At 41.2% G+C, this 72,089-nt stretch overlaps 1 long non-coding RNA gene across 1 annotated transcript; it reads right to left on the bottom strand.

Annotated features, from left to right (window-relative positions):
• Positions 1-16,009: 16,009 nt before the first annotated feature.
• Positions 16,010-24,412, bottom strand: LOC139363563 (uncharacterized). The gene is made up of 3 exons (XR_011624207.1): positions 24,237-24,412; positions 20,411-20,499; positions 16,010-16,914 (listed from the first exon to the last, which is right to left on the bottom strand). It is a non-coding gene; the product is annotated as an uncharacterized lncRNA (long non-coding RNA).
• Between the last annotated feature and the right edge of the window lie 47,677 nt (positions 24,413-72,089).

Genomic DNA, 72,089 nt, shown 5'->3' on the forward strand with positions numbered 1-72,089 from the left:
TCTACACAAGTCATACTATTCTGATTGCCTCTTTGCCTCTGTTTTCCATTACAGTAGCTATACCCACCTTGCCTTTGACAGTTGACTGCTGCCACTTGGCCCCTACCACCTCAGAATCCAATTATTCCCATTGTATTTAGATTTTGTAGTTGAGTGACTGTGGTTCCCACTATTAGCTCTGACATAGAGAGAAGAGGAATTGCAGGGTTTACGAAGATTCAGGTGCTGCCCTCACAAATCTATTTCTCAAGGCTTTGGTCAAGGGTGTATCTTCTAGACTCCCCTAGATTTGATCAATAGGTCTAAAGTGACTAATCCACTCCACCATCCCAATCTCCTTCACATTAAACCAAGGGAGATCAGGCATTTTCAACTTACTCATGGGAGGCCATCTTTTAATCCATATTTCAGCTAACCAAGCAAATAAACTCTCAGAACCTTTTTTAACTCCCCGAGCTGCAACATTAAATGCAGAGTCCCTACTTAGTGGACCCAAATCAGCAAATTCAGCCTGATCCAAATCTATGTTCTTTCAACCATTATCCCACATCCCTAATATTCATTTCCATGCCTGTTCTCCAGATTTCTGTTTTTATAAATTAGAAAAGTCAAGCAGTTCTTTTCAAGTGTAGCACACCTCCTTATGGATCACACTCTCAACCTCACCTTTAGGTGCCCTCCAGGACTTTAGTTATAGGTCTAGAAGCAAACAGGGGTGTTGGTGGTTGTTCCTGAGGAGAATAAACATTATCTTGCCTGGCAAATGCCTCAGGGAAGGCCATCGCTGTTACTTCAGGCAGCTCAGGGTTTATATCCTCAGACAAAAGTGGAAAGGCTGATTGCAGCATGGGTCAGGGAGAGGATGTTGCTACTACTGAGGGTGGGGAAGCTGTTTATTCTGGCAAAAAATAAAAAATAATAAGATTCATCAGAGTTTACAAACTCAGTGTTTCCAGCTTCATCAGGGTCCATCCTTATGCCCCCATTCCAAGTTTCAGGGTCCCATTCTTTTCCAATCGATGCCCTCACTTTAACAGTAGACACCTGGCAAAGCTGTGCATGCACCTTTCATTGCAGGTCAGCCACTCCCATAAGAGCTTGTGATATTTTTCCACAATTTCAGCTCTTTCTCTACAGAAGACTCGCACTCAGGGCAATCTTACCAGATTTGAGGCTCAGTATCTGCTTCTGAAGCCAGAAGACAGAATTTCCGAATTCATCATTTTCTTTCATCACTTTGTCTACTGAGCTTAGGAGCAACCAATCAACATCATTGTGTTCCTTGGTTCTCCACATATGGTCAAAAATGTTATGTATAGAGTTGCTAAACTCCTTGCCTCTCATGAGCAGTGAATCAGGAGTGTCAAATGCATTTATTTTGCATAACTCACTAAAAGTTCATGCCAAGGACTATTAATGTTCTCCATACTATTGGAAATAGAGTCCTTAGCATTTTGGGGTCTAATTATATTAAGCACCCAACTCCAGAAACCCCCAAACCAACAAAAGATCTCCATCTTTAATATTCTGCTCCTCTAGAACCACTTCTGATTCCAAAATCTGTATTAATCAGGGTTCTCTACAGGGATAGAACTAATGGAATAGATATATACATATATAAAGGGGAGTTTATTAAGTATTAACTCACACAATCACAAGGTCCCACAATAGGCCATCTGCAGGCTGAAGAGCAAGGACAGTCAGTCCAAGTTCCAAAACTGAAGAACTTAGAGTCCAATGTTTGAGGGCAGGAAGTATCCAGCACAGGAGAAAGTATAAGCTGGGAGGCTCGGCCCGTCTCTCGTTTCACATTTTGCTTCCTACTTATATTCTAGCCATGCTGGCAGCTGATTAGATTATGCCCACCCAGAATAAGAGTGGGTCTTCCTTTCCCAGCCCACTGACTCAAATGTTAATCTCCTTTGGCAACACCTTCACAGACACACCCAGAATCAATATTTTGTATCCTTCAATCCAATCAAGCTGACACTCAATATTAACCATCACAATCACTAATCAACAAAGAAATGAAAATCAAAACCACAATGAGGTATCATCTCACACCAGTTAGAATAGGTATTATCAAAAAGACCAAAATAATAATAATAAATGCTGGCAAGGATGTGGAAAAAAGGAAACTCTTATACACTGTTGGTGAAAATGTAAATTAGTATAGCTATTATGGAAAACAGTGTGGAGGAGTCTCAAAAAACTAAAAATAGAATTTTCACATGATTCAGCAATCCCACTATTGGGTATTTATCTAAAGGAAAGGAAATTAGTATATCAAACAAATATCTGCACTCTTATGTTTATCACAGCAGTATTCACAAAAGTCAAAATATAGAATCAAGCTAAGTGTCTATCAACAAATGAATGGACAAACAAATGTGTGTATATATATATATGTAGCTATACACATACATGTATGTATCTATACACACCAACATACACACATGCACAATGGAATGCTATTCTGCCATTAAAAAAAAATAAAATCCTCTGATTTATAGCAATGTGGATGAGCCTGGAGGATATTATATTAAGGGACCTAAGTCAGGCACAGAGAGATAAGTAGTACCTGTCCTCATTCATATATGGGAGCTAAAATAGTTGAGCTTATGGATATAGAGAATGGAATTGTTTTTACTAAAGCCTGGGAAGAGTAGCCGGAGGAGGACACTAGGGAGAGGTTGGTTACTGGGTACAAAATTACAGGCAGATGGAAGGAATCAGCTCTAGTGCTCTATGGCACTGTGGAGTGACAACAGTTAGCAATAATTTATTGTATATTTTCGAGTAGCTGTAAGAGAAGATTTTTAATTTTCCCAGAACAAAGAAATGATAAAGATTTGAGGTGATATATATGCTAATTACTCTAATTTGATCATTACACATTTTATACATTTATTAAAACATAATTCTGTACCTTATAAATATGTATAATTAGTACATGTCAATTAAAATAAACAACCAATAGCTCAGAAAAACCACAAAGAAAATTAGCAAATATTTTGAAGTGAATGGAAGTAAAAACATATCAAAATTTATAATGTATCAATAAAACGGCACTTAGAGGGAAAATTTATAGCTTTAAGTGCCTATATTGGAAAAGAATAAATATCATAAGTTAATAATCTAAGCTTCAAATTTAAGAAATGAGAAAAGAAAAACCTAAACTCTAAAGCCATAGCAAAATATGGAAGGTAGTAATAAATATTAGAGAAAAAATCAATAAAATAAAAATTTTTAAAAATAAAATCAATTTAACAAAATATTGGCTTGTTGAAGATATCAACAAAATTAACCAAATATTTGCTAATTTTCTTTTATTACTTAGACTGACATAGTAAATAAGGTAAAAGAGATTTCTAAAATTAAAAATGAGAGTGGGCATTATCACCAAATTGATTAAAATAATTTTCAGAAATACTATAAATAACTTCCTATCAGTAAATTATACAACTTTTATGAAAAAGAAAAATTTCGTAGTATGAGTGGGAAAAAAATGGTTTTTCCTGTTTTCACACCTCAACAATCAACTTAGAGGAATTTTGTGACCAAATTTGTAGGGATTTCTCCCCATTAACAAGCAAGCAATCAGTTCTGCAGTGGACACCAGTTGGGTGTCCTCCAACTAAATTTTGACACTATCCACCTGGAGACAGCTAAAGATCACACAGGCTAAGTAAGGGCTCAGTCCCACAGGACAGTCCCCACTTGAGACACCAGTCACAAGTCCAGGGCTGCAGAACTTCTAACTAGCTGGCTTCAATTTGGGAATCCTAGGACCCTCTCTTTGGATTCAATTAATTTACTAGAATCACTCACAGAACTCAGGGAAGCACTTAGTTATGTTTGTCAGTTGATTATAAAGGGTATTACAAAGGATACAGATGAAGCAATGCATAGGGTGAGCTATGGGGAAAAGGGCACTAAGCTTCCACGCCCTCCCCAGGGACGACAAGCTCCAGGAATCCCACATGTTCAACTACCTCAGAAGCACTTCTAACCTTGTCCTTTTGGGTATTATGGAAGTTTCATTATGCAGGTATGATTGATTAAACCATTGGTCATGGGTGATCAGCCTAACCCTTCAGCTCCTCTTCCCTCCCTAAATGTCGGGGCAAGCCTAAAAATGTGAACCATCTAATCACGTCTTTTCTTGTTACCAGCACCATCCTGAAGTTACCTAGGGGCTGCCATCCAGCAGTCAACTCATTAGCATACAAAAAGACAGCAGTTTAAAGAGTCTAAGAATTGTAGAGGTTTATGATGTCAGGAAACAGCATTGAAGACCAAACATGTATTTCACAATATCACACATAAAAACACACAAATTACCAAAATTGATTCAATAATGAATTAAAAGTCTCATTTATCCCATATGAGTATGGGTTGAAATATTGGAACCTCAGTTGTGATACAGAATTTTGGCTGGGACAGCACCTAACAGGGTTTTCAGTTGATTTACTACATTTCTGGAAGCCTTGTATGATGGACGTAGTGAAGTCGGAGACTCTCAAAGTGGTGGTAAAATTTAGGAGACAAAGTCATGAATCATTTTACAAAACTTTTTATTTTAAAATAATTTCAGGATAGGTACAGTGGCTCACACCTATAATTCCAGCACTTTGGGAGGCCGATCACCTGAGGTCAGGAGCTCAAGACCAGCCTGGCCAACATGGTGAAACTCTGTCTCTACTAAAAATACAAAAATTAGCCAGGCGTGGTGGCAAGTGCCTGTAATCCCAGCTACTCAGGAGGCTGAGACAGGAGAATCACTTGAACCTGGGAGGCAGACATTGCAGTAAGCCAAGATCATACCACTGCACTCCGGTCTGGGCAGCAAAGTGGAACTCCATCTCAAAAAAAAAAAAAAAAGAAAAAGAAAAGAACAGAAAAGAATTTCACACTTACAGAGAAATTGGATGAATAGCAAAGAGCACTGTTTACCCAGATTCCCTTATCATGAACGTTTCATTCCATTTGCTTTCTCTGTATATATATTAATACATGACTACTCATTTTTTCTGAACATTGAAAAGTAAGTTGCATATGTTACCACTTTTTACCCCTTCAGTGAGTATTTCCTTAGGAGAAGGATGTTGTCTTCAATCCCCACAGTGCAGGTATCAGCTTCAGTAAATTGAAGATTTGTATAGAACTTGTATTTAAGCTGTCAGCTGCATTTCTTGTCTATTTACACAATAATGTCTTTTATTGCATTGTTTTTCCTCCAGTACAAGATCCCATTTGGTATTTAGCTATCCTATATGGACTAACCTTTAATTTTTTCTACTTTTATGGCATGATTATTTTCAATAATAAAGTATTTAGGCTATTTTCTATACCATCTTGTATTCCCTGGAAATTCTCTTTCTGCAGTTTATCTCTCTTTACATTTGGAAGAGTGTTTTTAACATTGAGAGTTCTGGAGTTTTTAGGGCCAGTAGGAACCACAACTAGGCCATAAATGACAATTTACGGAGATGCCAGGGTGTGCAGAGGAAAGTTTCTGAACAGAAAGCCTACTTGCAGAGAAGAAAGAGTAGACCATGGGGAGAGGATATGAAGAATAAGTCCTTTGAGGAGAGGGGACTATGGAGATTCAGCTGATGCAAAGAAAGGAATCTGTCAACTCTGCTAAAGACTCATTGCCTGCATGGGAACGGTTTGGTGTCCTGGATTGAGGATGATTACTTAGAATTACAGCGGAATTGAGGAATTTAAAGCAAGAACTTGATACAGTGCTTGATTTCAGCGGTTTATCATGTTGATAATGAAGCTGTCAATGTAGCAACTGTTATATGTCTGACAAATAGAGGAAGATAAATCTGATAGCCAGCTAGATAGATAGATGCTCATTAATTAATTTTAAGAATTATTTGAAGTTTAGTAGAAATTTTGATGAAAACTTACAAAGTAAAAGACAAATAAAAAGGAATGAGATCATGTCCTTTGCAGGGACATGGATGAAGCTGAAAGCCATAATCCTCAGGAAAATAACACATGAATAGAAAACCAAATACCGCATGTTATCACTCATAAGTGGGAGTAGAACAATGAGAACACATGGACAGGGAGGGGAACATCACACACAAGACCCTTTTCGGGGGTGGTAGGGTAAGGGGAGGGAACTTAGAGGGTAGGTAAATAGGTGCAGTAAACCACCATGGCACATGTATACCTATGTAACAATTCATGTACTGCCCATGTATCCTGGTACTTAGAGCAAAATTTAAAAAGAAAGTAAAAGTCAAAATTAAGGAAACTGTCACAGAGAAAAGAACTACAGGTGTAAAAGAGAGAGAAAGAAGAAAAGTAAGCATATCATTTCATAAAAGAGCCAAGAACTCATAAAAGCTTTGAGTATACTAAAGAAAATGCTTCACCCACTCTCCAAATTGAAATGAGGTTGGGTTAGCAACTTGGGAGATTTGAACTACTCTATAATTATGGGTGAAATTATGATGAGGATGCTAAGGAAAAGGGAACCTTGAAGATAGAGACCAGCAAAATGGGACACTTGCATGGACTGAGACGGCAGACTTGAGAAGCTTCAGGGCACTAAGTAGCTCAACAGAGACTTGATAAACAAACAATTCCTGCATTCTTGGGTGGGAGTGGGTATGTATGTTAAAAGACATGCTATGGGCCCTGATAGCACCTCTCTCCCTCTTTGTCACTCTTTGTGCCTTTAATAGAGGCTACACTACTCAGTCATGTTTTTCTGTAGCAGTAAGTTATTTTGGGTAAACTTGAAGGGAGGCTGGATTTATGTGTGGTTGATGCGAGGCAAGGCCAGATTATGTAGGATGGCTGGTATTAAAAACAAAAGTGATTTTGAGAGTCTGAAGATTGTGCGTGCGCACATGAAATCAAAACATGAAATCCACAGGCTTGGAGATGACATCTCTTCTCAATTTCATGTAGCACTCAGGTCTGTCTCTGGCCATGGGCTAGAAAGTGGACTCAATGGTTGAAATATGAAAATCGATCTCAGGCTTAGGTTAGGTTTCTTCTCTTACTCCACTTGACAAAATAGCCAAACTGAGAAGGAGTTCAGTGGTAGACACATATTATTAAAACAGTGGCATTCTGAAATTTAGAAAATTAGAAAATAACAGGCACAAAGTCATGTAGGCTTTATGCATGGGAATGAGGGACTATATATTGCAGGGTGTTTTGTGTGGTGGGCCCTGAGATGATTGGGATAAAGCTGAAACTAAAAATGATTGATTAGGCATCTTAATACTTGGGGTGTTAATCTGCCTAGGAATAAACTTTGAGCTTGACAATGATATCACCCTTCTGGACAGGCTCCTTGAGGAAGGAAGGCACTCCCAGGGAGACTCTGCCCAGTGCATGTCTTGTTGACTTCATTACAGGCAGAGATAATTTAGGTGTCAACAATGGCATGTTTACAGTGCAACTACACAGTGCCAAAAGAAAACATGAGACAAGGTAAGAAAAATGTGGGTTAAGTGAGCAGGAAACAAAAAAGAATAAAGAGTATAAAGAATGGTTGATGGGAAGGAATTGGATGATCCTCATATTCCCTAATTGAGTCTCCCACCTTCTGATCTTCATGACTTTGGTAGAGCCATGACAGGTTTCCTCCAAGGATGCCCTTAGCTCATGCACCAAGGTAGGTCCCACATTTTTTTCCTGAAGTTACAGTGTTTCTAGGGTCACCTTGGACTCCTTATTAGCCCACTGAAGCCAACATGGCAAAAGACACCAAATGTTTTCTCATTGCCATCCATATCAGCTGAGATAAAAATATTGAATGACCACATGTAGGATTTACTGATGAAGAGTTTTCAAAGAGGTAGAAGTCACCAAAGAAAGGAACAAGGTTTTGTGGGAGGTCCTCAAGAGTAGTATGATGACAGAAGTCCCTCAGCCACCTGATATACCACTGCTGGTCTTCATGCCTAGAGGAGGAACCAGGCAGAGGCAACATGGCCCATCCTGGCCCTGTCCTACTGTTATGGGAAAGGGGTCCTGATCCAGACTCCAAGAGATAGTTCTTGGATCTCATGCAAGAAAGCATTCATGACAACTCCGTAAAGTGAAGGCAAGTTTATTAGGAAAGTAGAAGAATAAATGAATTGCTACTCCATAGACAGAGCAGCCCCAAGGGCTGCTGGTTGCCCATTTTTATGGTTATTTCTTAATGATATGCTACATAAGGGGTGGATTATTCGTGCCTCCCCCTTTTAGACCATCTAAGGTAACTTCCTGACTTGCCATGGCATTTGTAAACTGTCATGTTGCTGGTGGGAGTGTAGTAGTGAGGATGACCAGAGGTCACTCTTGTGGTCAGCTTGGTTTTGGTGGGTTTTAGCCAGCTTCTTTATTGCAACCTGTTTTATCAGCAAGGTTTTTATGACTTGTATCTTGTGCTGACCTCCTATCTCATTCTGTAACTTAGAATGCCTTAACTGTCTCGTAATGCAGCCTAGTAGATCTCAACCTCATTTTACCCAGCTCCTATTTAAGATAAAGTTGCTCTGATTCACACACCTCTGACATTTCCCCCTCCCTTTTAAAAGAGAACCCTTAATCCTAAGGGTTGCAAAGGGAGGAAGATCCATTTTCTGTAACTTCTTCAGGCTGAATAGGGGCGATAATATTCCTGCCTAGCTATTAGGGTCTCTTGTGTTCAGAGTAGAGAGGAGCTCAGTCAGAAAGCATCAGTATGCCAGGGGTCATTCATGACTCTTGAGTCCTGAAAAGAGATGATAGCTGAAAGGTTAATAAGAGTTCAATTTAAGAAAACATTGAGTAAGCTTATTCTGCATTCCTATAAAATGAGTACAGCAACAATATATTCCACAAGAGTAAAGCAAAATAAGTAAAATTATCCCAAGTAAACTAAATAAGAAGGCTTTCCATGAACTGGGCAACTGCTGGAACCAAGCTGATGTGGGATTGCTAGCTGATGGCAATGTGCCCAGAATTAGAATATTTATCCAGATTTTTACATGACCTATCCCTCTTGTTTCTTCTGAGCAGCAGTCAGATATCACTGGTTGGTTCACAGGAATAAGCAGGGTTAGCTTAAATTGCAGAAACAAAGTTAATCAATGAGACTAGAATCTAATAACAAGTGTACCATAGTTCTGAAACATAACATTTCTCTCTCCAGTTTCCCATTTTTACCAAAGATAAATAATGGTAAGACTGATTTGTTTTATTATACTTGGCCTGATTATGTGTATAAAGTGCAGCAAGAATAATTATTTTTCAAACAAGTTCTTTGTAAATTGGCTTTGATGAAACTCCGTTCCATAGAAGGAATCTCAGATAAGACTTTTTTAAAGCCAAGAAGTGCCATGGGTTTGTACCTTCAAATACCTATAAGTTGAGTAAATTTCTATTTTCTTGAGGTCCCAAAATAACTTGGGGCTCCTGGACCACAGGTCAGAAATGTTGTACAGGGACTGTGTAGGCAAGGTCTGAGGCCAGTTCCCCAAAGGGCTTTTATTGGCTTTACAAAGCAAGTCTGATTCCTTAAGGAAAGCATCCCATTCTCTTTACAACTTTTGTTAAAGAGCAGATCAGTGCTCTAAGAAAAACCTGTTGTGCTTGTATTTCAATGTTTAATTTATGGAAAAAACTGAATAATATCCCTTTTACTTTAGCCAATATATTCACACACAGAATCTCTTTTACAATTAATTTTTTACAAACCTTCCATAACTTATTCAAATCTTTAGCTTTATTCTATCTAATTTAAAACAATGCTTTAACCTTTTAATCTAAGCAAAAACAAACAAACAAAAAACACATTACCATACCTTCTTATAATCTTTTACCAAAAATATATTATACTTTCCTTAGACACCTTGCATGTAAAACTTCTGTAGTCTCAATCATATGTTATACTGTTAACTCTTAGCAACTTCCACTTTTGGTGAAAACCTTGGTAAGTTTGGGTTTTTAATTGTGTACTAGGTGTGGAGCCAAGCCTAGGACACACCAGGCAGAAGTGCAGATAAGAGCTGACTCTCCAGCATAGCTACAGGATGTAGCTAACTCCACATGTCCCCAGGCCTTATCTAGAATCTAATGCTTCAAAATGGGTAAATTGGGCCGGGTATGGTGGCACATGCCTGTAATACCAGAACTTTGGGAGGCTGAGGCAGGTGGATCACCTGAGGTCAACAGTTCAAGACTAGCCTGGCTAACAAGGCGAAAGCCCATCTCTACTAAAAATACAAAAAAATTAGCCAGGTGTGGTGGCATGTGCCTGTAGTCCCAGCTACCCAGGAGACTGAGGCAGGAGAATCGCTTGAACCTGGGAGGCAGAGGTGGCAATGAGCCGAGATCACGCCTCTGCACTGCAGCCTGGGCAACAGAGTGAGACTCTGTCTCAACAAACAAACAAACAAACAAACAAACAAACAAAGTAGGTAAATTGAACAATTTCCAAAAGTCAAAGAAGCAGTTTATGACCTTAAATCATTTAGTGCACTTAATACCTGACCTGTATAATTTAGACCAAATGTCCTTATTTTACCAATAATCTTTAAAACTGTTTTTATTTCCCAAAGATTACTTAGATCTCATGAACTATAAGGCGTTACACTTTTTACTTTTCTGACAAAATATTTGATTTAAGCTTTTATTATTATTAAACTGATTAAAGCTTTTTCATATGTAAACATAACACACTTAATATACATAAACACACAGACAGACAGAAGATAAAGGATTATCCCCTAAGCTGGAACTGAACCCTGAACCTGGGCCTCCATTGTGAACAGAGAGAGCACAGCCATATGGTTACAAGTAAATCTCCCAAGGACATGACTGACCAGTTTGCTGGTTTGTCTTAACAGGGGGCGTTTAAGTGTCCTAAGCCCTGTTGTATCCTAAAGTACCCCTCATTATGACAGAACAATACAGAAAGGCAAATTCATAGCACAGAGGACAACAGATTCGCTATAGCTTAAGAATAGCCTCACAAATTATTTTTCCCATTAATTAAAACTTTACAGGAGATAAACAGTGATCTTGTCCATTCAACCAGTTTGCACACAGAGAGAAAGGAAAGCATTGCCTGAGGCAGGGTGGGGAAAGTGAGGTGCTCAGGGATGCCAGAGAAAGACCCACCCATTGCATCTACAGTGAAAAGTTCAGAGGCTGCCTGTCTGTCATGAAGGAATCTTTTCCAGCAGTCCCATCATCTCTCAAGTTTCTCCTTTTAGGGAGGAGAAAGATCCCCATGTCCCACAATCCTGTACATGCGGAACCCTGTCCATCCACAGCCATCAGCAAAGGCGATTAATCCAAAAAGAATGGCAGTTAACATCCCATAGTGCCACATCCGTTCTTAACCGAAAGGGACTTTACTGAGAGGGGCCTCCAACATTCTAAATCTTAGAAGGGACTCTAACCCAATCCCATCCTTTACCGGGGTACCCTACCACTTACCCAAAGTCATCCAATCAGTGCTGTAGTCTATTTCCTTTGGGTCGGGGGGTCTCCTCAGTATCATCCCTTTAGGGTTCACCAGAAATATATCAACGGACCTCAACACTTACCCAAAGTTAGCTTTCAGGTCAGGGGTTTTCTCACTATAGTTGCTTCCATGGTCACCGGAAAGATTTTACAGCATCCCAACACTTACCCAAAGTTAGCCTTTAGGTTGGGGTTTCTGCACAATTGTCCCTTTGCGGTCACCAGAAAGATATTACAGGAAAGGGGTCCTGATCCAGACCCCAAGACAGGGTTCTTGGATCTCGCACAAGAAAGAATTCAGGGTGAGTCCATAGGGTAAAGTGAAAGCAAGTTTATTGGGAAAGTAGAGATATAAATGAATGGTTACCCCATAGACAGAGCAGCCCCAAGGGCTGCTGGTTGCCAAATTTATGGTTATTTCTTGATGATATGCTAAACAAGGAGTGGATTATTCATGCCTTCCCTTTTCAGACCATATAAGGTCACTTCCTGACGTTGCCAGGGTATTTGTAAACTGTCTGGCACTGGTGGGAATGTAGCAGTAAGGACGACCAGAGGTCACTCTTTTGGTCATCTTGGTTTTGATGGGTTTTAGCCGACTTGTTTACTGCAACCTATTTTATCAGCAACGTCTTTACGACCTGTATCTTGTGCTGACCTTCTATCTCATTCTGTGACTTAGAACGCCTTAACTATCTGGGAATGCAGCCCAGTAGGCCTCAGCCTCATTTTACCCAGCTCGTATTTAAGATGGAACTGCTCTGGTTCACATGCCTCTGACACTAATACCTTTACCCTGCCCTATGTGCTGAATCAATGGCTTAGAAAGAAACGTTCTAATATTTGAATTTTTACTTACTTTTTATCCCCAAATCCCCTTTCTAACTCAGTTTAAGTAATTGAGAAGCTTATCTCCTGAGTTTAAGAACTTCTTTTGGTTCTCTGTCTTGTTTTCCAGATCTTCCTATTCATTTTGCCCATGAAACTGTGAGCTCTATGAGGGCAAGGATCACATCTCTTTTCTTCTCTGTTGTGTCACCATCACTGGAAACAGAGAAAGCCTGGCACAAAGTAAGTGTTCGAAGCTCAGAACCTTTGCCTGAGTTGGTCTGCTTCTTCCACCCTCTCATCTGTGGGTCCAATGAGGACATCTGGGACCACAAAGGCTACTGGCAGGCATGCCTGTTTCAGTGAAAATGAAACGACTAGAGGAGAATGCTCTGGCTAGGTTGTGGATGTGAAATTGATAGGAAGCTTTCATGTTTCAGGTTGTTTTTTTGTTTGTTTGTTTGTTTTTCTATATATAAACACTGCTGCTCTTTGGAGGGTTAGGTGCTTGCCTCCTGAAACAGCACCTTAATCTCCCTGGAATTAAATTTCATGACTGCCTTGCAGAAACTGTCATGGGTAGGAATAGGATCCTCCATTTGGAGGGGTTATGGTGTGTAGCTTCTTCAGGTCTCTGAGGCTGAAAATCCCCTGGTTCCTTGTATCACCTCCAAGAGCTGTAACTTCATTATGCAGTGATTACTGTCATTTATGGGGAAGGACTGAGTATTTGCAATGGATAGGATCAGAGTTCCCTCCCATTATACACACAGTCACTCAGAAGGATTCTTATTTGTGGCTTTCACTTTTCATTTGGCTTCTTCTGCTCAGGTCAAAGAGATTAAACTTAAGAAACTAGTGGAAGAAAAAAAATATTAGTACTTTTTGGTTTGTTTGTTTCAGTATTTCTTCTAATCTTTTCTGAGGACAGCTTAGGGTTATAAAGAAAAGTTTAGACTATAGGCCTGTTTTGTTATTATTCTCTATATGACATTCAGCAAACTGATGACTCACAGTCCCTATTTCTTCAGCTATGAAATAGAAATATCAACTAATCAGATGGGTAGTTGTAAATGAAAGGGAAACCCAGTTATTAGTTGTTTTATTATCCTGGGGATCCTTTGTCTCACTAGGCCATCTCCCTGGTCTCCAGAACCCATGGATGAGAATCTCAACACCTCCTTAAGTTGCTTTAAAAAATCTACTCCTGCCGGGCACATTGACTTACACCTATCATCTTAGCACTCTGGGAGGCTGAGGCAGGAGGATTGCTTGAGCACATGTTTGAGATTAGCATGGGCAGCATAGTGAGATCCTGCCTTCACAAAAATAAAAACAATTAGCCGGGCATGATGGCTCTTGCCTGGAGTCCCAGCTACCCAGGAAGCTGAGACAGAAGGATTACTTCAGCCCAGGAGATCAAGGCTGCAGTGAGCCATGATTGCTCCACTGCCCTCCTGCCTAGGTGAGAGCGTGAGACCCTATCTCAAAAAAAAAAAAAAAAAAAAAAAAACTACTCCTACAAGTGTCTTCATAAGCAATGTCAATTTTACTGAAGCTTTTATAAGATTAAAGAGGAAATTTATGTTATATACATGATTCTTTTTTTAACTTTCATTACTCATTGTTGCTCTCCCAAAGACCTTCAGCTGAGCAGCCCTGGGTATGATGGAGCCAGGAGTGCTTTCTAACTCTTCCTCAGCAGAGGGACTGGTCTACCTGGACTTTCTCATTCCCTTCCTAGGAAACTTGAATTCCTTACTCTACTGTTACTATGCAGAATAGCTTTCTACTCTTTGAAGCCTTGGGGTGCTGAAACCCTAAGGGGACTTCTAAAAACAAATCAGACAGTTCTCTTTAATGAAGAAGTTGTCTTTGTTATAAAGAAAATTTTAAAATTTCTATAGCATCAGATGTCCTGGATTAAAATTCTGATTCTACAATTCACTAGTTTATGACCTTAGGCAAATTACTTCCCCTTGTAGAATTTTAGTTTCCCTATCTGTAAAACAAGAACAAAAGAATTTATGTTACATTGCATGTGTTTGATAGGGAGCAATATTGCTATTTCGCATGTTTTTACATGAGTCAGATGATATCATATATGTCGAAATGGTAAAGATTTCAGGTATTGTTAGGAAAATATTTTTATTTGGGTACACAATAAGGTAGGGAGAATTTCTAGAGTCAACAAAGCAGAGTTATCTGTGACAAGAAACAGTTCTGGCTGGATTTTGGAAGTGTGAGAATTTTTTTATGTGTCCAGCACCCTTCTAAATTTCAGAGAATGTATTATCTCCCCCATACTACTCTCAGGCCAAGGTAGCATCACTATTTTTTCTTACTAGGATGAGTCCATACTAGTTCATGGGGTGGTCTTTCAGCTTAACCAGAGGTCTAGTCAATGGGATTCAATCCCACAAACATTTACCGAACTTCAATCTGATAGGTTTTGATTGATGGTGTCATCTGCTGTATGGTGGACAAGGAGATGTGCCACCCAGATTTCTCTTCAGGAAAGGGCTTTTTACCCCGGTTGTCAGCGGGCAGCTTCTGCTGACAGTCTCTCCAGGCTTTGCCTCAGCAGCAGAAAGACACCCAAGGGCATGCCCTTCTTAGGGACCCTCATATACCATGACTGATAAAGGTAGGGGCCCGAAGATCCAAAGACCAGGTTATTTTGGCCCATCAAAGAACAACTCTGTGGGGTTGGCTGAGGCTTTGTCAGGCTGCATCCCAGTTCAAATCTGCATCTGCCCAGCTTTTCCTTCTTCAACTTTCCCTCCGTGTTTGTTGATCTCTAACAAAATCCTACAAGCCAAACTTTGTCGCAATGTCTACTTCCAGAGAAGCCAACATATATTATTTAGGGCCTACATCCTTGACCTTTTAATGAATTCCTAGGTCCCTGCTAAACATTGTGGGGTTTATAAAGGAGGTGTACCTATTCTTGTCCCCTAGAAACTCCCTAGGAACACAGAATACACACACACACACACATGCTCACATACGTACACATAAATACATGTGTAATAAAATAACTAAATAATAATGTGATCTTATTTAGGTGATAATATGCAAATATAAGCGATTGTGTGAGAAAATGACACGCAGAGAGATATACAGAAAATCTAAAAGGCCAGGCTGGTTCAGGGAAAGGAGATGGGCTTGAGTGGACTCTGAGGGTTGGGAAGAATTGGGAAAAGCTCTCTAACATGTAATTTAAAATGTTTTCCCTTTTAAGAGAAAATGTGCAGACTGGCCTTCTCAATTCATGATAAATAAACAGATTAAATGCAGGTACTAATCCCACGAGATCTTGCAGTTCATCCGGAAATTGCAAAATGGGAGCCTAGAAATCTGGAAGACTGCAGCAGGACCAAGAAGCCACGTTCATTTAATACAGATGAACTGGCAGCTTAAAGGTCATCGTGATGTATTGGATATGGAATGTGTTGGGCAGCCTTAAGGAGATTCTGGAAGGTTGCAAATAGGAAGGTTTGGCAAACACCATGTCTGTGCTCACTCACCGGGCTCCAAAACTGACTTCCCACTTGGTTACAAATGTTGAATGACAGGACTCCTGTCAGATAAAATCCTGGATCCCCTCAATACACACAGAAGAAGGTGAGGTCTAATCAGCATTTGTCGAATGGGCGAATCAATGGACAGGCAGAAGAAAACACTCTTCCAAGCTGCCTTCCTCTTTTATTCATTCAAACATTCATTCCACATTATTTATTGAAAGCATACTATGTGTCAAGGACTGTCTAAACACTGCACTCAAAGGTCATTAAGGTCTAGCAGGAGTGAGAGATCATAAAATATAAAAAATCAGAAAGACAAATGATTACTCTTTGTGATAAGTGCTATAGCATCAATAAATAGGGCAAAAATGAGGACAAGCTCCTCAACACAGGCCGGTGGGGAAGGGCTTTCCAAAGAAGGAGACAAGTAGGTAGAAACCATAGAACCAGTTGGGAAGGTAGCAGGTGAGGTGAGGGAATTACATTTTAGGCAGGAAGAAGAGCTTGTGGGAGGAGTCTGAGAGAGAAGATAGTGTAGAACATTTGAAAAATTATGAAAAAGCCAGGTGGCTAGAAAAGAGCGAGGAAGGGGCAGGTAGCTCAAGTGAGGATGGAAAAGAAGCAGGATAGATCATTCAGGGCTGTGTCAGGAGTTTGGATGCAACCCATGGGCAAAGGGAAGCTCATTAAATGTGAACAATGATCCAATTAAATGTAAAAGCACATTCTTTCTGCAGGGTGAAGGAGAGCTGATCCCAGATGGCTTGACCAAAGTCTTTGGAAGGCCCCATGTGATAGCATGTTCTTGGTCTCTGCCTCTTCCACTCTTCTCTTGCTTTGTAGTGGTTTCCAGCTCCAGAATTGAACTGCAGAACTCGCCAATGTGCATGCAGGCTGGTGAAACTGGTGGTCTTCTAAATTGAGTTTGGGGAGATTCATATGAGAAAGGCAGTGGAGCACATCTGGAAATAACTTAGGTGTTGGTGCCAGTTATGTGGCATGTTGAGCTTTGATCATTTCACCTCCCTGGGCCTTGATTTTGTTCATCTTTAAAGAAAATTAAGCAGCATTCTCTCTACTTTCCCTGCACAGGAGGGGTGAGGAGTCATAAGATCAAAGATGACTTAGAGGCATAGTACTTTTATAATCTATAATTAGATAGCAGGAAAAAGACCAAAAAAAATGGCATGGTAGTGTTTAAAAAATAGAGCTATTTTCTTTATAAAGTATTGGCATTAAATTACCAGTAAGACAGATAGACTACATTGGTGAGAAGTCAGAAGTATAGAATTTGAAAGAAGAGACATGATTTTGCTATTTTAAAGTATATACATTTATAACAAGTAGAGAAAAATTTATTCGTGGTGATAATGCTACAGAATTCCTCTTAAGATGCAAACCATATTTCTTGAAGAATGCCCTGAGAGACTCTCTTGGAGTCACTGAGCTGCAGTGGGGAATGCATGTCAGCTTACACGCAGCCCTCAGAGAGGGGCGGAACTATCTATCACCTACTAGCAGGGAAGAAAACTTGTTCCTAAAAGGGAGGGGAAAAAAGAAAATGGCAAGGAATGAATAGGAGAGGAGGACAAAGAGACAAGAGTGGCAGAAAACATTGTAGGATACCATGTTTTATCTCCCCTTGACCTCTGAAATCTTCATTAAGGTGATCTAGCTCACAAAATGGGAATAGCTTTACTTCCCTGAAAACCGGAGAATGAGCCAATGGCACAACTGAGTGCAGGAGCTAAGGACAGAAGTCATCAGGAGAAAGCAAAGTTCTGGGAACGCCTAAAACTCTTGGAGCTTTGGATACAGTCATTCAAACCAACATTGCTTTGTTTGCCAAAAGGCAAGAATGCCCCTGCTATAATCTGAGTTATAAGGGAAAGCAAACAAAGATTATTACAGAGTACACTTAGATATGCAGGTATCTTGCAAATGAGCACATTCATGAAAGCTGCCCACTTACTTGAGACTGGTTTTTGTTTTATTTTTTAATGCAGACTAAACCTAAGGGTCACCTTTCTCATATCATTGTTTGCTTTGCCAAACTCTTTCTTCCCAAAACATGGAAGCTTAACCAATTCCTTCTCCAAATCGTATAATTCCAGTTCACTTGAACTAGATGCATTTCTGTGCATTTCTTTAAAGGCTGTCAGAACACAAGGTAGCATGAGCTTATTTGAGAGGAAAGCAGCAAAGAACTCACTGACTTAGATGGGTGGAGAATAAAGACTTCATGCTTCGAAATAGCATTCAAGAGAGAAAGACATTTCTTTTTTTTTTTTTTTTCTTTTTTATTAACTGTTCTTTTTAAGTTCAGGGATATACATGCAGGTTTGTTACATATGTAAACTTGTGTCATGGGGGTTTCTGGTCCAGATTATTTCATCACCCAAGTATTAAGCCTAGTACCCATTAGATATTTTTCCTGATTTTCTTCCTCCTCCCACCCTCCACTCTCAAGAAGGACCCTGTGTATATTGGTCCCCTCTATATGTCCAGGTGTTCTCATCATTTATCTCTAACTTATAAGAACACGTGGTATTTGGTTTTCTGTTCCTGCATTAGTTTGCTGAGATAATGGCCTCCAGCTCCATCCATGTCCCTGCAAAGGACACGATCTCATTCTTTTTTATGACTGCATAGTATTACATGGTGTATATGTACCGCATTTTCTTTATCCAGTCTATCATTGAGGGACATTTAGGTTGATTGCATGTCTTTGTTAGTGTGAATAGTGCTGCAGTGAACAGACGTGTGCATGTGTCTTTATAATAGAACAATTTACATTTCTTTGAGTATATACTCAGTAATGGAATTGTTGAATGAAATGGCATTTCTGTCGTTAGGTCTTTGAAAAATCGCCAGATTGTGGAGGAAGACATTTCTAATATAGCATTTTCAGATTTGATTTTCATTATGACATTTCTCTAATATTGTAAAATGCCTAAGAATATTGGCTCTAGAAACTAATTCCTAAGTTCAAATTCTTATTCTATAGCTTGCTATTGTGTGACCTTTTGCAAGTCTCTTAACCTCTCTGAGCTTCAGCTCAATCTTCCATAAAAAGGTCATATCTCACAGAATTATGGTAAATATTAAGAGTAGGTGAGTCCTAACTGTAGTGCCTGATACTGCATAAACACTTAGCAAATACTATCTTTATTTCTATAATTATCACTATATTTAATATGTGGGCTCTTTGTCACTGCTACCTAGAGCTAAAATTGCAAACAAAAATCTATTAATAATACAATTTCTCATTTAACTAATCTAAGCTAACCTTGAAAGGAGGTGAGTTTGTGCTCAAAGTTATATATTTGACATTTCTAATCTAATGCTTATCGTTATTGGCTCTTCCTTGTTGCAATAGTATCATCAAAACTTACCTGTTCTATTGTCACAATCTTCTGGTAAGGCAAAAGGAAGAATCTTATTCAACTGAACTCATTAATGGCTGATAAGGACATAAGGTGTAAAATAACTTTGATGTAATTTTCTTCATTCTTAATTCAAAGGCATGGTTTTTCATGGATGGATGGCATGTTTATGGATACCATTCATGGACAGACACTCAAAAAAATTTACCTCTTATCTTGAGTTCTGCTCTGATTTAGTCACATCACCATGAAACAGTCATTTAGCCTTTCTAGGTCTACTTTGCTAATTAGCAACATAACATCAAGCAACATGTCTAGGTCCATTTTTATTTTAAGGTGTATGAAATTCATATTACATTTTGAAAAATTATAGAGAATGTTCTAGATCTGAATCTGCAATTAGAATGTATAGAAAAAAAGAGTAGGATCAAAACCAAGAGATTCAGGTTCTGAATCCAATTCTCCATGTTTTTATTATGACTAAATTCTTGAGTTTATTCTTGAATAAACTTTGCTTCTTCATTATCTTTAAAATAAAATTATTACATTGAAGCTATACCCCGCAAAGCAATCCATGGATTTGCAGAACAATGTTATGTGTATAGATTTCCTTGCTATAGGAATTCCCAGTGAGTTAAAAATGCCAATGTGCACTGTGGCTATTACAGCAGAGATTACTTTACAGCCTGTCTAAAATTTCTTTTATGAAAGAGCCATTCCTTTTTTCCCACTGTGGCGCTTACTTCATGAAACATCCTTAAAAAAAAAAGGAGCCAGGCAACCAGCAAAGTCCTTTGTGATTTTGGCAGTTCTAGCCGTAGTCTTTTGTGAATTTGGGGTGAGTATGGCAGAGGGATGAAAGAGAAGCAGATTTCAAACCACAGATTCAGTGCAGCCTCATTCAACATCCACAGCAGAGAAGCAATGCTCTCAAAGAGTTAAACTGCCCTCCCTTAAGCCCAAATTCACAGGCCCAGAGGAGCGTGGGGTCTGAAGGAATTATCCTTTGTTTTTACTAAGTCTATTTATCTATCTCTAATAGAAAAATAGGAAAAAATTCTATAACATTATAAAATATTATAAGCCTCTGTTCAGTGGGATTTTTATAATTCAAGCAAAAGCAATCTGGAAAATGAAAACTTTAAAGAGGATTTTTTTTTTGCAGAATGGGACAAAGGAGTTGGGCCTCTTCACCTGGCTAATGCTGATAATTATCCGTGAAGACCTCTCTTGCTCTCTCAGATAAGTTTCTCTAGGCTTCAAAAGAACTCATTCCCCAACAGCTTGAAAAGATAGAAAAGAGGTTGTCAGATGATAAAGTTGTTTGGCTTGACATAAAAGATTCTGAAACTCAATATGAAAAGAAATGCTTCTAACAGGACCTCCTTAATGACAAAAATTGGCATGTTTTAAAATTACAACAACGTTTTATACAAAGTTTTTTATAAACAAACTAATTGTCTAATGTTGTCTTTATTATAAATTTGGTGATGATCGTATTAGAAAACTTGTAATCTAAACACAGTAAGGAATGAAATAGAATTACTAAGTTATTAAGTATTCGAAGTAAAGGCCTTAGAGACTAACTCGTTTGTTCTCTCTCATTCAAAGAAGAAGAAATCAGTCCAGAAAGAGAAAGTGACTTACACCAGACCACATAGTAGATTAGTGTCAGAGCCCAAGTTAGAAATCTTGTCTCAAATATTCTTTTTAAAATAAGCTGGATTTGACAGATATGGATCTGGATATTTTATTTTTTTACTATGCAAGCTTTTGTTTTTAAATCTTCACTATAATTATCCATGAAAATATAGACATTTAGAATTTTGAGGAGTTTAATACTATCCCTTTAAGAATAATAATGTGAGCACTTACTCCTAATAACCACAATAGCAATAATGCTTTAATAAAATGCCACCTAGTGGAGCTTTGGAAGCAAAACACACTTCCTCTATATATCCTTCTCAAAAAGAAATACCTTCCTTACACTCACACTTTAATCAATATCATTATCTCCCTGAGTGCTACATGATTTAAAATAACACTGAAAATTGTCCTACTTCCAGAACACAGCAGGCAAGATGACACTGCACAAAAATAAGTTGGATCACAAGAAAGAAGGCATATGGGGTCAAATTGAAACACATGGGGCTAAGGGGCCTTAAATCTTTACCCCCATTTTACTGTAATAGAAAAAAGAATTAGAAGCAAGTTCGCTGTGCTACCATCTTTCCGTGGTTTGGGGGATCCAAATTGGCCTGGAAGGTGGTACATGGAAAGGGTGAACATTATGAACAACTTACCAGAAAAAAACTCTCTGGAATCAGAAAACCGCAGGACTAGGAAGTACCTAAAATGGTTTCTGGTTCAGCTCTCAGACTGTGGTGAGGTCCTCACTGATTCAATTTAAAGACCCCACCCAGATAGTAACGTAGATAGTATCATGGAAGAATGAATGGGCCAATCTGTAAAGTTACACATGGAAAACTAAAAACAATGCATGCATACTGGATAGACTTTTTCAACTCAGTAAAAAAACAAAAGAACCCTCAAAATCAAAAGTGTCCAACATGGAATGAAAAGGCTGTCCTTGGAAGGCTGGAGAAGTATTAGTCAAAACTATTACACTGTTGAATTTAAAGAGGCTTAATATTAACCCCATAGAGACCTAATATCTAAAAGGAATTGAAGGGAACTGTGCTTAAGGGGAGGAGATTTAGGAATTTGTCTTTGTCTTAGGTTGGCTCCTCTAGGAGACAGACTCTGAGAGGGAGATTTGAGTTCAGGATGTTGATTGAGAAGTACTCTTGGGATCAGTACCTGTGGAGGAGTGAGGGAAACAGGTCTGGGCAGAGGGAGACATTGAGCAGTTATGCACAATCAAGAAAGGCTTCAGCAGATTCCATGAGGAGTTCTAGAGCTGGAATGGCCTTTACAATTGCCCTGTAAAGAGGCAAGGGAGCTAGGCTGTTATATGCCTGCTAACCAGTCATGGCTTTGGGGCTGCCCCAGGGGCAAGGGCATGATCTTGTATTAACAGCTTTCTTTGAGAATAATTCTCAGAGAGAAATTCAACTGAAAGCAGTCGGCTGTCAATACATGAGTGCCTCAGCTTTAAAGGGGCATGTGGACAGCTCCTGACAGCATCCACTAAAGCATCTCTCCCTATCTCTCTAGAATGTAACCAGGAAGCTACTCTTGTCATACTCCAAAGCTAAATAACCTTTAGCCTGCAGTTGTTCACAAAAGAGTGTTCCTCAAGCCTTTTTGTTTCTATCTGCATGCTTCAGAATACCTCCCCCACCGCCCCACATACAAGCGTTTGCATTGGTCCTTTTCTATAATATCTCAGGATACAATAGCCTACGTTATGATAAGATAGAAGTCTAACTTGTCCTTTTCTAACATTTGTCATATAAATTGTGTCCCACTTTGACTCTTAACTTCTCTGCACCTTATTTTTTAATCTACCAAATGGGTATAATCATATCCCCTCTAATGAGTTATGGAGACTAGATAAAATAATGGCTACAAACTTGCATAATATTTAATCCACAATAAATATTTAATTTGCTATTAATTATTATAGAAAGAGAGATATTTGGGTATATTACGTACTTACACACACAAACACTTTCAGCCCCTAATCTCCAATATCTTTGCCTAGACTAATGGTTCTCAGAAGTCCCTAAGACCCTTTTCATTGGCTTATGAGGTAAAATTATTTTTGTAGTAATACTATAGTTTGAATTGCCTTTTTCACTTTCCTTTTTTTTCTTGAGGGTAAAATGAAGTGTTTCAGAGGCTGACATGTATTGATGTAATTTCTTTGATGTCAATATGTAATGAGTTTATTATTGCTATTTTGAAATAAATTTACACAACTTTAACTTGTTTTTCTAATTTCCCATGTGTTAAATATGGAGAGATGTAATCTATGTAAAGAAAACCTTTCGGGAAGTCCTCAGTAATTGTTGTAAGTGCAAAGGTGTCCTGAGCCTAAAATGTTTGAGAACCACTGACCTGGACTTACTGTTGCCTCCTTCCAAACTTCTCCCCACACCACCACCCACTTTTACCACCAAACCTGCCTGACGGCCTTCCCTGACTTCTATTTCAAGGCTGCTTTCTCTGCTTTTAATAACTCAGGATACGTTCTTGGAGATAGAGACACGGGATGAGGTCAGAGAGTACACAATATGCTTTGCCCCAAGGGACAGTCACATGGAAGTTTCTCGAATATCAAATGAGATACCAGTGAATCAAACATTGCAGTTAGAACTTGCACAGAAGATGCTGAGTGGCATCAAATGGATCACAGTGACTGACGCCCTGCTGCACAGTTGCTGACTATATTTTAGAACAAGAATGTGCAGAACAACATGGATCCCATCGTTAAATAAATTATCATGTGAGACTTTCTCTAGTAATTGCCATAGAGATGACTCACTCAAGTCAATTTGACAGTGGAACAGAAAGTTGCAACAATGCAGTTTTAAACTGTCAGAATTTAGAAAAGGAGTAACTTTCATGATATTTGCACAGACCTTAGTTTCTTATCTTCTCTCTAGCCCTTGAGGATTGTAAGCTTTCAATGGAGAAAGGGGTAGGAATAGCAACAGGAACACGGTGTATCCCCCCAAAAAAGAATTGTGTGCGAAAGGGAGAACAAAAAATGTTAAGAAAGGTACTTGTAATGCTATAGAACTCTGTGTCCTGCTGCAGTTCAGATGCTGCTCTCATTTTTTCCTCCCAAAAGCACTGTAAAGTAGAAATGGCCACCCACATTTGACAGATAAGAAACTTGAGCGTAGGAGATGTATAAATGACTTGCCTGAGGCCACTCTTCAATTCGGTGATAGAACTGGGTTACTCACCGTGTCTTCCCCCACAAAAAATAATACTTTGCCTTTTGTGAGCCAGATTGGTCCAATTTTGAATTTAATTTAGTGTTTATTAATCACCTAAATAGGCACTGAGCTAGAATCGATAGGGTCTTCAAAGACAAAGCTGTACATACCCACATGGCCCCTGCCCTCAAGGGAGCCATTGCAATAATGAAGTAGACAGAGTCCTGCAGATGCCCAGAAGGGGGTGAAAGGGAAGAACATTTTTGCAGCACTACTGTGTGCTGTTCACAGGCCATTTTATAGGCAACTTCTCATTTCATCCAGAAACTCCCTGAAAAAGGTATAATTCTTGTCCTACTCTACAGATAAGAAAACAAGAGTCTCCAAAGTGATGAAACAGCATGTTTAATGTACACCAGTAGGAAGATCTAGAGTGTGGATTCACATGGCAACCTGTGTGATTCATAAAGCCCAGGACTGTGCTGGGGGGCACACTCCTTAGCATAAGGACCTGGGGAAGACCTTGCATGATGAGTGTGTACAGCGGACTAGGATGTCTTTGTCCACTCCTCAGTTAGAATCACACCCTCCCTCTAGCCAGTGTGGCCTAATGGCCAGGAAGTCAGGGTTATGAGTAACAGAAGAGACTTCAAAAACTAGTAATAAACATCTGCTTGCAGAAGGGCACTCTGGATGGGGAGCTGGGGATATGAAAAAGCTTTATGATTTACCTGACAGCTCTTTTGTGCTTTTATCATATCATCATATACAAGTATTACTTTTTTAATTAAAAGAAAGGCTACTTACAGAGAAAGGGGGGTATAGAGGGAGAGAGGAAGGAAAGAAGGAAAGAAGGGGCCTTTGAGATGGGATTAAAGGGTGTATAGGATTTTGAAAGACAGAAAAAGGGAGAAGACACTTCAGGAGATAAAAATTTGAGCAGAGGCTGCAAGATAGCAAAGTACAAAGCTTTTGTGAGGAAGAGTCTGAGGAGACAGAATGATGAAAGACCAGGAAGGATTATAGGGAGATAAAGTAGAAAAAGACAGATTGGGGCAGATCCTGGAAAGCCGTGCCTGTCATTAAAGATCAAATTTCCAGACCAGCTATGAAGAGTAAGGAAGAAGGAAAATAATTTCTTTTCCATAGTTCTTCACATTTCAGAAATACTATCACCAGAAAGAATTTCTAACAACACTTTCTTCCCCCTGACCAATTGTAAAATTACGTTATCTAACCAAATTTATAACCTTCCACGCTAGAATGGATGCCTTTCTTGTCTAATTCTTTTTATTCCTTTCTTGATACCATCCTCTGCCTTATTTTTGTATCCTAATTTGATTCTAAACCTCAACTTTCTAAGGATTATGCAACAGCAAAACCATACTGACCTGCAGCTCTGCTGAGCAAAATATCAGAGGGAAGAGTGCTTTCAGTGTCTCAACCAGTCCCCTTAGTTCACAGTCAACAGAGTGAGGCCCACAGAGGGAAGGGGCTCTTCCAAGATCACACAGACAAACTCACAGTCCAGTGCTCTCATCAGTTTGCTGTGTCTGACCCATCACCTGTTTGCCTGCTGAACTCATTCCAGGGGCTCAGTTTTTGCTTAGGTAAGAACAGATTCCAAACCAGATCATCATTTTTCAACATAAAGAGAATATCATTCCCCTGCTTTCAGGAGGCAGGAGGGAAAGCATAGAGAGATCAGGGGCTGGCCCACATCACACACCCAACTTGGCCAGAACTGATGCCATTCTCATCTCTCCACAGTCCCATGATATCTCCATTTTCTTCACCCTGTAAGTGATTTTGGCATAAAGTTCTAGACAGGAAAATAGATGCAATCAGCATCCCATTACTGTACCCATTTCCAAACTCAAAAGGACCAGCTTTCATCCAAGAGGTCATGTGTCATAAAATATAAAGGCTTCTGCCACTCTACCACCAGAAGCACTTCCTATTTGACCATAGAGTAGACACAGTCAGGGGAGAATTGGAGCTGAGTTTGGAAGTTAATCTGTACTTTAGTCCCCAGCAAATTGCCTTTGAGTTTCTGTTTCAATTTAGAATAACATGCTGCTACTATATATCAAGCGTTTTCCCTATTTCCAGTCAATTGTTTTAAAGTTGTATTGTTATTAAAATTTCCTTTTTTTATTATTATACTTTAAGTTCTAGGGTACATGTGAACAATGTTCAGGTTTGTTACATATGTATACATGTGCCATGTTGGTGTGCCGCACCCATTAACTCGTCATTTACATTAGGTATATCTCCTAATGCTATTGCTCCCCGCTACCCCTCCCCACAATAGGATCCGGTGTGTAATGTTCCACTTCCTGTGTCCAAGTGATCTCATTGTTCAATTCCCACTTATGAGTGAGAACATGCAGTATTTGGTTTTCTGTTCTTGCAATTGTTTGCTGAGAATGATGATTTCCAGCTGCATCCATGTCCCTACAAAGGACACAAACTCATCCTTTTTTTAGCTGCATAGTATTCCACGGTGTACATGTGCCACATTTTCTTAATCCAGTCTGTCACTGATGGACATTTCAGTTGATTCCAAGTCTTTGCTATTGTGAATAGTGCCACAATAAACATACGTGTGCATATGTCTTTATACCAGCATGACTTATAATCCTTTGGGTATATACCCAGTAATGGGATGGCTGGGTCAAATGGCATTTCTAGTTCTAGATCCTTGAGGAATCACCACACTGTTTTCCACAATGGTTGAACTAGTTTACAGTCCCATCAACAGTATAAAATTGTTCCTATTCCTCCACATCCTCTCCAGCACCTGTTGTTCCCTGATGTTTTAATGACTGCCATTCTAACTGGTGTGAGATGGTATCTCATTATGGTTTTGATTTGATTTGATTTGCATGATGGCCAGCGATGATGAGCATTTTTTCATGTCTGTTGGCTGTATGAATGTATTCTTTTGAGAAGTGTCTGTTCATATACTTTGCCCACTTTTTGATGGGGTTGTTTGCCTTTTTCTTGCAAATTTGATTGAGTTCTTTATAGGTTCTGGATATTAGCCCTTTGTCAGATGAGTAGATTGCAAAAATTTTCTCCCATTCTGTAGGTTGCCTATTCACTCTGATGGTAGTTTCTTTTGCTGTGCAGAAGCTCTTTAGTTTAATTAGATCCCATTTGTCAATTTTGGCTTTTGTTGCTGTTGCTTTTGGTTTTTTAGACATGAAGTCCTCGCCCATGCCTATGTCCTGAATGGTATTACCTAGGTTTTCTTCTAGGGTTTTTATGGTTTTAGGTCTAACATTTAAGCCTCTAATCCATCTTGAATTAATTTTCGTATAAGGAGTAAGGAAAGGATCCAGTTTCAGCTTTCTACTTATGGCTAGCCAATTTTCCCAGCACCGTTTATTAAATAGGTAATCCTTTCCCCATTTCTTGTCAAGTGTGTCAAAGATCAGATGGCTGTAGATGGGTGGTATTATTTCTGAGGGCTCTATTCTGTTCCATTGGTCTATATCTCTGTTTTGGTACCAGTACCATGCTGTTTTGGTTACTGTAGCCTTGTAGTATAGTTTGAAGTCAGGTAGCGTGATGCCTCCAGCTTTGTTCTTTTGACTTAGGATTGTCTTGGAGATGAGGGCTCTTTTTTGGTTCCATATGAACTTTAAAGCAGTTTTTTCCAATTCTGTGAAGAAACTCATTGGTAGCTTGATGGGGATGGCATTGAATCTATAAATTACCTTGGGCAGTATGGCCATTTTCACGATATTGATTCTTCCTATCCTTGAGCATGGTATGTTCTTCCATTTGTTTGTGTCCTCTTTTATTTCACTGAGCAGTGGTTTGTAGTTCTCCTTGAAGAGGTCCTTCACATCCCTTGTAAGTTGGATTCCTAGGTATTTTGTTCTCTTTGAAGCTATTGTGAATGGGAGTTCATTCATTATTTGGCTCTCTGTCTGTTATTGGTGTATAAGAATACTTGTAATTTTTGCCCATTGATTATCCATTTCCTCTAGGTTTTCTAGTTTATTTGCATAGAGGTGTTTATAGTATTCTCTGATGAGAGTTTGTATTTCTGTGGGGTCAGTGGTGATATCCCCTTTATCATTTTTTATTGTGTCTATTTGATTCTTCTCTCTTTTCTTCTTTATTAGTCTTGCTAGCAGTCTATCAATTTTGTTGATCTTTTCAAAAAACCAGCTCCTGGATTCATTGATTTTTTGGAGGGATTTTTGTGTCTCTATCTCCTTCAGTTCTGCTCTGATCTTAGTTATTTCTTGCCTTCTGCTAGCTTTTGAATGTGTTTGCTCTTGCTTCTCTAGTTCTTTTAATTGTGATGTTAGGGTGTCAATTTTATATCTTTCCTGCCTTCTCTTGTTGGCACTTAGTGCTATAAATTTCCCTCTACACACTGCTTTAAATGTGTCCCAGAGATTCTGGTATGTTGTATCTTTGTTCTCATTGGTTTCAAAGAACACCTTTATTTCTGCCTTCATTTCGTTATGTACCCAGTAGTCATTCAGGAGCAGGTTGTTCACTTTCCATGTAGTTGAGTGGTTTTGATTGAGTTTCTTAGTCCTGAGTTCTAGTTTGATTGCACTATGGTCTGAGAGACAGTCTCTTATAATTTCTGTTCTTTTACATTTGCTGAGGAGTGCTTTACTTCCAACTATGTGGTCATTTTGGAATAAGTGCGATGTGGTGCTGAGAAGAATGTATATTCTGTTGATTTGGGATGGAGAGTTCTGTAGATGTCTATTAGGTCCACTTGGTGCAGAGTAGAATTCAATTCCTGGATATTCTTGTTAACTTTCTGTCTCATTGATCTGTCTGATGTTGACAGTAGGGTGTTAAAGTCTCCCATTATTATTGTTTGGGAGTCTAAGTCTCTTTGTAAGTCTCTAAGGACATGCTTTATAAATCTGGGTGCTCCTGTATTGGGTGCATATATATTTAGGATAGTTAGCTCTTCCTGATGAATTGATCCCTCTACCATTATGTAATGGCCTCCTTTGTCTCTTTTGATCTTTGATGGTTTAAAGTCTATTTTATCAGAGACTAGGATTGCAACTCCTGCTTTTTTTTGTTTTCCCTTTGCTTGGTAGATCTTCCTCCATCCCTTTATTTTGAGCCTACATGTGTCTCTGCATGTGAGATGGGTCTCCTGAACACAGCAAACTGATGGGTCTTGACTCTTAATCCAATTTGCTAGTCTGTGTCTTTTTAATTGGACCATTTAGTCCATTTACATTTACAGTTAATATTGTTATGTATGAACTTGATCCTGTCATTACGATATTAGCTTGTTATTTTGCTCATTAGTTGATGCAGTTTCTTTCTAGCATCGATGGACTTTACATTGTGGCATGTTTTTGCAATGGCTGGTACCTGTTGCTCCTTTCCAGGTTTAGTGCTTCTTTCAGGATCTCTTGTAGGGCAGGCCTGGTGGTCACAAAATCTCTAAGCATTTGCTTGTCTGTAAAGGATTTTATTTCTCCTTCACTTATGAAACTTAGTTTGGCTGGATATGAAATTCTGAGTTGAAAATTCGTTAAGAATGTTGAATATTGGCCCCCACTCTCTTCTGGCTTGTAGAGTTTCTGCCAAGAGATCTGCTGTTAGTCTGATGGGCTGCCCTTTGTGGGTAACCTGATCTTTCTCTCTGGCTGCCCTTAACATTTTTTCCTTCATTTCAACTTTGGTGAATCTGACAATTATGTGTCTTGGAGTAGCTCTTCTCGAGGAGTATCTTTGTGATGTTCTCTATATTTCCTAAATTTGAATGTTGGCCTGCCTTACTAGGTTGGGGAAATTCTCCTGGATGATATCCTGCAGAGTGTTTTCCAACTTGGTTTCATTTTCCCCGTCACTTTAAGGCACACCAATGAGTCATATATTTGGTCTTTTCACATAATCGCATATTTCTTGGAGGCTTTGTTCATTTCTTTTTACTCTTTTTTCTCTACACTTCTCTTCTCGCTTCATTTCATTAATTTGATTTCAATCACTGATACTCTTTCTTCCAGTTGATCAAGTGAGTTATTGAAGATTGTGCATTTGTCATGTAGTTCTCATGTTATGGTTTTCATCTCTATCAATTCCTTTAAGAACTTCTCTACATTGGTTATTCTAGTTAGCCATTCGTCAAATGTTTTTTCCAGGTTTTTAGTTTCTTTGCACTGGTTACATATTTCCTCCTTTAGCTCTGAGAAGTTTGATCAACTCAAGCCTTCTTCTCTCAACTTGTCAAAGTCATTCTCTGTCCAGCTTTGTTCTGTTGCTGGCAATGAGCTGTGTTCCTTTGGAGGGGGAGATGCACTCTGATTTTTTGAATTTCTAGCTTTTCTGCACTGCTTTTTCCCCCCATCTTTGTGGTTTTATCTGCCTTTGGTCTTTGATGATGGTGACGTACTGATGGAGTTTTGGTGTGGGTGTCCTTTCTGTTTGTTAGTTTTCCTTCTAACAGTCAGGACCCTCAGTTGCAGGTCTGTTGGAGTTTGCTTGAAGTCCACTCCAGACCCTGTTTGCCTGGGTATCAGCAGCGGAGGCTGCAGAAGATAGAATATTGCTGAACAGCAAGTGTTGCTGTCTGATTCTTGCTCTGGAAGCTTCATCTGAGGGGTGTACCCAGCTGTGTGAGGTGTGAGGTGTCCATCAGCACCTAGTGGGGGATGTCTCCCAGTTAGGCTACTCAGGGGTCAGGGACCCACTTGAGCAGGCAGTCTGTCCATTCTCAGATCTCAACCTCCATGCTGGGAGATCCACTGCTCTCTTCAAAGCTGTCAGACGGGGACACTTACCTCTGCCAATGTTTCTGCTGCTTTTTGTTTAGCTATTCCCTGTCCCCAGAGGTGGAGTCTACAGAGGCAGGCAGGCCTCCTTGATCTGTGGTGGGCTCCACCCAATTCAAGCTTCCCAGTGGCTTTGTTTACCTACCTAAGCCTCATAATGGTGGGCACCCTTCCCCCAGCCTTGCTACAGCCTTGCAGTTAGATCTCAGACTGCTGTGCTGGCAATGAGGGAGGCTCCGTGGGCATAGAACCCTCTGGCCAGGTGGATATAATCTCCTGGTGTGCCTTTGCTAAGATCCTTGCTAAAGCGCAGTATTAGGGTGGGAGTTACCCGATTTTCCAGGTGTTGTGCATCTCAGTTTCCTTTGGCTAGGAAAAGGAATTCCCTTCCTCTTTGTGATTCCCAGGTGAGGTGATGCCTCGCCCTGCTTCAGCTCTTGCTGGTCGGGCTGCACTCACGGACCAGCACCAACTGTCTGACACGCCCCAGTGAGATGAACCTGGTACCTCAGTTGAAAATGCAGAAATCACCCATCTTCTGTGTCACTCATGCTGGGAGCTGGAGGCTGGAGCTGTTCCTATTCGGCCATCTTGGGCGTGCCCTAAAATTTCTATAATGATTCAGTCTCAAAGGACTTCATGCTCAAGAAGTACAGTCCATATGCAACAATAATGAGAAAGGAATTTCATTCTACACTCAAAAGCATGGAAAGGGACCCAAATAAAGTGACCACAACTGTATATAATGAAATCTTCTTTCTTCTTTCATCCTTTTTCCTCGATGTGCAGCTGTTCAACATCAACCTCCCCATCAAAATTCCTCCTCTGCTCCCATTAAGGCAGTTTCTTTTCCCTGTCACTTCCATTGCCCTCTCTTTCCCAAACATTTATTCTATAGTTTGTCTTAGCATCTTTCTTGGCAAGAAAGCATCACTCCTTTAGAAGAGGAAGAAATTGATCTGGCAATTTTGGGATTCTTTTTTGTGGGCTGTGTGAGTGTATGTAAATGTCCTCATACTAGTTCATTCTTGCTTTGCTATAAAGAAATACCTGAGACTGGGTAATTTATAAAGAAAAGGGTTTAATTGGCTCATGATTCTGCAGGTTGTGCAGGAATCATAGCTGGGGAGGCCTCAGGAAACTTACAATCATGGCAGAGGGCAAAGGGGAAGCAGGCATGTCTTACGTGGCCAGAGCAGGAGGAAAGGGAGGCGGGGGGAGGTGCTACACATTTTTACAACAACCATATCTCTTGAGAACCATATTATGAGAACAGCACTGGGGGAATGGTGCTAAACCATTAGAAACCACCTCATGATCCAATCACCTCCTACCAGGCCCCATCTCCAACATTGGGGATTACAATTTGACATAAGATTTGGACAGGGACACTGACCCAAACCATATCAGTCCCCTACTTTCTTCCCACTGGTCCTGTTGACCCTAGAGTCACTCTTCCACAATACGGTACTTTTCATATTTGACAAAATGTCTTAAGCCTGTAACTGCCCTCTTTTCTGTTCTCCAAATTAACCATGCCCAGTGTGAAGTCTCTGGGCCTTAATATGCAACATACGATGTGAAATTCTTATGCAAAAAGAGGTTAAAAGAACAGACTTTGGTAGTGTTGTTAGCAAATATTAATTAAGCACTCAAATCTGAATTAAGCCAGGCATTGTTCTAGGTGCTGGGAGTAAGGTGCTAAACAGAATCCCTACCCTAAAAGGGTTTACCATCAGGTTGGAAGAGACTGAAAATAAACAAGTAAATATATAAGATATCATAGAGTGATAAAACTATGAAAAAAATTAAAATATAACATGAGATAGACAGTTGCTGGGAGTTGGGGTAAACTTACATTAGCTATAGTGCTTAAGGAAGACCTCTGGAGGTAGTGACTTTGGGGATGACATCTGAATAATCTGAAGGAAGCAATTGTGTGACAACTGGAAGTCCAGCACAAAGAACTTAAAATGGTAACCACTTGGCATCTTCAAGGAAAATGAAGAGCATCCCACTGGGTTGGGGCACAGTGTCTAAGGGAAAGAGTGATGGTCTATCACTTCGTGGTGGAGCACTTGAGGGAATATGGGTAGGAAGAGCACATTTCACTCTTATCCAGGTTAAAAGCTATGTGAGGATTTGAGTCAGGGAATGCCATGCTGATTTTGTTTTTAAAAGTTTGTTTGGTTGCTATGTGGAGAAACAACTGACAGGAGGCAAGAGAGATGGCAGAGATACCAGGCAGGGGTGGTTCAGGCAGATGAGAGGGGTTCCAACTATGTTTGTAAGAGTGGAGATGATGTGGTTCTGTGATATGTTGGGGAGGTAGACCCAGTAGGATCTTGGTTTTCCACTTGTGCAGTCCTGGCCTGAGGTGACCAGCATGCTCGTAGAATGTTCCTGAAGTCTTCCTTGTTACAACCTCTGATATCTGTGAGCAAAAAATGTTTTACATGATTACAGAGGAGTTCAGCTCCTTAAAACTCCAATAGTTCCAACACTTCACCTCCATTTTTCAGTCCCATTTATACCGTATAACTAACTATGACTTGCTGATGGCCAGTATTAGAACTCCAGAGTACCAGGACTGTTAGTTTGACTCTAGAGCTCAAGTGGTGTGGAGGGTTATGGATGACTCTACAATATTGATTCTACTCCAGGTAATTAGTCTAGGCCAGGACAGGTAATTCTGTTTTTTGCAAATGATTGACTCCAACACTTACATAAGTCTCACTTAGTTAAGAAAATGCTAGAAGACAGTCTTCTGGAGACTTCTATCAAATACCTTCATTATTCCTAGAAAAGAAACACAGAAAGAGAGAGCCATTATTCTCTGGATATTATCACATCTGGAGGTGAGACATGCAAATTCTACAGCCATCATTGAGTTTGTAACCTTCCACAAAATAAAGCCAATGCTGAAGCTGAAACAATAAAAAGGTGGAAAGAATTTGGGTCCTTGATGACACTATTAAGGAGCCAATCAAAAATGCCTAGAGCCGGCTATAACTCTAGACTTCAGGTTTTTTGGGAGATATATTTTCTTTTTGCCTTAGCTGGTTTGCATTGTAGTTTTTGGTTACATTCAGCCAAATTCATTCCACCAGATATGTTGAGGTTCATTTTTATAAAAACATTAACAGATATTTATTATGCATCCACTACATGTCATGTACTGTTCTAAGTGCTGGTAATACAGAGGTTAATAAGGCAACATTGCCTATTTTTGTGACACTGAATATTCTCATTTGGAGTGAATAGGAAATAAGTAGAAATAAATCAGTAATCTCACATAACGGTTAATGCTATGAAAATAAAATGAGGTAAGATGCCAGAAAAGTACTGTAGGTCATAAAGAAAGGGGCAAAGTCTTGTTTTAAAAAGTAGGTCTATGCAGAAGTGCACCAGACACATGGATGCTCATCACAGCAATGTAAGAGCAAAAGTAATGATACTTACTGGAAATAACCTAATGAAACACATTTTGAAACATTCATGTGGCATTCAAACAGGCAAAATATATTGTCAATAAAAAAGACTGGGTTAGGTCAGGTGTGATGGCTCATACCTATAATCTCAGCACTTTGGGAGGCTGAGCGGGGAGGATTGCTTGAGGCCAGAATTTTGAGACCAGCCTGTGCAACAGAGAGACCCCCATCTCTACCAAAAAAAACATTTTTTTTTTAAAGACTGGGTTAAAAGAATATATGGGATTATATGACACTCTCTCTTTGACATATTATTAATAAAAATAAAAAGCTGGTTGTAGAAGAGTATGTACAGTGTTACCCCAACTATAGGAAATATACAAAGGGTTGATGGATATAGAAAGGTCAACAAAGAGAGATGGAGATAGAGATAGAAATAGGTAGAGATTTACTTCTCCTTGGTATGTAGTAAAGTTTATCCGTGTTGCTTACCTTTCATAAGAGACGCAGTAGAAGAGGTAGAGAGAAAATAGACTTTTTTATTTCTTGATTTTCTGTGCAGTTTTCAAATTTATTTTACTATGTGAACTTTTCAATCTGTAAAAGAAATACATGAAAAATTTTTAAATTACATGTAATTTTTTTAAGGGGAAAGCAGAGTTAGGAACAATAAACGTAAGTAAAGATTATTGCTTAGGAGTGGCTTTTGACGTACATGACAACAGAGGAGGAGCACCTGAATTGAAATAGGAACCAGGCAGAAAAGGAGGCCATCTGTTCTACCTAGTGTTACCTGGCAAATGGTATCCCCACCATCAGGGGTAAACACTGCAGGGAAAAATTCTACTACCAGAAACTTTCCAGTTCCAAGAGCACATTGTATGGGACCGGGTGCCAGGATTATCCACAAAATAATTTCAGATCAGAGAGATGATGGAGGAGGATTTTATAAACATACTTGAGAATGCCAGAACAGACCAAAGCACCAACAGATCACAGCAGTACCAGGCAAAGTGCCCTATGGCAAGGGACCTCTGAAGACCTGCACATTGAGGAGAAGGTGTAAGATTATTACCAGGTATATTTATATGACCTTGGAGAGATTCTCCCTCCCAGGTCCTTTTGTCTGAGCCAGGCCAAGAACCTATGTTGATTTCACTTAAGCTGCGACCTCCCTCTTCACTGAACATGTGTTTTGAAAAACCGTCATCTGCTACACATCCAACCCATATTTGTGACATGATTAGCAGGTCTCTAAAGGAGGCTGAATCAAAGCCAATCTCAAGAGCAGGGCAGATTGAGCAATCTATTCTACAATAATGGAGAGGATTAGGGGAGGAGCGCTTTTCTGGATGCCTTATTTTTTTCTTTCAGTTGTGTCTTCTTGTCTTATCAATAACCATCATATATTTGATAGTTAGAGAGCCAATTTTCTGATAAATAGTTCACATTGTGAGAAATAATAGATCAGGATGAAGAAAATAGGTTTTTGTTCACCCATGGAAGATTCTACACCCTCAAAGCACTGTTCTGTGAGTGCCTGTCCTTCGATGTGTCACACGCAGTTGCTTAATGATAAACCAAAGTTGCTGTCAACCTGGGGACTTTTGTTGTTTCTCACATGACTGTGCAGCTTCAACCAGATCCTTTCACCCGTTCCTTCCTTGCTTTGTTCATTGCTAAAGTAGGATACCAGCCAAGGTAACAATCCAGGGAAAAGAAGGTGTATAAATACACAATGCCTTGCCTTCTTATTAGTTTGTTTAGCTAATCTTAATTTCTAAAGTTATTCTCTTAATCTCTAAAACTCCCTAACTCAAAGCAGCCGAGATGAAGACACATGTGGCTTTCTTAAACCCAAGGCCAGCATTGCTAATTGTGTACAACACCACTTTCTCCTATTGCTTCCAGATGTGAGACCTCAGAACCTCAGGCAGTTACTTTAGAACTGACAGGTAAAGACAGTCTATTTGCCATTCCTGCAGCTGCTAAGCCAGGCATTTTCTTTGAATCCTATCTGCGGTTTGGGTGCCAAAGGAGTCAATTTCCCTTGCATTTGCGTGGTGCAGTGTTTGTGTGTATAATTTACTAGATCATGGCATCACTAATGGGTGACTGCTGAGAAGCTTTTAATTTGCATGGAACAGATCCTTATGCTGAAAAGAAAGCCAAATTTTGCTTATGAATTGTCATCTGCCACTGAGAGAAAGTCTCGAAATATGTGGACTCACTTTCTTGAGACTTTCTGGAGAGTTTAAAAACAACTCTAGGGCTGGGCGCAGTGACTCATGCCTATAATACAAGTGATGCAGGAGGATGGCTTGAGGTCAGGAAATCGAGACCACCCTGGGCAACATAGCAAGACTCTGTCTCTAAATTATTTTGTTTTTAATGAGCTTGGCATGATGGCACATGCCTGTAGTTCTAGCTATGCTGGAGAGTCCAGGAGCTCGAGGTTACAATGAGTTATGATCACACCACTGCACTACAACCTGGGCAACAGAGCAAGACTCTGACTCTGAAAACAAACAAACATACAGACATAACTCTGCATAGGGGAAAGGCATTTTAACCTCTTTTTATCCATCCCCTTCCCAGGTCTCCATTCAAAGAGAGAGGGGAAAACTGCTAGCATAATTGGTCAGAGATCAAGAATTAATTGCAACATGAATATTAATGGGTAAGGCCACTGCATTAAAAGGCCTTAATTCATCTTCGGCTGTTCTCTACGTGCCTACACTACACACAGCTTGGTCAGTAAGTCAAATCAGGACTTGCCCTTGGCAGAACTTGTCAGCTGCCTCTCTTATTCTGAAACTTCAATAAACACTCACCTAGCTGAGTCAGGGTTTTGCCTGGAGCCCTGCCATCACTCTGCCTGCATGCTAAATCACTCTGGATGTGGCAATGGGTTAGTGTCTCATTCACTTTCAATTCCTTCTAACAAAAATATTTTGAGCACCCACTATGCGTAGACATCATTGTAGGTGGTATACATCCATCCAACTATATACATACACATATACGTATACATATGTATGTGTGTGTATGTATGTGTGTGTATATATACAATATATATATAATTCTCTCTCTCTCTCTCTCTCTATATATATATATATATATAATTCTAGTCAATAACTAAGTAAAACCTAGAGTTCATCAAATGGTGGTAAGTGCTTTGGAACAAAATTAGGCAGGCAAGTGGACCAGGGAATTCATGGAAGGAGGGGAGATGTGTTCTGATTTCAAGTCATATGGTCAAGAAAGCCCTCACTGAGAAAATGACAGTCGAATCATACCTGAAGAAGCCAGGATCTGGTCTTGTGACTATTTGGGGACAAGGGACAGAATGAGGCATTTCTGTGTGTCTGTGAGCAGTAACGAGGCTGAGCTGCCTGGACAGAGTGAGCAAGGGAAAAGTGACAGGATGGGACATCAGAGTTACCAGGTGGACAAAGGGCAGCAAATTGCATGGGACTTCTGGGTCACTATGATGGCTTTGGGTTTTACTCAGGGCAAGAGGGAATAAACAAAGACAATTCAGGTTGTCTAAGTTTCCTATTGATGCTATTTCAAATTTGTCACAAATGACCACATGGTTAGCAGTTTAAAATACCACACATCGATTCTGTTACAGTTCTAAAAGTCAGAAGTCCAAAATCAGCTTCACTGGGCTGAGATCAAGGTGTAAACAAGCCTGTTTTTTTCCAGAGACTATAAGAAGAGAATCTGTTTCCTTGCCTTCTTCAGGGTTTGGTGACTACCCATATTCCTTTGCTTTTTGCCCCTGCTTCCATCTTCAAAGTGCATCACTCCAATCTCTGCCTTCATCCCGATACGTTTTCCTCTGACTCCTCCAGCGTCCCTCTTATTAACACTTTTCTGATTACATTAACACTTTTGTGATTACATCAGATCTGCACAGATAATCTGGGCCAATCACCCCATCTCAAGATTCTTAACTTGCTGGCTGGGTACAGTGGCTCAGCACTGTAATCCCATCACTGGGAGGCCAAGGCAGGAGCATTACTTGAGGCCAGGAGTTTAAGACCAGCCTAGGCAACACAGAGAGACCTTGAATCTACAAAAAAATAAAAATATAAAAATTAACTAGGGTGTGCCCGCAGTCCCAGCGACTCAAGTGGAGGATCCCTTGCGCCCAGGAGTTGGAGGTCACAGTGAGCTATGATCATGCCACTGCACTCCAGCATAGGTGACAGAGCAAGACCTTGTCTCACACACACACACACACATACACACACACACACACACACACACACACAAAATTAATTCTTAACTTACTTATTTCTACAAAGTCTCTTTTAAAATACAAGGTAAAATTCATAGGTTCCAGGGATTAGGACATGGACATATTTCAATGGCCATTGTTCAGTCTACCACAGATAATCTGATTGGACTTATGTTCGCAAAGAATTCTCTGGATGCTCTGTTAAAAATGAACTTTTGGACTGTAAGGGCAGAAACAAAGAAACCAATTAGGTGGCTCTTGCAATAACTTAGGCAAGAGATGATGATGGTTCAGTCCAGGGTGGTGGCATCAGGGGTATTGAGAAGTCATATCTTGGAAATGTTTCAAAAACAAAACCAACATATTTTGCTGATATGGGTCATGAGAAAAATAGAAAAGAAACTGATTCCTTTAAGTTTTTAGTTTTAGCAGCTAGAAGGATAGATATGCTTTTTCCTAAATGGGAAAGGTTATCGGTTAGTATATTGAAGGAGCAGATTTGGAGGAAAGATAATGAATTTAGTTTTGTGTATTAAATTTAAAATTCCCATTGAAGACCCAAGCTGAGATGTCAACATTTGAATTAAATAGTAATACTTGAGCCTAAAGAGGTGCATCAAACTAGGCTTTACCATAATTGTGCACTGAGAATTATTATACATTGTACTTGAAATACCATTTGGCTATTATTCCTTGGATTTAATGCAGACAGACATATTGTGAGAGCAAGGAAACATGGAAGATATGCAATAGCAGGTCAGGATTAATGAGTTACCAAAACTCTAGCTGCAATACCATCAAAATGCCATGCAAGAGACCCAAGAGCCCATTTAACATTAACACTGTATGTATTTGCAAACATAGTTGCAATTTCCAAGGCTGACACTGAGATGTAGAGAGATCCTGTTTCTTGGCTTATGGTCTATTAATCTGGGAACTTAAACTCTGGTTTGCATCAGAATCAGCAGAGTAGTGTGTTAAAATGCAACTTTCTGGATCCATCTCCAGATGACTCAGGAGGTCTAGATGATAGTAGTAGTGGTCTACAACCCAGATAACATTGAGAAAGAGCAAAGGAAGGACAGATGGGTTGTGGTAAATGAGTATTTGTGGTGGGTGTTTGATTTGGTTTGGTTAGTAGTTAAGAACTCACTGAGCACTTACCATGGGTAGGTATGATCTCACTTTATTCTCACAATACTTTAAGACGTGGGAGGAAAGTACTATTATTACTTTTATTTTGCAGATGAGAAAACTGAAGGCATAGAAATTAGATGAATTTCCCAGATTACACAGCAGTCAAGGCAGAGTTGATCTTTTCTGTTGAGCTTATTTGGCTCTAACTCCCACATCCATGCTGGTACCCAGTGTTCTGTGTTGGGGATGGGAACATGGATCAACTGAGTGGTAGATGGAAGGTTATGACTCTAAGATGCTGCTGGTAATGTCTGGATTTCTGTTGGAATTAGTAAGGCAAGCTCTGCAGCCAAGCTGCCTGGTTTCAAACCTATATTCTGCCACTTGACAGCAAGGTGACATGGGCTATGCTATTTCACCTCTCTAAGTTTCACTTTTCCCTTCTACATATAGAGATATAAATAGCACCTATATCATCAGTTGTGTGTGTGAAATAAGATGATACTTCGAAGTCTTATTCTCCATGGCCTCCAAAATCTCTCCATGATCTGCTGTCCTATTTCCTCCTCAACTTCCTATCTGTACTGTTTACTTCACCATTGTGCATCTTGCTCAAAGACGCTTACTTCTTTTTATTCCACAAAGAAATCTGGCTCACTGGGGACATTTATCTCAGAATTTTCATCTGCCTGGAAAACTCTCCCTTTCCCTCTATCTCCCAGACTGTAATATGGCAATTTTTTTCTTGTCGAGGTCTCAATTCACATGTTTCTCCCATAGATAAGTTATTCCTGTACACTCAACAGAAAGTAGTCTTCTGTTTCCTAGTCACTATCATATTACGGTTTTATCTATCTTTTCTTAATATGTATAACTATCTGTATTTGTGGTGTTTGTTTACTGGTTTATTACTATCCCTACAACTAAAATTTAAGGTGCATAATGTCGCTTGTTCATTACCACAGTCTGAGCTCTTAGAACAGTACCTGACATGTAGAGGGAACTCAGTGAAAACTTACAGACAGGAAAAAAAAGAAGGGAGTGAAGGAATGCTGTGTATGACTAAAAAATTCAGGGGAAGAACCCACAGTGGGAATCACTAGCTCCTAGATCTCATTAAATTCAGGACTCATAACCACATTTTTAATATCTTTAGAAAATCCACATTTATCTGGAAATTGTCCCATGCACACAACTCATTTTCCAAACCCATCCCAGACAGAGGGATCAAACAGATGGACTCTGCATTGCACCTGGGAGTGCAGCCAAATCTAGCTGTGCTGGTCGCATTGGAAAATCTTACAGAAATGGAGTAGAATTTACAAATTTCAAAGGGGAGTGAGGTCCTATATCCCACTTCCAATTTTGGATCACCTAGGTTATGGCTTTTAAATGGACATTTGTATTGTTTTTCTCTACTTAGCGTTTGTTCCTTTTCTATCAGGGATGATGAGACATCATCTGGCATTTCTGGCAATCCCATCACCACAAGTATCTAAAGGGCAGAGGATTGCTGTTTTGGGGAAAAGATACAGCTTCTCCAGTGAATCAAGTACATGCACCCCCTCTTCTTCAGGGTTGTGGACAATGGTGAGGGAGCAACAGGGAAAGGTTTTGTGTGTTAAAAGACATTTGGGATCCCTCATTTCTTTATCAGTTTCAATTAGCCGTTGGGTAGAAACATCTTTTAACTGAGATATAAACAGGGTCAATTCCCAAAGAAGAACTATGGTGTGTGTTAGGAAGAACTTTTGAGTCCCCCCTGAGACATCTATAATGAGATTTTTTCAAGATGGCAGCACCAGAGACTTGACATTCTTTGAGAACATCCATCTTACTCAAACTTGGATCTTCTCAGTCTAAATGGCAGACCTCTTGCTGTCCTCCTAACTTTGACAAAATAAGTGTTGGGATTCAGTTCACTTCAGCAAATAGTTACAGAAGAACATCTACCATGTTCCAGGTCCAATGTGTTTTTGTTACCATGGTAAACTAGGCACTCATCTCATGGAGATCCCAGTCCAGTGGAAAATAAAGTCAAGGAAATAGATCATTACAATGCAGTGCAAACTAGGCTCTCTCTCTATACACACACACACACACACACACACACACACACACACACATATATATATATAAAATAGGGCATATTATACAGTACTTTTTGGAGCACAGAGATATGTACCTAATACCGACTTAGGTGGGGAAAAAAAAAAGTCTACCAGACAAAGCAATATCGTAAACTGAAACCTGAGTGATTAGATGTACCTGAAAGGATTCTGCACTAGAAGTCAATGGACATGGATTCAGGCCCCATTCTTTGAGTTATTAGCTTTGTATGTATAAGTAAGTCATTAAATTTTGTTTTTTTAAATATTCTCCTGTCTTGGAATTGGGGATAATGGTTCAGCCATCTCACAGGACCAGGTAAAAACAATAGATGTGCAAATGATTGGTAAATTCTAAAGCCTTTTACAAAATGCTAGCTATTATGTGAGGCACCATTTGCTATCAGTAGTCCAGCACCTCAGTTTGTTTGTGCTTGAATTGGGGCCAGAAAGTTTGGTTTCATCCTTTCCCAGCATTATTTATCTCTGAAAGTTCTTGAGGTTATTTTGTGACCAAGCTTCACAAATATAAACCCAAATTTATTGCTGGCTTAACTCTGCAGATATTCAGTCTTATCCTCTGCCACATCCCCAGCTCTGACCCTATAGAGTTTTCTCTACTCTTTATACTTCTCTAGGAAACAAAAGAACATGATCTATGGATATTTACTAGTATGATTTGTGGTTTGTCAGTAGATTTGGGAATAAAATATTAATATTCAAACACCATAATTGAATCACATTCAAATAAAACACAAGATTCTACTGAAAAGCAAATATGAGGAACAAGCTCTTCCATGGCAATGTAGCAAGATATGACTTCATTCCTCTTTTTTTTTTTTTTTTTTTTTTTTTTGTGAGACAGAGTCTCGCTTTGTCGCCCAAACTGGAATGCAGTGGCGTGATCTCTGTTCACTGCAACCTCCGCCTCCTGGGTTCAAGCGATTCTCCTGCCTCAGCCTCCTTAGTAGCTGGGATTACAGGCATGCGCCACCCCGCCTGGCTAATTTTTGTATTTTTAATACAGATGGGGTTTCACCATGTTGGCCAGTCTGGTCTCAAACTCCTGACCTCGTGATCTGCCCACCTCGGCCTACCAAAGTGCTGGGATTACAGGTGTGAGCCACCGCACCCAGCCCATTCTTCATCTTTTATAAAGCATAATAGCACTTTTAACCCATGGGGCAGCCCCTTTCATCTACTGTCCTTAAAGAGAAGTTAAAGATCTCCTAAACTGAAATGTCATTTTTCCACTAATGAATGTAATAGCAATCAGTGTGTTCATCCCCAGTGTGATCTGGGATTACCTATGAGATAGTAAACTAGACTCTAGAAACCCTGAGCCTAACGACCAGAAAGCCCATGTCAATTTCTTAAATAGATTTGGGGGAGGGGGGAGGAAACACCCAAGTGAAGAGTGAGTTGGGAGAGCAAAAGACAATCTGAAAGAAAACAAGAGATCCACTAAGGATTAATCTATGGAGACAGCACTTATGTCCTGCCCTACATTGTCCTAATTTGAAATAAGCAAGTACTTTTTTTTAAAAACAGACTTTTCCAGAAAACCTCGAAGCAGGATGAGATCTCTTACAGAGAGCTAAGATAAAAGACACCTTGCAACCTAACACCACCTCCAGACTTGCATAATCTGGCCAAGGACTCAAATTGATAAAAGAAAGCTAAATCAGTAGGTTGAGACAAGAATTGATGGATAAAGTTTTCTCAGCAGATGTTGTGATTCATTAAAATTAAGGTGAGAACTTCTAGAATTAGATGTTTCCATCTGAAGCTTTTTTTGGGAGAAAATGTAGTAAATGGTTAAAAATCTGAATTCTGGAATCTGGTTATAGTAAATTTAGTTGTGTTGTTTGCATTTGGGGCTAATAGAGAAAAGCATTAGTTTCCCTTCCTACTAAAAGGATGAAATCTAATGAAAGAGCATTCATCTAAGAAACTAGGAAATGATAGCAAATCTTCTTCCAGAGTATCCGCTAAAGGGAGTCACTGATGGGGTAGTATAGAGAAGGTGAGTTGAGGATGGTTTCACATTTAAGAAAAACATCTTTTAGCATAACTGAGACAAATATCTGTTTGTGTTCAATTCAAACTTTACATTTTCTCTAAAGGAAGCATATCTTTCTACCCAAATGAAAGTAGAATCACAGAGGCAACACCGAGATGCCTCACAAACAGAAAGCTGACACTATGATAATTTATCCATTATTCTCCTTTCTCCCCTCATTCTTAACATCCTTCTTCCTGCCCTCATATTTAACTCTGCCCAATTTTGCATCCTTTAGTTAAGTGTTTCCTCCATTTCTATATTATGAATTCAAACAAGATTGAGACCAAACATTGCACCTCTCTTTGTATTCTTCCCTCACCTTGCCCACTAAGTGTGTGTATAATAAGCGTCCACAAAGTGTTTGATAAAAAAGAAAATAGATCAGTAAAGTTGGATTCTCAAAGAGACAGGATTTTATTTCCCTATCAATTCTTTGCATGTGAAAAATGAGGAAGAAATATGTTTCAATTAAGTACCCTCATTGCTACTCTTTTATTACTTACTCTTCCCACCCAAATCTCCTCATTCTGCCTACTTCTTTCCCTCTAGACATGACATATATTGCAAATGTCCATGTGTCAAAACTTACCTGTTTACTTCTCATTTATGTAAGAAATTATCCTTTCAGGTTTTCAGGGTAAAAATTGGTTTCCTGATAAACTAACCCATGATCCAATAGCTAATGGCCCATTGTACCTTAGATGTGCTAGTCCTATTTCGTGGAGACCCCTGGAGACACAATGCCTTTATGAAAAGATTCTGTGTCTAACTCTAGACTGTTTAATAGGCCAATGGAAAGATAATCTAGAGTGGAGAAGTTTTCTAGTGCCCTTTAAATCTATTAGCCTGCAACTTGCTTTAAGATCTAGTTAGGAACAAGCATCCACACACAAAAAAATGAAAAGTCAAGATTAAAGAGAATATCAATCATTCGATTTTCAAAAAGTCACGCCTAGGCAACTGGTGCCAAAAGCCTCATAAATGAACAGCTGCTTGAGATGAGCTTGTATTTTATGTATTTAAATACATTAATCTTAGAAATATGAACAAGAAGTCAGTGAAGCTGTTTCTTTATTCTTTGAAAGCTGAGATCTTCACGTTACCCTCCTCTACTTGCTTTTCCTGCATCTGTTATTTTTCTATAGGTTGTCAGAATTCCAAGATATGAATGATCATTGCAACTTAAATAGGCCATTTTGGCTAAAGAGAAAATCCAAAGGGGAAGTAACAGGCAAAGAAAGTCTGCTATGGGCTGAATATAAAAAGAGGTGACTGCAGAGAACATGCTTCTAGGTGGGAGGAATTGAAGAAAGATTGCTTAATGTTATAGCTCATCTTTGATTTTTAGAGGAAGAATACTAAACTGAACACTGAGGAAGAAGAAAGAGTAGAAGAAAGGCTCCAAAGCAGGTCTTTGAGTAAGGAGACTTGCTCTGCCACTTATAGGATGCTTTAATCTGGAAGACTGAAAGTCACTTTACTTTTGGGAGTCCAGGTCGCCCCATATACAATATAAAAGATATTAGACCAAATAGTCTCCAGTGTCCCTTTGGAGAGATGATCTGATGTTCGAGGAGTTCAAAAAACTACTTGGGGTATTTGGAACTGTCAGCTCTATGATTAAAATTTTCATTCGTATTTATTTTCCTCCTGTGCATTCTCAGGGTGCTTGGCAGTAGATTAGGCATAAAGTTCAGTTCCCAGGCCTTTGGATCTGAAAAATGTAGTGCCACTTTCTCATCATTGATTCCAATTGTATATTTTGGTTTATGATGCATAAACCATATTGTGAAAAGTAAACTCTCCAAGCTGATCTACTGAACCATTAAATGCTGCATCTTATCTACAAGTAAAGTTTTCTAAAAGGATTTATCTACAGATAGACCATGAAGCCAACTACAATGATGTGGTGTACTTTGGAGCTTTCAAACAGGCATAGATTACTGGTTGAGAGGGAGTGCAAACAAACTCTGGCCTTCAGAATTGGTGGAAATAATACAAAGCTTAGAAAAACCTAGCAGAGATCGTATTTAATATGGTACTCTGTCTCAGTTATTCATTCAATAAAAATTGATTGAGCCCTTATTGTGTACCTGGCACTGTGCTAGGCACTAGGAAGCAGAAGTAGGACAACTTGGTCCTTGCCCCAAGGAAGCTTGTGGTTTAAAGAGTATTATGAGAGTTTCATGTGAGACAGGCTTCAGTTGAATGTCAGGAAAGCCCTCTCTCCATAATAGCATTAAACAATTCAAAGGCATCTCTTCTGTCTCTCCTAAAGGAAGAAGAACAGTTCTTTTAGATATTCCTCATGTGGGATGTTTTCCATTTTCTATCTCTGAAAACACTGCAGTTTATCCCCCTTAAGTGGGACCATCAGAAGTGAACCCCAGATGCATTTAATCTGAGAAGAGAGAAATAGGACTCTCCTTTCTTATTCTGAGCACATAGTTACATTAATATAGCCCGCAATCCTATTAGCAATATTAATAATAAAATAGTAAAGTGCCAATAATGATGATGGTGATAAACAAAAATAATAAGAAAGCCAAGACTTTGAATGCCTGAACTAAAGTTCATATTCCATCTCCATCTTGGTTTGAATTCCCCCAAAAGCAGAGGTAGGTGGGGCACAGTTACAAGACCTAGATCACCTGACTATCTGCAGTCTATTCTCTACATGCTGCTCCTTCTGCTGAGAAACCTCTCTTCTCTTCCCACAGGTCTCTCCTTGCCCACTCTCCAGCTGGCAGTGACTTTAACATCCTCAGGTACCAGCCTGGATACCACATGCTTCATTCAGAAAGTTTTTCTCAGCTCTTAGGCCTTGGCAAATTGCCCTCTTGAGTTTTCACGGCATCTTGCCTTTGCTTATCACAGCACTAGTCTTGCTATTTCAAATCGCCTGTTGTGTGTTTAGATTCATGTGACTGTGGATTCAAAATAGACATAGAGGGTGAATGAATAAATTAATGAGTGATGTTGCCTACTTTGCTCAAGGCCAACTGAGCATGAGTTCCCCCCATAACTCTGGTTTCGAAGAAAGCACAGTTCTGCCTTCAGCACAAATTTCCACTTATTCCCAATGAATATTCTTTCACTGGGCTTACTCTGGTTTCCTCTAGTCCATGAAATATGACATATTGTGGCTATTGAAACAGAATAAAGAAAACACATGGTTTTTAGGAACTGCTTGGTAGATGTTAGGAGGGACGATCCCATGATAATCAGGCTTCTCTCAGCCTGTAAGTTCCAGTGAGCCTTTCCAAGCCAGCTCTGTGTGGTATATTCAGGAAACTGCTCGAGTCTCAAGGTTCTGTGAGTCCAGAGATGATGCTATTAATGATGCAAGAAGATGTGCAAACAATGTAGCTTCCCTCTTAAAACTCACTCAGAAAAGGCCTCATACAGCCCAGTAAAACAAAAGTCAGGACCTGAAGAATCTGCAGAAGAATGGGGAAGAATGCAGGCATTAATGCCTCTGAGATCTTGAATTAAACCTCACGTCTGCCCCTTATCAGCTGTATTATCTCACATTAGGTTTTTTATATTCTATGAGCCTCACTCTCCTCTACTGTAAAATGAGGATAACATTCCAGCTTGTTAGGTTAAATGATACAGTGCATGTTGGGGACCTAATAGGCTTCCAGCTGTTTGCTTTTCTCAAAATCTTGCCTGGGATTTAACATAGTTTAATTTTAAAAGATGCATGATTATAATAATATACACACCAAAGAACATCCCATTTGAAGTGGAGACAAAAAGGCAGTTACTATATATATATATATATATATATATATATATGTGTGTGTGTGTGTGTGTGTATATATATGGATATATATATATATATATATATCCCAATATAATAACATACATACCAAAGAACATCCCATTTGAAGTGGAGACAAAAAGGCAGTAGGTTACTACTTTTAAAGAGCAGATACTTCTTCTACAAAGGTTTTTTTTTTTTTTTTTTTTTTTTTTGAGACGGAGTCTCACTCTGTCACCCAGGCTGGAGTGCAGTGGCCGCAATCTCCAATCTCGGCTCATTGCAAGCTCTGCCCCCCAGGTTCACGCCATTCTCCTGCCTCAGCCTCCCGAGTAGCTGGGACTACAGGCGCCCGCCACCCTGCCCGGCTAGTTTTTTGTATTCTTTTTTAGTAGAGATGGGGTTTCACCGTGTTAGCCAGGATGGTCTCGATCTCCTGACCTCGTGATCCGCCCGTCTCGGCCTCCCAAAGTGCTGGGATTACAGGCATGAGCCACCGCGCCCGGCCCAAAGGTTCTTTTAAATCAGTGGTTTTCAACCTTGGAGATAAACCATGCTCACCTGAAAGGCTTGTTAAAATAAAGATTGATGGGCCCAGCCCCCAGAGTATCTGCTGAAATAGGTATGGAATAGGACAAGAAAGTTTGTATTTCTAACAAGCCCCTAGGTAGTAGGGGTGCTCTCAGTCCTCAGACCACATATTTTGGGTATCTTGAGGACATCAAGACCAATACCCAGCACCTATAACATTTCCTGGTGCATAGCAAAGGCTTGGTATGAATAAATATTATTTTGGCATCCACTAAGAAGTGCGCAAGAAAGCAGTGGATGGACTGCACGTTTCTGGAGAATAAGCCACAAACTGTCTTCAGTTGCAGTATACCCATGCTAAATCCTTCAGAGCCTCAGCATTGCATATTGGCTCATTACTCTCTAAAAGTACATTATTCTCTTTTGAATTAAAAGTTAATTTTTATTATGTTTAACTTCAGTTCTGAGAATATTCTAATCTACTATATTTCTAAGAGTAGAAATTGAGTACCACTTCCAAAATTTTAGGTACAAAAAGGCATGGGATTAGAATGAGTCAGGGGGCAGAAATGAAAACAGAGTCTTCTCAGATATGATTTTACTCAAAAAGTAGGTCCTCTGCCTCTCTTTCCACTGAAGACATGAAGAAGAGAATGGCTAGATCACAGATCTGAAAGAGGCATCAGGGATCTAAACAAAACACTCCCTCACCCTGAACCTGGCTAGGCATCAAAGCAGGGATGAGAAGGATCACAGGATGTGGACCAGGTAACTTCTAAGAACCCTTTTTCACCAGCACCAACAAAGGAAGAGATTGAGAATCAGATTTAACTCCAAATCCCAACCTTTTCTTTCTGACCAAGATATTCACCCCTACCATTTGAACACTTCTAAGAATAATTGAGGAAATCATCCTTGTAAATGAAAGAGGTTGGCCAGGTGTGGTGGCTTACAGCTGTAATCCCAACACTTTGGGAGACCAAGGTGGGAGGGTCACTGGAACCCAGGAGTTCAAGACCAGCCTTGGAAACAGAGTGAGGCCCTGTCTACAAAAACTTTAAAAATTAGCTGCATATGGTAGTGCATGCCTGTTGTTCCAGCTACTTAGGAAACTGAGGCAAGAGGATCGCTTAAGCCCAGGAGGCTGAGGCTGCAGTGAGCCATAATCATGCCACTACTTCAGACAGGGCCACAGAGATCCTGTCTAAAAAATAAAACAACAACAAAAACTTGCAGAGTTCCTGTCTATCTGAAATATTCCAAGGACCCAATTTTTCCTTCTTAAGGAACCCTGACCTCTCACTTTTTACCAAGACATTATCAAGTTTAGAGGGGATCTTGTGTGCTGAAAATTGAGTTGGCCTTATGGTACCTGATTCATTCACTGATTATTTTAACTAATTACTGGAAACCAATGTGACAAGGATTGTGCTGGGCCCTAGGATACCAGATCAAATTCGCTTGATCCCTATCTTCATGGACCTAACTATTTAGTTGTAGAGACACTATGTTCTGACACACAGAGTTTTAACATGACAATATCACATTCAGACTTTCCCAGAATATCCCTAAGCCCCGTATTGGTACATAGAAATGTTCTGAGATGGGTGTTAAAATGCAGCCCCAGGCTTCACCTTCACAGAGTTCATTACATCTGAGGTCATGCCATGAACCTAAATTTTTCACAAGTTCCAAAACTTTTCTAAAGGTAGATGGTCTTCACATCACACTCTGGAAACACTGCTCTATTAAAAGGCATCATTCTTCACTAATGGATTTTTATGCAGTCCCTTATGTAGGCCAGATTGTATTTCCTCCCATTTTAATAAAGGAATTACTCCAAATTAAATCTCTGTGCTTCGCTCTCTTCCTCTGGTATTACAAAGGCCTTCAGGGGGCTGTTTTAATATAGTAATTCGTGGAGAGAACACCTGTTCAGGTGTGCCTTGGCTTTACTTGGAAAACAACGATTAAAAACCAAAATCTTACTATTCCTGGAAGGAGAAGGGCATCTCTTATTTGAAGACATACATAATATTTGCAAAAGAGGGGAGGGCAGTGTGAGCGTATGTTAGGCTGCATGTAGATTCATGTACCATCTGATAATATTGACGCACTGAGGAAGGCAGATAGGTCTGATTTCATGCCGCCATTCTAGTCACTGCAGATGACTATGCAGAGCTTTTCCTTTTTCAAACAAATTTTATTGTGCACATTTGTGGCTAACAACATGATTGATGAGATACATGTAGATCATAAAATGAAGCTTTTCAAATAGAATAATCCTAAATTGGAGGTTCCAAGAGGGCTGAATAGGAAGAGCTCCAGTCCACAGCTCCCAGCATGAGTGATGCAGAAGATGGGTGATTTCTGCATTTCCAGCTGAGGTACCAGGTTCATCTCACTGGGGCTTGTCAGACAGTGGGTGCAGCCCATGGAGCATGAGCCGAAGCAGGGTGGGGCATCACCTCACCTGGGAAGTGCAAGGGATCAGGGAATTCCTTTTCTTAGCCAAGGGAAGCCGTGACAGATGGTACCTGGAAATTCGGGACAATCCTACCCTAATATTGCACTTTTCCAATGGTCTTTGCAAATGGCACACCAGGAGATTATATCCCGCACCTGGCTCAGAGGGTCCCACACCCACGGAGCCTCACTCACTGCTAGCACGTCAGTCTGAGATCAAACTGCAAGGCAGCAGCAAGGCTGCAGGAGGGGCGTCCACCATTGCTGAGGCTTGAGTAGGTAAACAAAGCAGCTGGGAAGCTCGAACTGGGTGGAGCCCACCGCAGCTCAAGGAGGCCTTCCTGCCTCTGTAGACTCCACCTCTGGGGGCAGGGCATAGCTGAAAAAAAAAGCAGCAGAAACTTGTGCAGCCTTAAACATCCCTGTCTGACAGCTTTGAAGAGAGTAGTGGTTCTCCCAGCACAGAGTTTGAGCTCTAAGAATGGACAGGCTGCCTCCTCAAGTGGGTCCCTGACCCCCCGTGTAACCTAACTGGGAGACACCTCCCAGTAGGGGCCGACTGACACCTCATACATCCGAGTGCCCCTCTGAGATGAAGTTTTCAGAGGAAGGATCAGGCAGCAACATCTGCCATTCTGCAATATCTGCTGTTCTGCAGCCTCCGCTGGTGATACCCAGGCAAACAGGGTCTGGAGTGGACCTCCAGCAAACTCCAAAAGACCTGCAGCTGAGGGTCCTGAATGTTAGAAGGAAAACTAACACACAGAAAGGACATCCACAACAAAACCCCATCTGTACATCACCATCACCAAAGATCAAAAGTAGATAAAACCACAAAGATGGGGAGAAACCAGAGCAGAAAAGCTGAAAATTCTAAAAGTCAGGGTGCCTCTTCTCCTCCAAATGAACACAGCTCCTCACCAGCAACAGAGCAAAGCTGAACAGAGAAAGACTTTGACGAGTTGAGAGAAGAAGGCTTCAGATGATCGGTAATAACAAATTTCTCTGAGCTAAAGGAGGATGTTTGAACCCATCAGAAAGAAGCTAAAAACCTTAAAAAAGATTAGATGAATGGCTAACTAGAATAAACAGCACAAAGAAGACCTTAAATTACCTGATGGAGCTGAGAACCATGGCACGAGAACTATGTGACAAATGCACAAGCTTCAGTAGCCGATTTGGTCAAGTGGAAGAAAGGGTATCAGTGATTGAAGAGCAAATGAATGAAATGAAGTGAGAAGAGAAGTTTAGAGAAAAAAGAATAAAAAGAAATAAACAAAGCCTCCAAGAAATATGGGACTATGTGAAAAGACCAAATCTACGACTGAATGCTGTACTTGAAAGTGATGGGGAGAATGAACCAAATTGGAAAACACTCTGTAGGATATTATCCAGGAGAACTTCCCCAACCTAGCAAGGCAGGCCAACATTCAAATTCAGGAAATACAGAGAACGCCACAAAGACACTCCTCGAGAAGAGCAACTCCAAGACACATAATTGTCAGATTCCCCAAAGTTGAAATGAAGGGAAAAATGTTAAGGGCAGCCAGAGAGAAAGATCGGGTTACCTACAAAGGGAAGCCCATTAGACTAAGAGCAGATATATCGGCAGAAACCCTATAAGCCAGAAAAGAGTGGGAGCCAACATTCCTAAAGAAAATAATTTTCAACCCAGAATTTGATATCCAGTCAAACTAAGCTTCATAAGTAAAGGAGAAATAAAATCCTTTACTGACAAGCAAATGCTGAGAGATTTTGTCACCACCAGGCCTGCCCTACAAGAGCTCCTGAAGGAAACACTAAACATGGAAAGGAACAACAAGTGCCAGCCACTGCAAAAACATGACAAATTGTAAAGACCATTGATGCTAGGAAGAAACTGCATCAACTAACAAGCAAAATAACCAGCTAATATCATAATGACAGGATAAAATTCACACATAACCATATTAAACTTAAATGTAAATGGGCTAAATCCTCCAATTAAAAGACACAGACTTGCAAATTGGATAAAGAGTGAAGACCCATCAGTGTGCTGTATTCAGGCGACCCATCTCACGTGCAGAGACACACATAGGCTCTAAATAAAGGAATGGAGGAAGATCTACCAAGCAAATGGAAAGCAAAAGAAAAGCAGGGGTAGCAATTCTAGTCTCTGATAAAACAGACTTTAAACCAACAAAGATCAAAAGAGACAAAGAAGGCCATTACATAATGGTAAAGTGATCAATTCAACAGGAAGAGCTAACTATCCTAAATATATATGCACCCAATACAGAGCACACAGATTCATAAAGCAAGTCCTTAGAGACCTAAAAAGAGACTTAGACTCCCACACAATAATAATGGGAGACTATAACACCCCACTGTCAACATTAGACAGATCCATGAGACAGAAGGTTAATGAGGATATCCAGGAATTGAACTCAGCTCTGCACCAAGAGAACCTAATAGACATCTACAGAACTCTCCACCCCAAATCAACAGAATATACATTCTTCTCAGTACCACATTGCACTTATTCCAAAATTGACCACATAGTTGGAAGTAAAGCACTCCTCAGCAAATGTAAAAGAACAGAAATTATAACAGACTGTCTCTCAGACCATAATGCAATCAAACTAGAAGTCAGGATTAAGTAACTCACTCAAAACCACTCAACTACATGGAAACTGAGCAACCTGCTCCTGAATGACTACTGGGTAGATAACAAAATAAAGGCAGAAATAAAGATGTTATTTGAAACCAATGAGAACAAAGACACAACATACGAGAATCTCTGGGACACATTTAAACCAGTGTGTAGAGGAAATTTATAGCACTAAATGCCAACAAGAGAAAGCAGGAAAAATCTAAAATTGACACCCTAACATCATAATTAAAAGAACTAGAGAAGAAAGAGCAAACACATTCAAAAGCTAGCAGAAGGCAAGAAATAACTAAGATCAGAGCAGAACTGAAGGAGATAGAGACACAAAAATCCCTCCAAAAAAATCAATGAATCCAGGAGTTGGTTTTCTGAAAAGGTCAACAAAATTGATAGACCACTAGCAAGACTAACACAGAAGAAAAGAGAGAAGAATCAAATAGACACAATAAAAAATGATAAAGGGGATATCAGCACCGATCCCACAGCAATACAAACTACCGTCAGAGAATACTATAAACACCTCTATGCAAATAAACTAGAAAACCTAGAAGAAGTGGATAAATTCCTGGGCACATACACCCTCTGAAAACTAAACCAGGAAGAAGTTGAATCCCTGAATAGATCAATAACAGGTTCTGAAATTGAGGCAATAATTAATAGCCTACCAACCAAAAAAAGTCCAGGACCAGATGGATTCACAGCTGAATTCTACAACAGGTACAAAGAGGAGCTGGTACCATTCCTTCTGAAACCATTCCAATCAATAGAAAAGAGGGAATCCTCCCTAATTCATTTTATGAGGCCAACATCATCCTGATACCAAAGCCTGGCAGAGACACAACCAAAAAAAGAGAACTTTAGATCACTATCCCTGATGAACATTGATGCAAAAATCCTCAATAAAATACTGGCAAATCGAATCCAGCAGCACATCAAAAAGCTTATCCACCACAATCAAGTCGGCTTCATCCCTAGGATCCAAGGCTGGTTCAACATATGCAAATCAGTAAAAGTAATTCATCATACAAACAGAACCAAAGACAAAAACCACATGATTATCTCAATAGATGCAGAAAATGCCGTTGACAAAATTCAATATCCCTTCATGCTAAAAACTCTCAATAAACTAGGTATTGATGGGACATATCTCAAAATAATAAGAGCTATTTATGACAAACCCACAGCCAATATCATACTGAATGGGCAAAAACTGGAAGCATTCCCTTTGAAAACTGGCACAAGATAGTGATACCCTCTCTCACCACTCCTATTCAACACAGTGTTGGAAGTTCTGGCCAGGGCAATCAGGCAAGAGAAAGAAATAAAGGATATTAAATTAGGAAAAGAGGAAGTCAAATTGTCTGTGTTTGCAGATGACATGATTGTATATTTAGAAAACCCCATAGTCTCAGCCCAAAATATCCTTAAGCTGATAAGCAACTTCAGCAAAGTCTCAGGATACAAAATCAATGTGCAAAAATCACAAGCATTCCTATACACCAATAACAGACAAACAGAGAGCCAAATCATGAATGAACTCCCATTCACAATTGCTTCAAAGAGAATAAAATACTTAAGAATCCAACTTAGAAGGTACGTGAATGACCTCTTTAAGGAGAAGTACAAACCACTGCTTAACAAAATAAAAGAGGACACAAACAAATGGAAGAACATTCCATGCTCATGGATAGGAAGAATCAATATTGTGAAAATGGCCATACTGCCCAAGGTAATTTATAGATTCAATGCCATTCACATCAAGCTACCAATGACTTTCTTCACAGAATTGGAAAAAAATTACTTTAAAGTTCATATGGAACCAAAAAAGAGCCTGCATTGCCAAGACAATCCTAAGCAAAAAGAACTAAGATGGGCCGGGCGCGGTGGCTCAAGCCTGTAATCCCAGCACTTTGGGAGGCCAAGACGGTCAGATCACGAGGTCAGGAGATCAAGACCATCCTAGCTAACACGGGGAAACCCCGTCTCTACTGAAAAATACAAAAAACTAGCCAGGCAAGGTGGTGGGCGCCTGTAGTCCCAGCTACTCGGGAAGCTGAGGCAGGAGAATGGCATAAACCCGGGAGGCAGAGCTTGCAGTGAGCTGAGATCCGGCCACTGCACTCCAGCCTGGGTGGCAGAGCGAGACTACATCTCAAAAAAAAAAAAAAAAAAAAAAAAAGAACAAAGATGGAGGCATCAGTTAGAATGGCAATCATTAAAAAGTCAGGAAACAACAGGTGCTGGAGGGGATGTGGAGAAATAGGAACACTTTTACACTGTTGGTGGGACTGTAAACTAGTTCAACCATTGTGGAAAACAGTGTGGTGATTCCTCAAGGATCTAGAACTAGAAATACCATTTGACCCAGCCATCCCATTACTGGGTATATACCCAAAGGATTATAAATCATGCTGCTAAAAAGACACATGCACACATATGTTTATTGCGGCACTATTCACAATAGCAAAGACTTGGAACCAACCCAAATGTCCATCGATGATACTAGATTAAGAAAATGTGGCGGCCGGGCGCGGTGGCTCAAGCCTGTAATCCCAGCACTTTGGGAGGCCGAGACGGGCGGATCACAAGGTCAGGAGATCGAGACCATCCTGGCTAACATGGTGAAACCCCGTCTCTACTAAAAATATAAAAAACTAGCCGGGCGAGGTGGCGGGCGCCTGTAGTCCCAGCTACTCCAGAGGCTGAGGCAGGAGAATGGCGTGAACCCGGGAGGCGGAGCTTGCAGTGAGCTGAGACCCGGCCACTGCACTCCAGCCTGGGCGACAGAGCGAGACTCTGTCTCCAAAAAAAAAAAAAAAAAAAAAAAAAAAAAAAGAAAATGTGGCACTTATACACCATGGAATACTATGCAGCCACAAAAAAGGATGAGTTCATGTCCTTTGTAGGGACATGGATGAAGCTGGTAACCATCATTCTGAGCGAGCTATCACAAGGACAGAAAACAAAACACTGCATGCTCTCACTCATAGGTGGGAAATGAACAATGAGAACACTTGGACACAGGGTGGGGAACATCACACACTGGGGCCTGTCATGGGGTGGGGAGGGATAGCATTAGGAGATATACCTAATGTAAATGACCAGTTACCAAATGCAGCACACCAATATGGCACATGTATACATATGTAACAAACCTGCACATTGTGCACATGTACCCTAGAACTTAATGTATAATAAAAAAGAAAGAAAGAGAGAGAGAAAGAGAAAGAAAGAAAGAAGAAAATGTGGGACATATACACCATGGAATGCTATGCAGCCATAAAAAAGGATGAGTTCATGTCCTTTGTAGGGACATGGATGAAGCTGGAAACCATCATTCTCAGCAAACTATCACAAGGACAGAAAACTAGACACTGCATGTTCTCACTCATAGGTGGGAATTGAACAACGAGAACACTTGGACACAGGATGGGGAACATCACACACTGGGGCCTGTCATGGGGTGGGGGGAGGGGGGAGGGATAGCATTAGGAGATACACCTAATGTAAATGACAAGTTAATGGGTGCAGCACACCAACATGGCACATGTATACATATGTAACAAACCTGCACATTGTGCACTTGTACCCTAGAACTTAAAGTATAATAAATAATAATAATAATCCTAAATTACACTTCTAATCAATTTAGAAGGCATGACATCATAGGACAAATACTTGACAGGCTGGAGTCCTAGCTCCTTCAGGACAAGGGAACAAGAGTGTGACCACAGATAAAGAAAGGCCAGCTTTAGAACAATGCCAAGACAAAGAGAGGTCATCATACACTCAGTCTACCTGAGACCCCTGAGAGACTTTGAGCACCTAACCCACTACTGCTGAAGGCAAGGCCATGTCAATGAAGGCTGTCCTTTCCTCCACCTTCCCCACTGGCACAGCCAAATGCTGTGTTAATGGCCTTTGCGAGTTCTAAGTCTTTTGCCCTCTCCCCATAACATGAGAAAAGGAGATTACAGATACAATTTACATTGTCAGACTGACTTGACAAGATATTAGCACAGCCTACAACCAGAGAAAAAAGCCCTTCAAACCCTTAATAAAAATTAGCTGGAAACTATGTCACATTTCAAATCAATATAAGCACTTTTGTCTCTAAGCCAGAGGGAAAAATAAAAATATCAGAAAGAGATAACGTAATTGGGCTTCTGTTAAATAAAAATGTTCTATGTTGCTAAGCTATACTATGAAAGCTTAAAAATAGATGGTGGGCATGGACATAAAGATGGGAACAACAGACACTGGGACTACTAGAAGGGGGAGAGAGGAAGGGAGGTAAGGGGTAAAAAAACTATTGGCTACTAGGCTCACTCTCATAGTGACAAGATCATTTATACCCCAAACCTCAGCATCATGCAATATACCCATGTAACAAATCAGCACATGTACACCTGAATCCATGAAGTTGAAATTATCAAAAAATATTGGCGATAGGTGCACAATCTAAAAAGAGATCTTGAGTGGCATTCACGATGACTTTGGTCTACAATATTTTATTAATATAACTGTATACAAGGGTCCACAATTAAGTCATCCATCAAGTCAAAAATTATTCACTCTTTTGTGCCATGATGACTTTTCTTATCATTCACTCACAAATATTTATGGACCATAACATGCAGAACACAGGGTGCGACACTGTAGAAGGTCACAAAGTTAAATCACAGGAGAGCACCCTCTCCATATGGAGACGATGTGCGTGTGAATCATGTCATCTCACCTCATTGCGGAACCCACTGCCTGTATCCTCACTGGCAGCTTCTACAGTGAGGAGACAATTGGGGCAGAGATAATAAGAATAGGATTCTTGTAGAAAGCAGAAGAAAATCTTGCAATGAGTCATAAGGGACAAAGTAGCCATAATTTGTTGAAGAGAAATCGGGAGTGCATTCCAGGCACCAAATCCAAAGGACCAGATTTTGAATCGGATGAGTCTTTCCCTGATGAAATCATGGGGAATTAATTTTTTAAGTTCTATTTTTAATTAGGAAACACATGCAAAGTAAAAATAAGACAATATTGTCCACTGATCAAATTTGCAATATAAAATAATTATAATCAGAGCTGGCAAATCATGTTCTGAGGTTATGTGTGATTGGCTACAACTCTTTTTTAGTGAGAACTGGCAATATATATCTATGACCTAAAATCTGTCATACCCTCTCAAATAAAAATGCCCCTTCTTAAAAGTTGCATGGATGTTGCTAAATATAAGGAATCTCATTGTGAAATTTTTATAAAATGGAAAAATTACAAAAACCCAGATGTCCAATAGTAGGGAATTAGTTAAATTGTGGTGCATCCATATGGTGACTAAATTATCATACCGAGAGTGTTTAATAAGGTAAAAAAATACTCATAACAACTGATGAAGGTGATCCAATTTTGCTTTTTAAAATATTTGCATGAAAAACATTTAAAGATGTATTCACCAAAATTTAAATCAACGATGGTTCTTTGAGTTGTAAAATTAATTTGTATTTTTTCTTTTTATTCATTGGTCATTTTGAAATTTTTTTATAATAAACAGGTATTACTTCAGAGACCAGAAAAACATGAAAAGTAATCAGTTAACCACTAAAGAGAGACATCTGATGAGTAAAGGTCAGTGGTTTCCCACTGCTCACAGTATCAAGGTCAGATTTGCTCACCTGGGTTGGCCCCCACCTGCCACCCCAATCCCCTCTCTCATTATGCTTCTACCAGCTCTCTCAGCTCTAGCCATGCAGGTCTCCAGATATTTTGCCATTTTCCTGGTACCACAGAGCCTTAATATAGTAAATTGTATTATTTTTCAATTATTCATTTCCACATGTAAGGGAAATGGCTGCACATCAGTCAGGAGTAGGCCAAGGCAGCCTTTTGGTGCAGCATGACCCAGCAGGTTTGGAGCGCAAGCACACAACCCCTCCATGCATTATGTAACCATTCCACGTGAGGTGCATTAGGTAATCACCCATGTAAGCTTGTGCTTGGCTTGGAGCCACTATTGTCAGTACAAAATATAATTACCCTGCTAATGCTGTACATATGGCTTGCGTCCAGGCTCTCCTGTGCCCAGAGAGAGAATAAAGCCATGTTGAAACTGTCCACAATTCCTCAAGTGTTTTTCCATCTACCTGTCAGTAACCTGACTCCCCTTGGACCTCAGTTAGAATCTGACATTTGGCGTCATGAACAGATCCTGACATGAGTGAGCCTTTGGTCCCCATGGATTCCAGGTTGGCCATGTGGCCGCATCATGGGTTGTGGTACCCAGCAGCAGCTGTGCTGCTCAGATGGGCTCTGGTGGAAACCTGGGCAGCAGTAGATGGGTCCTCCATGAGCATGGAGAAGGCGCTGATGCAGCTGGAAGCACAGAGCACCAAAAAGAAGCAAGCTTTTGCTGGCAGAGTTGGATAGCATTTTTGACTGTGCTGTGAGAAGTACACACCAAGTCCCTGAGGGATGAAGCACAGGTAAGGGCCCTCCAGGCACAGGTCAGGCACCTGGAGGCCCAGCTACACAACTCAGAAAGAGTTAGAAACTGCCATGAATGAGAAACTCCAGAAGCAGGAGGGATGCTTGGAGGCTCAGCTACAGAGCTTGGAAAAGGAATTAGAGGCTGCTGTAAATGCAGGCCTGGGTGCATCATCTTGACTGGAGACCCCCCACTTGGTCTGATACAAAGGAGGAAGAACCCCCATTGCAGGCTCGCCCAGTGGTCCATCAGAAGGTAGATCATAAACAGCAATTGGGGCCACAAAGGCACACTCAGGGACCACCCCCCCCCACCACTGTAATATGAAATACTTTATATACTGCCTATACCCCAATTGATTTGCAGGAATTAGGCAAGCAGTGCCGCCAGTGTCCAGAGGAACCTCTGTCCACCTGGATGCTTCATTTGTGGGATGAGGAAGCAGATAATATCTCCTGTTTTGCCTCTGAGGTGGAAAATCTGGCCTGTATCATGACTCACCTCTCCCTCCATCAGCAGTTGCAAGTGAGTAGGCAGTTGGCGCAAGGGCAAGGTGACCACACCCTGATTGAGTGGCTATGGGCAGCCATACAGACTGTGTGGATCAATGCCAATAAAATACTCAAAACCATGAGTAAATAGTAGTCGTATGCTGATTTGGTGCAAGTCATCTGGGAGATGGGTATGCGGCAGGCTATGTTTGACCTGAATACCCGGGGACCAGATGATGAATGTTTCACCTCCCAAAGGAGGGATCTTGTGTTGGGTTCTGTGCCCCCAAGTGCCTTTGGCTCCCTAGCTGCTGTCCTCACCCCAGACGTAGGGCACTGCATACATGAAGTGACCACTGCTATGGTGGCTCTCAGGGAAGCAGAAGGCTGCCAGTTGGACCAAGGGGTCTGTGCCATACAATAGGGGAAGATGCCCTACCTTCAGGAGGCATCCCATGGGAGAAAAGGGGGCTCCAATGAGTGACACATTCACAAATGTGGGTAGATTTGATTTTGGCCAGGGTTGACCAAGAGAAAATCAATAAGCAGCCCAGTGAAGTTCTCTTAACTTTCTGGAGACAGTTATCTTGAAGCAGCAATTCCAGAAAATGCCCAAGGGGCAGAAGGATATTGCTATGCGACCAAGTCCCACCCAGGTGTTTCAGCTCAAAGACTACTTGCTGCAGCCAGGCAGAAATCTAGAGCCTTTTCTGTTTGATTAGGGAACTGGCAGAGGCACCCAGCTTGGGGAGAAATCAGATGACTGGAGGCCACATATGGAATTAGGGATCCACTGGTCCCCCACCAATGTGCAGTGGGTACTGGCATTGCTGGATACTGGCACAGATTGCAGCCTTGTTTGTGGGAACCTGGATAAGTTTCCTGGCAAACCTGCTAGCACTGACAGTTCTGGAGGCCAGTCAGTGAAAGTGAAACCTGTATCTCTGTACCTCGACATTGGCCACTTGGCTCCCCATTTATATACTATGTATGTCTCTCCCATACCAGAACACATTCTGGGGGTGGACATTTTACATGGCCTGGTGTTACAAACCACGGCCAGGGAATTCAGACACCAGGTGCGTGTGGTGAAGCTCGTGCTGCGCAGACATATGCATCACTAGCCTCGGGTCCTGCCACAACCCTGACGAGTTACTTCCACTCATCAGTACCATTTGTCGGGTGGACATACAGAGATAACTGAGACAACTAAAAAGCTGGAGGAGGTGCAGGTAGTGCGTGGCACCCACAACCCCTACAATTCTCCAGTGTGGCCAGTTAGAAAGCCTGATGGAACTTGGCGGATGACAGTGGGCTATCGGGAACTGAATAAAGTAACACCCTCTTTGCAAGCAGCTGTACCATCAATCATGGATTCGATGGACCATTTGACAATGGAATTGGGACAGCACCACTATGTAGTGGACTTGGCCAATGCATTTTTCTCCATAGACATCACTCCAGAGAGCCAGGAACAGTTCACCTTTACGTGGGATAGGCGACAATGGACTTTTACAGTATTGCTGCAGGGCTATGAGCATAGCCCTATCAAATGTCATGGTCTAGTTGCCACAGATTTAGCCACCTGGCAATGTCCAGAAAGGGTCAACCTATTCCATTATATTGATTATATTATGTTAACTTCTGATTCTCTTGCAGATTTAGAAGCAGTGGCGCCCCTCTTGTGGCAACATTTGGCTGCATGTGGTTGGGCCATCAGCAAATCCAAGGTCCAAGGGCCTGGATTATCTGCGAGACTCCTGGGAGTTATCTGGTCAGGTAAGACAAAGGCCATCCCAGAGGCTATCGTTGATCAGATTCAGGCATATCCCCAGCTTCACCATGGTGAAGTAGCTGCAAACTTTTATGGGCCTCCTGGGATATTGGCAGGCATTTGTGCCCCATTTAGCTCAAATCATAAAACCGTTGCACCGGTTAACAAAGAAGGGAGCTACCTGAGACTGGGATGATGTGGCTGAGACTGCCTTCCTGGCAGCCAAGTGAGCTATTCAGCAGGCACAAGCCCTACAAGTTGACCAAGGGTGCCCATTTGAGCTGGATGTGCATGTGACCACAGATGGTTCCGGTTGGGACCTGTGGGACTGCATGGAGGTCTTGAGAACTCCTGTAGGCTTTTGGTACCAACTATGGAAGGGAGTTGAGCTCCAGTATTCCATGATAGAGAAACAGCTAACAGCTGTATCTATTGCCCTTCAGGCTTATTAAATTATGACAGGACGGGCTGCAGTCATCGTGTGGACAACTTACCCGATAGTGAGATAGGTGCATTCATGGGTAATGACCCCCCAGACTGGGACAGCACAGACATCCACTTTGGCAAAGTGGGGCATCTACTTGAAGCAGCAGAGTACACTGAGTACACATGTCTTAGCAGCAGAGATGCAAGAGGTCTTGGGGCCTGTAGTCCTACTGCAAGATAAGGCCATGGGGCCTGAAGCACCCCTAGACCCTGAGCCTTCACTGTTTAAGGAAGGGCATTCCCCCATTCCCGATGGGGCATGGTACACAGATGGATCTAGCCAAGGTGCTATTGCTGCCTGGACTGCTGTTGCAGTCCAACCTAGTACTGACACCATGTGGTTTGAAACCAGGTATGGACAAAGTAGCCAATGAGCTGAACTCAGAACAGTGTGGATGGTGATCACCAAGAAGTTGACACCTGTGGTAATCTGTACCTATAGCTGGGCAGTCTATTGAGGCTTAACCTTGTCGTTAACTATCTAGAAAATAGAGAAGTAGCTAGTCGGCTACTGACCCATTTGGGGCCAAGCCATGTGTTAAGACCTCTGGGAAATGGGTCACAAGAAAAAGAATACTGTTTATCATGTGTCAGGCCATATGCCTTTGACCACCCCTGGCAATGATGAGGCAGATGCCTTGGCCAAGATCCGATGGTCAGAGTAGGCACCTACATAAGATGTAGCCTTGTGGCTACACTGGAAACTGGGACACATCGGGAGTAAGCTGATGCAACAGGTCAATAAGCATTGGGGTCTGTCCCTGCCCACACAAGACATTTGGGAGGCTTGTCAGAAATGCCTGGCATGTGCTCAGGCATACCCTAAACAGAGGAAGCTGCCCAGTGTTACACAGGTAATGATAGGTCAAGCGCCTTGACTTGCAAGAGTATACACATGCACTAACAGCTGTGGGCATGGCCACAGGCCTGTTGTTCGCCTACCACTGCAGGGTGACTGACCAACAGAACACCATCTGGGCCCTGCAACACTCATGTGCCCTGAATGGTTGCCCTCTGGCCATTGAGAGTGATAGGGGGACATATTTCACTGGACAACAGGTACAACAATGGGCACAACCAATGGACATAAAGTGGGGATTCCATGTGCTGTACAACCTGCTAGCTGCGGGTATGATTGAGAGATATAATGGGCTTTTGAAAAATAGGTTATGCTTGCATGTCACACCCCCATCTTTGTGGGGCTGGAGTTTAAGGTTGGACCTGGTGCTCCAAACCTTGAATGAACAGCCATGGAAATGTGGCTGGTCTGGCCCTGGTGAAGGCTTTGTTACACTGGGCTGCCCACCCGAGCCCCCCGCCCCCTCTCCCCACTGCCACCTTCAGTTGCAGATACAAACCAAGAATTACCCCTCCAACCAGGTATGGGGATGAATGGAAACCTGTTGTTGCCTGCCCTAATGGCCCCTGAAGGCAGGGGAACAGAAAACCTGGCTTTGGCCATGGACCCTCCAAGACCCCACTGCCAGTGGTTAGCCGTCATAGCTCTCTGGGGGAAGGGCCTACATTATGAGTTGCATGTCACTCCTTGGGTGTTCAATACATGGCCCTGTAGTTGATTGTTCATAGAGAAATGGCCAGGGAAGGAACCCTTCTCTGAGGGACATACGTACTGTCTGTGTGGCCTATTATGAGCTTCCCTGTGACTTTGGCACAGATACAAGACTCAAAGGAACCATGGGGTGCTGATAAAGTATGGCACCATCTCCCAGGGCAAAAGCCCTTGGCATCTGCATTGTTATCCAGAGGTGAAATGTTAGACTGTATTTTGCTTGAGGGACATAACTTAACTGTGTTAGTACCTGTGCCTGCTCTGTCATTTCGACCATAGGTTAACATGCTCTAACTGCATTGTGGACTGGGCCCAGACCTTTGCTGAAGTGACCAATGTTTCCAACTGTTGGATCTGCACCACCCTTCCAGGAGCAGTTGCAGATGGCTTGCCTTGGCACAAACATTCAGCATCTGCAGAGAAATGGACATGGCTGGAGACTTTGATTCCCATGGCCGACACCTGGAATGCAACACGGCAAGCTGCAGACAAAGGATGCTGCAAGACCCACGGCATGCCCGGCCCCTGACTGGCCCATAGCATTTATGATGGGAGGGGCTGGCTAGTAGGGAAACAGGTAGTACCCCCGGCCCAGTGCATAGAGCAACACTGGGGTAACACCACTGTGGGGTGGGTACCCAGCACAGCCTGCATAAACATAACACATGTCACCACACTGAAGGTATGGTGGAACATGCGACCCCACCAAGGTCAGGCCCTGATGGATTTTATGGCCCCTGGGAGTTTATGGGTCATTGGGGACACAGGGTGTCCTTACTTACCAACAGACTGGCCTGGACATTGTACCTGAGGTTGGCCTTGCGTACCTGGCACTGTTCTCCCTGCTTTGCCCAGATGCCTGCATAACTGGGAGGCACCATGCTCTCAGTTTTTGTGAATGCAAGGAGGCCCCTGGTGGTTCTACACATTGAAAGTGACTATCACTGGAGTGGGTGTCATAACTGTAGAAGCAGAAGTTACTGCTTTTGCAGAGCACATCGCTCGGGTTCTGAATCATACCCGAGGGACCCTCCTCCTGTTAATGGATGCGGTTGATCAGATCAGAAAGGTGGTGTTACAAAACTGAATGGCCTTAGACATAGTCACTGCTGCCCAAGGAGGCACCTGTGCCCTTTTAGGAACACAATATTGTTCCTTTATCCCTGACAGTCAGCAGAACACAACAGCAGCCCTTCAAGGGACATTAAGTTTCTAGGGAGCCTTACTGATGACCCCCTGCGGAGATGGAGGGGCATCCCTAGGCTCTGGCCTGTGCTGGACCCTAATATAAATAGCATAACTGGGATCCTAGTAGCTGTTGCTCTCTGTATTGTTGTTGTGGGTTATAGATTCAAGGCTCTGCCCTATAGGCACATGTCTCTGCCTGGAGGACACTCTTGGCCTAGGGAGTCTAGGGCAAGGGAGATGGCTGCACTTTAGTTAGGAATAGGCTGAGGCAGCCTTCCAAAGCAGCATAACTCAATGGGTTTGGAGCACAGGCGCACAACCCTGCACATTATGTAACCACACCACGTGAGGTGCATTAGGTGATCATACACGTGAGCTCATGCTTTGCTCGGAACCACTATTGTCTATAAAAGGTATAATTACCTTGCTAAAGCTGTACATATGGCTCACCCCCAGGCTCACTCATGTCCACACTCACTCGCACTTAGAGAGTAAAGCCATGTTAAAACTGTCTACAATTCCTTGAGTGTTTCTCCAGCTACCCGCCACTCACCCCACCAACTCCCCTTGGACCCCAGTTAGAACTTGACACCACCCCTTTCCCTGTAAAAGGAGTGCAGTCCTGCCCACTGCTGTGTAGCGTTCCATGTCCCTAGTGGCAGATCCATGCATCCCTGTCCCATCGACTTTCAGCTTTGACCGAAGCAACAAAAGCAGACATGAGAGAGGCCACATCAAAGTAGAAGCTTTAAGAGGCAGGACAATGTCCACAGTACTCCTGGTCTTTCTTTCTGCTATGAGAATAGCATAGCCCATTTAGGAAGCTGTTCCTTCAGCTTGAGTTCCTGAATGGGAAACTGCTGCTTCAATCAATGCATAGCCTCCCTTTAATAAACCTTGTAGTAGAAATTTCTGAGATTTGGAGATCATTTGTTACTACAATACTGACCACTACACAGGGTGCATGCCGTTTCTCTGCCTGGAACAATCTGATGACAACCTCACTCCTTTGCATTGTTAACTCCATCCCAGTTCTAATCTGACTCTTTGACCTGGACAAATCTCTTCACATGCTTTCACAGCCCTGGGTATCTTTTCTCCTTAGCATTCATCCCAACTGTCATTTCACCACTTGTATGTGATTATTCAATCAGTATCTGCTGTGGTGTAAACTCCTAGAGTCAGCACTTTGCCCAAAACCACACAGCTGAAAGCTGGTGGAGCCAAGGACTTGAATTCCAGCAGTCTGGTACCAAATTCTGTATTTGTAACAACTGGACTAGGCTGCTATTAATTTCATCTGATGAATGGTACCATCAGAGACCAGGTGATAAGTACTGGGGAAAAAAATTGTGATCTGCACAGGTGACTCAAGGAAACATTTTTTAGTTTCTTTATTGTATACACAAAATCACCTGAGCTTCCAATGAGATGTGGATGAGCAGCCTCAAGACAGCATGTCTTCTTGGGTAAATATAGATTTAAGGGTAGGTTTCCCTACTCTCATTAGTGCCCTCCACCCAATTCACTAGTAACACAAAGCAAATTATAGTAACAACAACAGCATCAACACCTTGGGTCCTCTTCACACCCCTTGCTGTGCCTAGCAAGATGCCCTGTACATATTAAGTGCTTAATCAATGTGATTTGAATCAAATGGATCCTGTAGTCTTTATCTTATGATTAAATGCGTGACATAAACAAACGGTCATATGAGACCTAATTGCCCATATAGTAACTCCACTTAGTGGGGCAGGTGGGATGTGAGAATCTCATCCTAAAACTGAATGTGACTCTAGAAATTAGGAACCTGAACACAGACTGCCTCAGCCATAGAGCAGGGAGAGGATGAGTGTGGGGCCCACACACCTGGGTTCTTCTCCAAAAGTAGAGAGCCTGGGAAGGGGCTGGCATGGGGAAATTGGTTTTGGAATAGGTGATCTTGAGGGGCCTGCAGATCTCCTGGAGGTGACGAGGTGTGAGACCTGGGCCTCGGGTGGAGAAAGGGCAGGACTAGAGCTCAGTGTCAGTGCTGGTGTAATAACAGTTCAATGACATCATTTCTAAGGCCTCTTATAGCTGAAATATCTTTGAGGCCAAGGCTCTCTCCTCTGACAAAGCTCATTTGTGAGTTAAAGGGAGGAGGGAGAAGCTGGAGTCAGCTGCAGAATTCCTGAGGGGAGGGTAGAAGAGTGAGTTGGAAACAATGTGAAATAGCTGGTTCCCAACTCAGCTGGTAATAAAGAATTTAGGTCTATTCTCAGGCGGTATTTCTTCAGGTATACAGGTGCAAGACAATCCAAATCAGAATCACCCCAAAGAATTTTTTTTTAATATGAATTCTTGGGCCTTTTTGGAATTGAGAATTGTGTGCAGAAATCTGTATTTTTCATATCCCAGATAAGACTTATGAATCCTAAAATCTGGCAATTTCTGGAAGAAAGTAATACTAACTTGCCTGGGTAGGGAAATAAAGTCCCAAACCTTTAGATTTGGTACCTGAATAAGTGTTCTTTTTCAAGGATATTTAAGTCACCTTTAAGACCACCTGTGGATTCAGTGGAACAGTTGTTAATTGGGGTGACTAATTGTTTTTTAATAACAGACGTGCCGTACATTGCTAAACTTTCCTTGCTGATTTCCCTAACACTACACAGAGGAAAAAATAGAATCTCTTTACGTCTTGTGAGCAAATTTCAACCTGTTGCTCAAGTTCTCTCTGCTGAGGATAAGGGTAGATGCGGCATCATCCTGGGAAAAGCTTGCAACCTTGAGGTACTGGTGCAATACGGCCAAATCTCTAGCACCAAAGACAGAGCCAACTTGGTGTGTATTAAAGCCATTTCATGCAGCAGCTAAGCAGAGACCCCATCTCCTGATACCTGGTCTTCATACTTCTATAGCTTTTTAATCATACACTAGAAAACAGGTACTCTTCATCTTTTTGATAGCAGGGCCAAAGTCCCAAGTTCTGGCTCTAATTAACCCAGGTGCTCTCTCAAAATCAATTGTGTGGCCATAGCTGGGCTGGTGGAGACCAGGGCTAGCCACCCACCAGCTAGGAGCAGTACACAGGCAGTCTCTCTGGGGTGCCTGAGCTAGTTAGGCCAGTCCTGCCAGAAGCCAAGGGAGGAGGGTGGAGATGCAGGGCTTGGAATAGGAGCCTAGAGTGGATAAGGAGGGTGGGGCTAAGTAGGTTTCTGTAGCAGGCCCAGAGAGGAGGAAATTGGGGTGGAGGAATCGTGTTCAGGCGTGTGACACTGAAGGCTGGGCTTCTATATGGGTGGGGACCACCTGCTCCAGCCACCCATGAGAAGGAGGTTCTCTGGCAGTCGCTCCCCTTTGATGGGATATCTGGGGGTGTAAGCAGCTCAGTCTTTCTCCCTAGTGTCCCACCAGAATAAAAATGCCCAAGGAGTGCCAACCCTCCCTGTCAGCTGTGGAGTTTACATCAAGGAGGTAGGAGGTAAGCGTCTTGTTAGATTCTAAGGCTGGGGGGTGGTCTTGTCTTCTCAGTTCTCCCCACCAGTTGCTGGCCTGGGGCGGGGATGCTACTTCAAAGGGAGCTTCTGAGGCTGTCCTTCTCCTTAGTACTCTGGGTCCTGGGGCTGCAAACTGTGTTCATCCTCAGCCACCAGCAGCAACAGGATCCCAGGGACCCCCAATCCTCTATCTATTTGGAAAGCTCTTTGCCCAGGGCATACAGGTGACTGTGTTATGAGGGCTGTTGCAGATGGTAATGGTGATAGCTCTGTGTGGTCGTGGTACCTTTCACATGCCGATGAGCAGAGCGCCCTTGCAGGGAACCTCTACCTTAGCTATTGACTGCTTGGAAATGAGTTGCCTGTCTGGATAGTCTATAACATATAGCCATTAGGCACTACATGTACTATTTCAAGGCCTCTTCCCAAAAGGTTACAAAATCACTATGCAAAGAAATGTGTGTTGGGAAGAGAGGGAGAATTTGGGATTTTTATGATGGTGCCTAATGAAAATCATAACGATGAGAGCTTATTGAAGCCTTATGATTTGCAAAGCATGACTGAGAAGCACTTTATATAGTATTACAAGCCCATGCAGCAGGTGTTATCTATCATTACTGATGAGGATGGTGAGACTCAGAGAAGTTAACTGAAGCAACCAGGGTTTACTGATCCCAGAACCCATGCGCTTGACTTCAGTTGATGAGGCCATATTTGACCAAGAGTCTTCCAGTTTCAAAGTGTACAGGGCTGGTGAGGAACTACTTGGGTTTGTAAATAGCCTTTGTCCAGACAGAACAGAGGTGACTGCCCCAATCCCCAGTGCCCATGCTCAATAACTAATTCAAAGCTTGGTTTCCTCTGAGACCTCAATGGCCCAGTCTTGTGGGCTTGGAGACTGTTAAGAGTACCTGTCAAAAATATGTAACCCACGGCCTGTGCCATTAAGAATACAGGGACTGTGCAGCTCAGGGGTGAAGCTAATCCTTGAAGCTCTAGAGCAGTCAATAAAAAAGGGAAGGAAATGTGTTTGAGAAAGAAGAGCTGGACACTGAGCCAGTCTCACCTCCAAAGCATAGTTCACTGGACTTATGACTCTAAACCTGGCCCTCTCCCCACCCTCACCTAATATCAGGTCCGCCAACCTATGGTGAGCCAGCAGCCCTGGCTGTTGCTGTCTGTTTCCTTCTCAGGACCTCGGCACTCAGTCTTCCCTCTGCCTGGAACACTCATTCCTTGGCTTTTCCCAATATTAGCTTCCTATTTTTAATCAGGTCTTGGCTCAAAGGCCATCTCTTCACAGAGAGCTTCCCAGATCACAGCATCCAAGATACTTCCCCCACTTCCTCTCCCTGTGTTATTTTCATAATGCCTATCACAACTGAGAGTCTGTCTTCTCATTTATTTTTTAACACTCCACTTAGCATAAAAGTCCCATGAGTGTAGAGACCTTTCATGTCTTCTACCTCCTAGACACTACTGTGTCCGCTGGGCTTGGCAGAGTTTCTAATAATAGCAGGGCCTTGGCTAATGCTTGTTGAGTCAATGAGTAATTGAAGGGAACAGGAGATATCATGGCCACCAGTTTACCTCTTTCTCATTCGATAACTCTGCTCAATCCACCTCAGGAAGGTAAATACCTTGGTCTAAAAACAAAAGTAAAGAACACCTGGATTTTTAAGTGCTCAGGGAGCAGCTGATTTCATTCTTGAGGTAAGATAAAAAGGCTAAATGGCATCACATGGATTTAGTCCCCTGCAGAACAGTAAGGTGTGGTAAGACTGGCTCTGCTCACCAGTCTTGAAAAGCGACAACATTTATGACTCACCCCAGCTTGTCCTTCTAGACAGCAGGTATGGTATTGATCTTAATGATGTGGGGGTACTTGTCATGCCAATACAATTTGAGAAAGCTGAAAGTGCACCTTTTTGTCCTGCTTTATCAAGCCACCCACTTAAATTTCCAGTGCACTTTGCTCACGTATCTCTTTCTGTTTTGGGTGTCATTCATTTTTAAGATGAGAAGAGAGCTACATTTGGAATCCCCCATTCCAAATGTATGTAGAAACACATACAACATGTTTCTATGAGCTGTACTCCTCTCTGCAATTGTGGGCAAGTCACTTAGTGTCTGCATTTCTTATGTTTTTCCCTCTGTAAAATGGAATAATAACTACTGTCCTCTATGGCATGTGAGGTGGTTGTGAGATGCACAGGTAATGTTAGCCCTTTGCAAAGCACTAAGTGTGACAGTGACGTAGAAAACAGCACAATACAGCTCTTGCTCAAAATCACACAGCTCCACAAGCGATGGGGAGCAGGGAATACACAGGAAGGCGTGTTTGATTTGGAGAATTTCACTTGCAGAAAATCCACAGTTCCAAAAGAAATCTATCAGAGGAAGCGACTTCTAGGCAGGATTTCTTTTTCCAGGCAACTACCTTAAGAATCAACTTACACGCTTTAATTAACACCCAGCCTATTTGCTTTGCAGAGAGAAGTATTTGAATCCAGCCTAGTGATGCTTCCTCCTTGGCAACCACACAGCGTCTGGCAGTATTTCACATGCTGGTGGTTTTTATGGGTCCCTTATTGCACTTATGTGTTCTTCATTGTAATGGGTGTTAAGCGTTTCTGGCATCAGCCCCAGCCCTGTCCCTGTTTGATTTAAGAGACATCTGATTTTATATCTGATCCTCAGGTTGGCTCCTGTGATCTTGTTTTTAAGTCGCTCCTTATCTTGTTCTATTTCCCTGTGCTATTCTTCATTTGCAGATTTTAGGAAATACCTCTTTGAGAGAATAAATTTTTGAATTAGGAGCCAAGTCAGAGTCCTAACAATTTTCTGGGGAGCTAGGGGCCCATAAGCAATGTTGTATTATGAAAAGGGAATTACGTTTCTGAAGACCCAGGCTTGAAGCCTGGCCACAATTACAAGGAATTCTTTTCCTACTCCTTGTGCCACGATGGAGATAATAGCAATATTGGCACTGAACTTTTATTGAGAATTTACTAAGTCCTAAGAGTCTTCCTTGGATGATCTCATGTAGATTATCCAATGCCTACTATCCTGTCTACTATCAGTTTTTGGAAATTGAAAATGTGAGATTTAAAAGTTCCAAGCTCACCAGGTGTGGTAAATGATAGAACCCAGATTAGAATGCACACTGGTTGATTCGGAGCACGTGCTCTCATCCACCAGGTGCAATGCCTTCTACTGGGCTATATTACCTGGCAATCCTTGTGGAGACATCAGTTGACATTACCAGGCATCTGCTTTTCACAGGATGTCATCTGATGAGATGAGGCCTATGAAGCTACTTGGAAACTGTGCACTTTTATTCACCATTGTCCACTTGTCTTGTTTACCAAGATT

Source organism: Macaca nemestrina, chromosome 6 (assembly GCF_043159975.1).
Source record: "Macaca nemestrina isolate mMacNem1 chromosome 6, mMacNem.hap1, whole genome shotgun sequence".
In the NCBI taxonomy this organism is placed as follows: Eukaryota; Metazoa; Chordata; class Mammalia; order Primates; family Cercopithecidae; genus Macaca; species Macaca nemestrina.